The 71,636-nt window shown below is 43.1% G+C and overlaps 4 protein-coding genes across 9 annotated transcripts; 3 read left to right on the plus strand and 1 right to left on the minus strand.

Annotated features, from left to right (window-relative positions):
* The first annotated feature begins 19,597 nt into the window (after window positions 1-19,597).
* On the plus strand, window positions 19,598-43,882 carry LOC120054728 (tropomyosin alpha-4 chain). 4 transcript variants are annotated; one of them, XM_039002281.1, is made up of 9 exons: window positions 19,598-19,891; window positions 23,907-24,032; window positions 38,580-38,713; window positions 39,025-39,142; window positions 39,311-39,381; window positions 39,583-39,658; window positions 40,356-40,418; window positions 40,531-40,600; window positions 41,649-42,516. In XM_039002281.1, exons 1-9 carry the CDS (start codon window positions 19,778-19,780, stop codon window positions 41,729-41,731), a joined length of 855 nt encoding a protein of 284 aa, XP_038858209.1. In that variant the 5' UTR covers window positions 19,598-19,777; the 3' UTR covers window positions 41,732-42,516. The 4 variants fall into 4 exon arrangements, with proteins under 4 accessions (XP_038858209.1, XP_038858208.1, XP_038858210.1 ...); XM_039002280.1 differs by lacking the exon at window positions 41,649-42,516 and adding an exon at window positions 42,526-43,882 and having other exon boundaries at window positions 19,609-19,891; XM_039002282.1 differs by lacking the exons at window positions 19,598-19,891; window positions 23,907-24,032; window positions 41,649-42,516 and adding exons at window positions 27,633-28,143; window positions 42,526-43,882.
* Window positions 43,730-47,115, minus strand: LOC120054729 (40S ribosomal protein S27-like). Of its 2 annotated transcripts, XM_039002285.1 has the most exons (4): window positions 46,968-47,112; window positions 46,161-46,269; window positions 44,376-44,486; window positions 43,730-44,240 (listed from the first exon to the last, which is right to left on the minus strand). In XM_039002285.1, exons 1-4 carry the CDS (start codon window positions 46,971-46,973, stop codon window positions 44,212-44,214), a joined length of 255 nt encoding a protein of 84 aa, XP_038858213.1. In that variant the 5' UTR covers window positions 46,974-47,112; the 3' UTR covers window positions 43,730-44,211. The 2 variants fall into 2 exon arrangements, with proteins under 2 accessions (XP_038858213.1, XP_038858212.1); XM_039002284.1 differs by lacking the exon at window positions 43,730-44,240 and having other exon boundaries at window positions 44,311-44,486; window positions 46,968-47,115.
* Window positions 47,116-47,323: 208 nt separating this feature from the next.
* LOC120054732 (ras-related protein Rab-8A) lies at window positions 47,324-52,649 on the plus strand. The gene is made up of 8 exons (XM_039002289.1): window positions 47,324-47,488; window positions 49,449-49,509; window positions 49,658-49,718; window positions 50,081-50,158; window positions 50,276-50,365; window positions 50,629-50,694; window positions 52,402-52,452; window positions 52,532-52,649. The coding sequence occupies exons 1-8, from the start codon at window positions 47,365-47,367 to the stop codon at window positions 52,619-52,621; spliced, it is 621 nt and encodes a 206-aa protein (XP_038858217.1). The 5' UTR covers window positions 47,324-47,364; the 3' UTR covers window positions 52,622-52,649.
* Window positions 52,650-53,392: 743 nt separating this feature from the next.
* LOC120054731 (hematopoietic SH2 domain-containing protein homolog) lies at window positions 53,393-59,200 on the plus strand. Of its 2 annotated transcripts, XM_039002286.1 has the most exons (6): window positions 53,393-56,098; window positions 56,785-56,923; window positions 57,085-57,174; window positions 57,410-57,575; window positions 57,793-58,086; window positions 58,333-59,200. In XM_039002286.1, exons 2-6 carry the CDS (start codon window positions 56,802-56,804, stop codon window positions 58,885-58,887), a joined length of 1,227 nt encoding a protein of 408 aa, XP_038858214.1. In that variant the 5' UTR covers window positions 53,393-56,098; window positions 56,785-56,801; the 3' UTR covers window positions 58,888-59,200. The 2 variants fall into 2 exon arrangements, with proteins under 2 accessions (XP_038858214.1, XP_038858215.1); XM_039002287.1 differs by lacking the exon at window positions 53,393-56,098 and having other exon boundaries at window positions 56,840-56,938.
* The last annotated feature ends 12,436 nt before the right edge of the window (window positions 59,201-71,636 follow it).

Raw genomic sequence — 71,636 nt, forward strand, 5'->3', positions numbered from 1 at the left:
GTTATTGTGACCTCCATGAACACAGCTCACACAGTATAATCCTAGTCACAGGAGGGCACGGAGGTAAATGTTATTGTGACCTCCATGAACACAGCTCACACAGTATAATCCTAGTCACAGGGAGGGCACGAGGGTAAATGTTATTGTGACCTCCATGAACACAGCTCACACAGTATAATCCTAGTCACAGGGAGGGCACGGAGGGTAAATGTTATTTGACCTCCATGAACAGCATACAACAGTATAATCCTAGTCACGGGAGGCACGGAGGGTAAATGTTATTGTGACTCCATGAACACAGCTCACACAGTATAATCCAAGTCACAGGGAGGGCACGGAGGGTAATGTTTATGTGACCTCCATGAACACAGCTCACAAAGTATAATCCAGTCACAGGGAGGGCACGGAGGGTAAATGTTATGTGTACCTCCATGAACACAGCTCACACAGTATAATCCTAGTCACAGGGAGGGCACGAGGGTAAATGTTATTTTGACCTCCATGAACACCACACAGTTAATCCTAGTCACAGGGAGGCACGGAGGGTAAATGTTATTGTGACTCCATGAACACAGCTCACACAGTATAATCCTAGTCACAGGGAGGGCACGAGGGTAAATGTTATTGTGACCTCCATGAACACAGCTCACACAGTATAATCCTAGTCACAGGGAGGCACGGAGGGTAAATGTTATTGACCTCCATGAACACAGCTCACACAGTATAATCCTAGTCACAGGGAGGGCACGGAGGTAATGTTATTGTGACCTCCATGAACACAGCTCACACAGTATAATCCTAGTCACAGGGAGGGCACGGAGGGTAAATGTTATTGTGACCTCCTATGAACACAGCTCACACAGTATAATCCTACACAGGGAGGGCACGGAGGGTAATGTTATTGTGACCTCCATGAACACAGCTCACACAGTATAATCCTAGTCACAGGAGGCACGGAGGGTAATGTTATTGTGACCTCCATGAACACAGCTCACACAGTATAATCCTAGTCACAGGGAGGAACGGAGGGTAATGTTATTGTGACCTCCATGAACACAGCTCACACAGTATAATCCTAGTCAAGGGAGGGCACGGAGGTAAATGTTATTGTCTCCATGAACACAGCTCACACAGTATAATCCTAGTCAAGGGAGGGCACGGAGGTAAATGTTTATGTGACCTCCATGAACACAGCTCACACAGTATAATCCTAGTCAAGGGAGGGCACGGAGGGTAAATGTTATTGTGACCTCCATGAACACAGCTCACACAGTATAATCCTAGTCACAGGAGGGCACGGAGTAAATGTTATTGTGACCTCCATGACACAGCTCACACAGTATAATCCTAGTCACAGGGGGGCACGGAGGGTAAATGTTTTTGTACCTCCATGAACACAGCTCACACAGTATAATCCTAGTTCATAGGGAGGGCACGAGGGTAAATGTTATTGTGACCTCCATGAACACAGCTCACACAGTAAATCCTAGTCACAGGGAGGGCACGGAGGGTAAATGTTATTGTGACCTCCATGAACACAGTTCACACAGTATAATCCTAGTCACAGGGAGGGAACGAGTAAATGTTATTGTGACCTCCATGAACACAGCTCCACAGTATAATCCTAGTCACAGGGAGGGCACGGAGGTAAATGTTATTGTGACCTCCATGAACACAGCTCCACAGTATAATCCTAGTCACAGGAGGGCACGAGGGTAAATGTTTTTGTACCTCCATGAACACAGCTCACACTATAATCCTAGTCACAGGGAGGGCACGGAGGGTAAATGTTATTGTGACCTCCATGAACACAGCCCACACAGTATAATCCTAGTCACAGGGAGGGCACGGAGGGTAAATGTTATGTTGTACCTCCATGAACACAGCTCACACAGTATAATCCTAGTCAAGGGAGGCACGGAGGGTAAATGTTATTGTGACCCCATGAACACAGCTCACACAGTTATATCTTAGTCACAGGGAGGCACGGAGGGTAAATGTTATTGTGACCTCCATGAACACAGCTCACACAGTATAATCCTAGTCAAGGGAGGCACGGAGGGTAAATGTTAGTGACCTCCATGAACAGCTCACACAGTAATCCTAGTCAAGGGAGGGCACGGAGGGTAAATGTTATTGTGACCTCCATGAACACAGCCCACACGTATAATCCTAGTCCAGGGAGGGCACGGAGGTAAATGTTATTGTGACCTCCATGAACACAGCTCACACAGTATAATCCTAGTCACAGGGAGGGCACGGAGGGTAAATGTTATTGTGACCTCCATGAACACAGCTCACACGTATAATCCTAGTCACAGGGAGGGCACGGAGGGTAAATGTTATTGTGACCTCCATGAACACAGCTCACACAGATAATCCTAGCACAGGGAGGCACGAGGGTAAATGTTATTGTGACCTCCATGAACACAGCTCACACAGTATAATCCTGTCACAGGGAGGGCACGAGGGTAAATGTTATTGTGATCCTCCTGAACACAGCTCACACAGATAATCCTAGTCACAGGGAGGGCACGGAGGGTAAGTAAATGTTATTGTGACCTCCATGAACACAGCTCACACAGTATAATCCTAGTCACAGGGAGGGCACGGAGGGTAAATGTTATTGTGACCTCCATGAACACAGCTCACACAGTATAATCCTAGTCACAGGGAGGGCACGGAGGGAAAATGTTATTGTGACCTCCATGAACACAGCTCACACAGTATAATCCTAGTCACAGGGAGGGCACGGAGGGTAAATGTTATTGTGACCTCCATGAACACAGCTCACACAGTATAATCCTAGTCACAGGGAGGGCACGGAGGGTAAATGTTATTGTGACCTCCATGAACACAGCTCACACAGTATAATCCTAGTCACAGGGAGGGCACGGACGGTAAATGTTATTGTGACCTCCATGAACACAGCCCACACAGTATAATCCTAGTCACAGGGAGGGCACGGAGGGTAAATGTTATTGTGACTCCATGGACACAGCCCACACAGTATAATCCTAGTCACAGGGAGGGCACGGATGGTAAATGTTATTGTGACCTCCATGAACACAGCTCACACAGTATAATCCTAGTCATAGGGAGGACACGGAGGGTAAATGTTATTGTGACCTCATGAAGACAGCTCACACAGTATAATCCTAGTCATCGGGAGGGCACGGAGGGTAAATGTTATTGTGACCTCCATGAACACAGCCCACTAAATATAATCCTAGTCACAGGGAGGGCACGGAGGGTAAATGTTATTTGTGATCTCCATGAACACAGCTCACACAGTATAATCCTTAGTCACAGGTGAGGCACGGAGGGTAAATTTTATTGTGACCTCCATGAACACAGCTCACACAGTATAATCCTAGTCATAGGGAGGGCACGGAGAGTAAATGTTATTGTGCTTCCATGAAGACAGCTCACACAGTATAATCCTAGTCATAGGGAGGGCACGGAGGGTAAATGTTATTGTGACCTACATGAACACAAATCTCACACAGTATAATCCTAGTCATAGGGAGGGCACGGAGGGTAAATGTTATTGTGACCTCCATGAACACAGCTCACACAGTATAATCCTAGTCACAGGGAGGGCACGGAGGGTAAATGTTATTGTGACCTCCATGAACACAGTTCACACAGTATAATCCTAGTCACAGGGAGGGAACGGACGGTAAATGTTATTGTGACCTCCATGAACACAGCCCACACAGTATAATCCTAGTCACAGGGAGGGCACGGAGGGTAAATGTTATTGTGACTCCATGAACACAGCCCACACAGTATAATCCTAGTCACAGGGAGGGCACGGAGGGTAAATGTTATTGTGACCTCCATGAACACAGCTCACACAGTATTATCCTAGTCATAGGGAGGGCACGGAGGGTAAATGTTATTGTGACCTCCATGAACACAGCTCACACAGTATAATCTTAGTCACAGGGAGGCACGGAGGGTAAATGTTATTGTGACCTCCATGAACACAGCTCACACAGTATAATCCTAGTCATAGGGAGGACACGGAGGGTAAATGTTAGTGTGACCTCCATGAAGACACCTCACACAGTATAATCCTAGTCATAGGGAGGGCACGGAGGGTAAATGTTATTGTGACCTCCATGAACACAGCCCACACAGTATAATCCTAGACACAGGGAGGGCACGGAGGGTAAATGTTATTGTGACCTCCATGAACACAGCTCACACAGTATAATCCTAGTCACAGGGAGGGCACGGAGGGTAAATGTTATTGTGACCTCCATGAACACAGCTCACACAGTATAATCCTAGTCACAGGGAGGGCACGGAGGGAAAATGTTATTGTGACCTCCATGAACACAGCTCACACAGTATAATCCTAGTCACAGGGAGGGCACGGAGGGTAAATGTTATTGTGACCTCCATGAACACAGCTCACACAGTATAATCCTAGTCACAGGGAGGGCACGGAGGGTAAATGTTATTGTGACCTCCATGAACACAGCTCACACAGTATAATCCTAGTCACAGGGAGGGCACGGACGGTAAATGTTATTGTGACCTCCATGAACACAGCCCACACAGTATAATCCTAGTCACAGGGAGGGCACGGAGGGTAAATGTTATTGTGACTCCATGGACACAGCCCACACAGTATAATCCTAGTCACAGGGAGGGCACGGATGGTAAATGTTATTGTGACCTCCATGAACACAGCTCACACAGTATAATCCTAGTCATAGGGAGGACACGGAGGGTAAATGTTATTGTGACCTCCATGAAGACAGCTCACACAGTATAATCCTAGTCATAGGGAGGGCACGGAGGGTAAATGTTATTGTGACCTCCATGAACACAGCCCACTAAGTATAATCCTAGTCACAGGGAGGGCACGGAGGGTAAATGTTATTGTGATCTCCATGAACACAGCTCACACAGTATAATCTTAGTCACAGGGAGGCACGGAGGGTAAATTTTATTGTGACCTCCATGAACACAGCTCACACAGTATAATCCTAGTCATAGGGAGGGCACGGAGAGTAAATGTTATTGTGCCTCCATGAAGACAGCTCACACAGTATAATCCTAGTCATAGGGAGGGCACGGAGGGTAAATGTTATTGTGACCTCCATGAACACAAATCTCACACAGTATAATCCTAGTCATAGGGAGGGCACGGAGGGTAAATGTTATTGTGACCTCCATGAACACAGCTCACACAGTATAATCCTAGTCACAGGGAGGGCACGGAGGGTAAATGTTATTGTGACCTCCATGAACACAGCTCACACAGTATAATCCTAGTCACAGGGAGGGCACGGAGGGTAAATGTTATTGTGATCTCCATGAACACAGCTCACACAGTATAATCCTAGTCACAGGGAGGGCACGGAGGGTAAATGTTATTGTGACCTCCATGAACACAGCTCACACAGTATAATCCTAGTCACAGGGAGGGCACGGAGGGTAAATGTTATTGTGACCTCCATGAACACAGCTCATACAGTATAATCCTAGTCACAGGGAGGGCAAGGAGGGTAAATGTTATTGTGATCTCCATGAACACAGCTCACACAGTATAATCCTAGTCACAGGGAGGGCACGGAGGGTAAATGTTATTGTGATCTCCATGAACACAGCTCACACAGTATAATCCTAGTCACAGGGAGGGCACGGAGGGTAAATGTTATTGTGACCTCCATGAACACAGCTCACACAGTATAATCCTAGTCACAGGGAGGGCACGGAGGGTAAATGTTATTGTGACCTCCATGAACACAGCTCACACAGTATAATCCTAGTCACAGGGAGGGCATGGAGGGTAAATGTTATTGTGACCTCCATGAACACAGCTCACACAGTATAATCCTAGTCACAGGGAGGGCACGGGGGGTAAATGTTATTGTGACCTTCATGAACACAGCTCACACAGTATAATCCTAGTCACAGGGAGGGCACGGAGAGTAAATGTTATCGTGACCTCCATGAACACAGCTCACACAGTATAATCCTAGTCACAGGGAGGGCACGGAGGGTAAATGTTATTGTGACTCCATGGACACAGCCCACACAGTATAATCCTAGTCACAGGGAGGGCACGGAGGGTAAATGTTATTGTGACCTCCATGAACACAGCTCACACAGTATAATCCTAGTCATAGGGAGGACACGGAGGGTAAATGTTATTGTGACCTCCATGAAGACAGCTCACACAGTATAATCCTAGTCATAGGGAGGGCACGGAGGGTAAATGGTATTGTGACCTCCATGAACACAGCCCACTAAGTATAATCCTAGTCACAGGGAGGGCACGGAGGGTAAATGTTATTGTGATCTCCATGAACACAGCTCACACAGTATAATCTTAGTCACAGGGAGGCACGGAGGGTAAATTTTATTGTGACCTCCATGAACACAGCTCACACAGTATAATCTTAGTCATAGGGAGGGCACGGAGGGTAAATGTTATTGTGACCTCCATGAAGACAGCTCACACAGTATAATCCTAGTCATAGGGAGGGCACGGAGGGTAAATGTTATTGTGACCTCCATGAACACAAATCTCACACAGTATAATCCTAGTCATAGGGAGGGCACGGAGGGTAAATGTTATTGTGACCTCCATGAACACAGCTCACACAGTATAATCCTAGTCACAGGGAGGGCACGGAGGGTAAATGTTATTGTGACCTCCATGAACACAGCTCACACAGTATAATCCTAGTCACAGGGAGGGCACGGAGGGTAAATGTTATTGTGACCTCCATGAACACAGCTCACACAGTATAATCCTAGTCACAGGGAGGGCACGGAGGGTAAATGTTATTGTGATCTCCATGAACACAGCTCACACAGTATAATCCTAGTCACAGGGAGGGCACGGAGGGTAAATGTTATTGTGACCTCCATGAACACAGCTCACACAGTATAATCCTAGTCACAGGGAGGGCACGGAGGGTAAATGTTATTGTGACCTCCATGAACACAGCTCACACAGTATAATCCTAGTCACAGGGAGGGCAAGGAGGGTAAATGTTATTGTGACCTCCATGAACACAGCTCACACAGTATAATCCTAGTCACAGGGAGGGCACGGAGGGTAAATGTTATTGTGATCTCCATGAACACAGCTCACACAGTATAATCCTAGTCACAGGGAGGGCACGGAGGGTAAATGTTATTGTGACCTTCATGAACACAGCTCACACAGTATAATCCTAGTCACAGGGAGGGCACGGAGAGTAAATGTTATTGTGACCTCCATGAACACAGCTCACACAGTATAATCCTAGTCACAGGGAGGGCACGGAGGGTAAATGTTATTGTGACCTCCATGAACACAGCTCACACAGTATAATCCTAGTCACAGGGAGGGCACGGAGGGTAAATGTTATTGTGACCTCCATGAAGACAGCTCACACAGTATAATCCTAGTCATAGGGAGGGCACGGAGGGTAAATGTTATTGTGACCTCCATGAACACAGCTCACACAGTATAATCCTAGTCACAGGGAGGGCACGGAGGGTAAATGTTATTGTGACCTCCATGAACACAGCTCACACAGTATAATCCTAGTCACAGGGAGGGCACGGAGGGTAAATGTTATTGTGACCTCCATGAAGACAGCTCACACAGTATAATCCTAGTCACAGGGAGGGCACGGAGGGTAAATGTTATTGTGACCTCCATGAACACAGCCCACACAGTATAATCCTAGTCATAGGGAGGGCACGGAGGGTAAATGTTATTGTGACCTCCATGAACACAGCCCACACAGTATAATCCTAGTCACAGGGAGGGCACGGAGGGTAAATGTTATTGTGACCTCCATGAACACAGCTCACACAGTATAATCTTAGTCACAGGGAGGCACGGAGGGTAAATTTTATTGTGACCTCCATGAACACAGCTCACACAGTATAATCCTAGTCATAGGGAGGGCACGGAGAGTAAATGTTATTGTGCCTCCATGAAGACAGCTCACACAGTATAATCCTAGTCATAGGGAGGGCACGGAGGGTAAATGTTATTGTGACCTCCATGAACACAATCTCACACAGTATAATCCTAGTCATAGGGAGGGCACGGAGGGTAAATGTTATTGTGACCTCCATGAACACAGCTCACACAGTATAATCCTAGTCACAGGGAGGGCACGGAGGGTAAATGTTATTGTGACCTCCATGAACACAGCTCACACAGTATAATCCTAGTCACAGGGAGGGCACGGAGGGTAAATGTTATTGTGATCTCCATGAACACAGCTCACACAGTATAATCCTAGTCACAGGGAGGGCACGGAGGGTAAATGTTATTGTGACCTCCATGAACACAGCTCACACAGTATAATCCTAGTCACAGGGAGGGCACGGAGGGTAAATGTTATTGTGACCTCCATGAACACAGCTCATACAGTATAATCCTAGTCACAGGGAGGGCAAGGAGGGTAAATGTTATTGTGATCTCCATGAACACAGCTCACACAGTATAATCCTAGTCACAGGGAGGGCACGGAGGGTAAATGTTATTGTGATCTCCATGAACACAGCTCACACAGTATAATCCTAGTCACAGGGAGGGCACGGAGGGTAAATGTTATTGTGACCTCCATGAACACAGCTCACACAGTATAATCCTAGTCACAGGGAGGGCACGGAGGGTAAATGTTATTGTGACCTCCATGAACACAGCTCACACAGTATAATCCTAGTCACAGGGAGGGCATGGAGGGTAAATGTTATTGTGACCTCCATGAACACAGCTCACACAGTATAATCCTAGTCACAGGGAGGGCACGGGGGGTAAATGTTATTGTGACCTTCATGAACACAGCTCACACAGTATAATCCTAGTCACAGGGAGGGCACGGAGAGTAAATGTTATCGTGACCTCCATGAACACAGCTCACACAGTATAATCCTAGTCACAGGGAGGGCACGGACGGTAAATGTTATTGTGACCTCCATGAACACAGCCCACACAGTATAATCCTAGTCACAGGGAGGGCACGGAGGGTAAATGTTATTGTGACTCCATGGACACAGCCCACACAGTATAATCCTAGTCACAGGGAGGGCACGGAGGGTAAATGTTATTGTGACCTCCATGAACACAGCTCACACAGTATAATCCTAGTCATAGGGAGGACACGGAGGGTAAATGTTATTGTGACCTCCATGAAGACAGCTCACACAGTATAATCCTAGTCATAGGGAGGGCACGGAGGGTAAATGGTATTGTGACCTCCATGAACACAGCCCACTAAGTATAATCCTAGTCACAGGGAGGGCACGGAGGGTAAATGTTATTGTGATCTCCATGAACACAGCTCACACAGTATAATCTTAGTCACAGGGAGGCACGGAGGGTAAATTTTATTGTGACCTCCATGAACACAGCTCACACAGTATAATCTTAGTCATAGGGAGGGCACGGAAAGTAAATGTTATTGTGACCTCCATGAAGACAGCTCACACAGTATAATCCTAGTCATAGGGAGGGCACGGAGGGTAAATGTTATTGTGACCTCCATGAACACAAATCTCACACAGTATAATCCTAGTCATAGGGAGGGCACGGAGGGTAAATGTTATTGTGACCTCCATGAACACAGCTCACACAGTATAATCCTAGTCACAGGGAGGGCACGGAGGGCAAATGTTATTGTGACCTCCATGAACACAGCTCACACAGTATAATCCTAGTCACAGGGAGGGCACGGAGGGTAAATGTTATTGTGACCTCCATGAACACAGCTCACACAGTATAATCCTAGTCACAGGGAGGGCACGGAGGGTAAATGTTATTGTGATCTCCATGAACACAGCTCACACAGTATAATCCTAGTCACAGGGAGGGCACGGAGGGTAAATGTTATTGTGATCTCCATGAACACAGCTCACACAGTATAATCCTAGTCACAGGGAGGGCACGGAGGGTAAATGTTATTGTGACCTCCATGAACACAGCTCACACAGTATAATCCTAGTCACAGGGAGGGCACGGAGGGTAAATGTTATTGTGACCTCCATGAACACAGCTCACACAGTATAATCCTAGTCACAGGGAGGGCAAGGAGGGTAAATGTTATTGTGACCTCCATGAACACAGCTCACACAGTATAATCCTAGTCACAGGGAGGGCACGGAGGGTAAATGTTATTGTGATCTCCATGAACACAGCTCACACAGTATAATCCTAGTCACAGGGAGGGCACGGGGGGTAAATGTTATTGTGACCTTCATGAACACAGCTCACACAGTATAATCCTAGTCACAGGGAGGGCACGGAGAGTAAATGTTATTGTGACCTCCATGAACACAGCTCACACAGTATAATCCTAGTCACAGGGAGGGCACGGAGGGTAAATGTTATTGTGACCTCCATGAACACAGCTCACACAGTATAATCCTAGTCACAGGGAGGGCACGGAGGGTAAATGTTATTGTGACCTCCATGAAGACAGCTCACACAGTATAATCCTAGTCATAGGGAGGGCACGGAGGGTAAATGTTATTGTGACCTCCATGAACACAGCTCACACAGTATAATCCTAGTCACAGGGAGGGCACGGAGGGTAAATGTTATTGTGACCTCCATGAACACAGCTCACACAGTATAATCCTAGTCACAGGGAGGGCACGGAGGGTAAATGTTATTGTGACCTCCATGAAGACAGCTCACACAGTATAATCCTAGTCACAGGGAGGGCACGGAGGGTAAATGTTATTGTGACCTCCATGAACACAGCCCACACAGTATAATCCTAGTCATAGGGAGGGCACGGAGGGTAAATGTTATTGTGACCTCCATGAACACAGCCCACACAGTATAATCCTAGTCACAGGGAGGGCACGGAGGGTAAATGTTATTGTGACCTCCATGAACACAGCTCACACAGTATAATCTTAGTCACAGGGAGGCACGGAGGGTAAATGTTATTGTGACCTCCATGAACACAGCCCACTAAGTATAATCCTAGTCATAGGGAGGGCACGGAGGGTAAATGTTATTGTGACCTCCATGAACACAGCTCACACAGTATAATCCTAGTCATAGGGAGGGCACGGAGGGTAAATGTTATTGTGACCTCCATGAACACAAATCTCACACAGTATAATCCTAGTCATAGGGAGGGCACGGAGGGTAAATGTTATTGTGACCTCCATGAAGCCAGCTCACACAGTATAGTCCTAGTCATAGGGAGGGCACGGAGGGTAAATGTTATTGTGACCTCCATGAACACAGCTCACACAGTATAATCCTAGTCACAGGGAGGGCACGGAGGGTACGGAGGGTAAATGTTATTGTGACCTCCATGAACACAGCTCACACAGTATAATCCTAGTCACAGGGAGGGCACGGAGGGTAAATGTTATTGTGACCTCCATGAACACAGCTCACACAGTATAATCCTAGTCACAGGGAGGGCACGGAGGGTAAATGTTATTGTGACCTCCATGAACACAGCTCACACAGTATAATCCTAGTCACAGGGAGGGCACGGAGGTGAAATGTTATTGATGAGAAAGACTCCTGGAGGCAAATCACTGGCAATGAGAGGTCATGGAGGCGAAACAGACACAAGGGTCCTATTTGATGTTTTTTCACAGTGTTCATCTGGGATATGGACACATTTCTTGTTTAGGTTTCATTTGTATTTATGACACGTTTCCTATGGTCAAGAACTGCACTGTAAAAAATAAATCCTGGTGTTTTTACGATAACTTACTGGCAACCAATTACTTGTAAAAAAGAAAATAAATTTGGTTTAACATTACATTACTGTACCTTTTTTTTACAGTAACTTGCATGTAACTGGCTGCCAGTAAGTTACTGTAAAAACAACAGGATTTTTTACTATGTGAGTCATTCAGTACTGTAAACGTCTGGAGAGGACGGCACAGTGAGGAATGTTTACAATATATCGTCAGTGCCAAGTCTCATTGGCTTATATTATGCAATAAAGATATAGAAAAGCCTGAGGTTCATGTATGCTCTGCACATAAATGGTCGATAGTGAAATGTTATGAAAATGTGCCATGTGTAAGAGACAGTGACGTGAACCACCTCAAACAGCCTTAAACTAGGTATAGTATCTTCACCAAGGACAATAAGAGAAAGTAAGCTAATGCTCTGAGTGTTTTACCTATTGGTATCATCTGTTCTTGTAGAATTTAACTGGCATTTCTGTTTTTTGTCCTTAAGGGTATCTTATCTACACTAAACAAACATTCAGACTAACATGTTCAAAGTAGTGTGAGAGTTAAATCCCTGTTTTGTACTTCAGCAATACACTAAGCTCTCTTTTTCCCTGTGACTCTGTAGCTTTAAATCCAGCTATATCTTACTCCTATTCCCCAGGCAAACAGCTTTTAGGGAGTTTTTTACCTTAAAAGGCCATGCCGAGTTGAGCTGTGGTTTCCTGTGGGAGGGCTTTCCTCTCTCCGCCTGTGCAACTGGGCGACTTGACCTGCCCCTCCTCCCCCCTTACATCCCTCTCTCTCTCTGGTTCTCCCTCCCTTTCCAGCGGCAAGTCCTGGCTCCTCCACTGTGCCACTCCCTCACACACAAATACACGTTCACTTCTGGTCTCTTTCTTGTTCCAGGCCGAGTAGAGCACAATCCCCACAAAGCCAGATATACACAGCGTATGTGTGGCTCAACGGGACGGTTCCCTGTGAGATTGTGCTGTCCCCACCACTCAAAGCTGACCTGACCTCTTACTTAACAGAGGTTAAATATACTTTAAGGCGTTCCTCCTATCTCTCATGCTGGTTTAGATTTTTCACTAAATAACGCAAAAGTCAGAGCACAATGATTGCCTAATGGAGGATATTGTAGGTATGTCTAAACAATTTTACTGCCCACTACAACTACACAATCATGAGAGGCTGGGGTGGGGGTGGGGTGGAAGAGACAGTGAGAAATGAAACGAGAAAGGGGAGAGCGACAGAGAGCGAGCGAGAGAGAGAGAGAGAGAGAGTACTCCAAGTAGTAGGTGCTCATTGAAACATTAAATCATCCTCAGCGCGTAACATCCTCTGTGAGAAGCATCCTGATTCCTCCTCAGACCAGACAATAATACATGACTCAGTCAGCTCATGTCCTTATAAGGTATACTTCCACATGCTGAAGATGACTCCTGCTTTACTGAGTACTGTGGAGAATTGCTACAGGTGTTGGTGTCATTACTCATCATTAGGTTGGATATGAGTACTTTATCATCCATGTTGAGGAAATTAACAAGTGTGTTGTGACACAGAAACATAGCCTTCTGAAAACAGTAGTCATACAATAAATAGTGTATTATCACATTTGAGTACTATAAAGGATTGGAATAGACCTGCATTCATGACACCACATAAATAAGGGAGAGATTAATAGTTCAACTCTCCTTCTCATCTAGGCTCAAAATCAAATCACATCAAATTGTATTGGTCACATACACGACTGGCAGATGTTAATGCGAGTGTAGCGAAATGCTTGTGGTTCTAGTTCCGACTATGAAGTAATATCTAACAACTAATCTAACAAATTCACAACAACTACTTTATACACACAAATACACACAAATGTAAAGGGATGAATAGAATATGTACATATAAATATATGGATGAGCGATGGCGTGCGGCAAAGGCAAGATGCAGTAGATGGTATAGAATAGAGTATATACATATGAGATGAGTAATGTAGGATATGTAAACATTATTAAAGTGGCGTTATTTAAAGTGACTAGTGATACCTTTATTAAGTCAATTTATTAAAGTGGCCAGAGATTTGAGTCTGTATGTAGGCAGCAGCCTCTCTGTGTTAGTGGTGGCTGTTTAACAGTCTGATGGCCTTGAGATAGAAGCTGTTTTTCAGTCTCTCGGTCCCAGCTTTGATGCACCTGTACTGACCTCGGCTTCTGGATGATAGTGGGGTGAACAGGCAGTGCCTCGGGTGGTTGTTGACCTCGATGATCTTTTTGGCCTTCCTGTGACATCGGGTGCTGTAGGTGTCCTGGAGGGCAGGTAGTTTGCCCCTGGTGATGTGTTGTGCAGACCGCACTACCCTCTGGAGAGCGTTGTGGTTGAGGGCGGTGCAATTGCCGTACCAGGCAGTGATACAGCCCGACAGGATGCTCTCGATTGGTCATCTGTAAAAGTTTGTGAGTGTTTTTGATGACAAGCCACATTTCTTCAGCCTCCTGTTGCACCTTCTTCACCACGCTGTCTGTGTGGGTGGACCATTTCAGTTTGTCCGTGATGTGTACGGCAAGGAACTTAAAACTTTCCACCTTCTCCACTACTGTCCCATTGATGTGGATGGGGGGGGGGGGGGGTACTCCCTCTGCTGTTTCCTGTAGACCACGATCATCTCCTTTGTTTTGTTGACGTTGAGTGAGAGGTTATTTTCCTGACACGACACTCCGAGGGCCCTCACCTCCTCCCCGTAGGCCGTCTCATCGTTGTTGGTAATCAGGCCTACCACTGTAGTGTCGTCTGCAAACTTGATGATTGAGTTGGAGACGTGCATGGCCACGCAGTCATGGGTGAACAGGGAGTACAGGAGAGGGCTGAGAACGCACCCTTGTGGGGCCCCAGTGTTGAGGATCAGCGTGGTGGACATGTTGTTTCCTACCTTCACCACCTGGGGAATGTAGGAATCTCTCTCTAGTCTCTTGCTCTATCCTTGATGTCAATGCTTCACGAGTGAGTGATCAGATGACTGTTTGTGTGCCTCCTGCTCATTATCACCCCATCTAAACTTGTACCACAGGTTTCTGCCCCAGAGTGCCTCAGGACAATTCTCAATTAACTATCTGGATTATTGTGTACTGATCAGAACAAATCAAAGAACATGTGGTCATGGAATAAACCTGCTGGACTTGTTCTTGTTATTTTGCTTCATAGAAACGATTTGCCGCAGGCCTACAGCCCATCTGGTTTCCAATGGGAAGTGTGCATTGTGAGGCAGTATAATGTGATGGTGACGTATTGAAATGGGATTCCACAGTCGTCACATGGTGACATGCACAGGGACAGGCTTTGTCCCCGAATAACTGAGACACACACAGGTGTGTGTCTGTATACGAGTGAGCGTCAGTGTTAATGTGTATGCGTGTATGCGTCTATGTACTGTCTGTGTTATTCTGCAAGCGTACCATGGTACAAAACGTGGTCCTCATGCCCTAGTGCTCAAGGGGACGTTCAGAGGTGAGCTCACGTCTGATTGGCTAAATGTGATCCAAACATCTGTGCATGGCCGGGGGGTTGCATGACGTCATTCCAACAGGCACGAAGGCAGCAATGATAATCAGGGGAACATGTGCCCTTCTCACACAGGTGAGTGTGTGTGTGAGCGTGTTTGTGTGTGTTACAGAGGAGGAGGAGAACGTCATCATCACGGCTGGTAACAGAGACCAGGTGGTGCAGTGTCTAGGATGAGTCATAGTCAGAGAGTCTGAGACGGATTACAAGGTGATGAATGGAGCTGGAGGTGTACTTCAGGCCTGATTTAATTTCTTTGACTGGGAAAGAGTGAAAGTCATGACTACATGCTTTTGTATTCACCATAGTGATAAGGAATCAAATTGAGAACGAATGACTGTTTGAACAATTGAGAGAAGTGTAACTAATTCATGGTTGAAGCTATTAATAGTGGTGATTAACATGTTCATATAGATTTACCACTCATAAAATATAATAGGTATGGTAGGATAGGATTCCTTTCCTCTTAAGAGAGAAGAAGATCAGCAGATAAAAATTATTTCAAAAATGACGTTTAAGAGTTGTTGAGAGAGTCTGTGCAGATTCCTAATCCATGCCAGAATTAATATCCATCAATTCCATTATAACTCTCCCTTTTCCTTACCCCTCTCATATGTTCCGCCTTACATACTTCAGACCAGTATAATTCATGGTTATAAATCAAAACTGTACACTTATACTAGCCATTCAAACTCCGTTAGCAACGTATTTAATATTGGTCAAACTTATTTTGAAGCATTTCTGTGGCTTCTTTTCTGAAACAGAATGTGGGCCTGGAAATGTGGGAGAGAATATTAAAAGCACTAAATTATGCTCCAGAGTTTCTGTCTCAGAGGCTGAGAGAGGGAACATGCTGAAATATTCAGAAGTATTTCTGATCTCTGGATCCAGAGTGTTCTGAGGCCCCATCAACCTATGTGGTGCCAGCTCCATAGAGTCCATCCAGTTGCCTGTCTGAATTCAGGCCTATTCCTAAAGAGCAGACATTTACATTTAGCAGACGCTCTTATCCAGAGCAACTAGGGTTAAGTGCCTTGCTCAAGTGCACATGTTTTTTCTAGTCGGCTCAGAGGATTTGAACCAGCAACCTGTTGGTTACTGGCCCAATGTTCTTAACCTCTAGGCTACCTGCTGTCCCAAAGACAGACATTGAAGGGACAGAGGAAGCCAATTGTAACACATATTTAAATAACTATCATATGTGATCCTTCTGGTTCTCAACCCACATTCAGAAATGGGCTCCGTATTTGGGAAATTCCAGTGGCATCCATCCATGTGTGGCCGATGTGAAATGGCTAGCTAGTTAGCGGTGGTGCGCGCTAATAGTGTTTCAATCGGTGACGTCACTCGCTCTGAGACCTAGAAGTAGTTGTTCCCCTTGCTCTGCAAGGGCCGCGGCTTTTGTAACGATGCTTCGTGAGTGACTGTGGTTGATGTGTGCAGAGGGTCCCTGGTTGGGGCGAGGAGAGGGACGGAAGCTATACTGTTACATTGGTGCCGTGACCTGGATCACTGGTTGCTGTGGAAAAGGAGGAGGTCAAAAGGAGAGTGAGTGTGGCCGATGTGAAATGGCTAGCTAGTTAGCGGTGGTGTGTGCTAATAGTGTTTCAATCGGTGATGTCACTCGCTCTGAGACCTAGAAGTAGTTGTTCCCCTTGCTCTGCAAGGGCCGTGGCTTTTGTGGCGCGATGGGTAACGATGCTTCGTGAGTGACTGTGGTTGATGTGTGCAGAGGGTCCCTGGTTCGAGCTCAGGTTGGGGCGAGGAGAGGGACGGAAGCTACACTGTTACACATGCAGAAATGCAATGTGAACAGAATAGCAGTGCAATGTCTTATTCTCAAAGGGAGAAAACGCCACAACAAAGAATCATAAAAACAAGTAAATGTTCCTATTTGGATTCCTCATGTCTCATTCCTTAGTGGATGAGATTTGTTATAATAAGACCCTCTGCCCATCTTAGGGGGATACCTTTAATCACACTGGCTAACAGTTCTTACATACAATACAAATGTGTTGTTCTCTTTAAAGCCATATTATCATCATATTATCCTATCATCAAATGATCTTTGCCATGTATCAAATGCTTATGGACTTAGCAGGCTTTATCTGAACTACTTATGGCCCTACGATAAAGCTGTTAGCCTGGGTTAACGGTTGGGCTGGATGGTACATGGTGTGACATTTTTCCCTTCAGTTAGCTTTTCCTAGCCAACTCCCTTGGCACCGCTCAAGGGGAAATATGTATGATGGGTAGGGTTGCAAAATTACGTGAACTTTCAATAAATTCCCTGGTTTTCCCGAAATCCCAGTTGGAGGATGATAGGACCCTAATGATGGGACTATGGCAGCTTTGCACCTCCGTGTCACCCAAGTCATAGCAGCTGATGTGTCTGTAAACACTGATGTTCCATGACTCAGGTGAGTTGGGGCGGATAGGATGCCTTTGCCACTGACAACCCTAACATCTAACAGTGAAAGCACAGTGTTTTAAATCAGATCAGGATCCTCGCTGGAAACTACGTGTAGGGCCAATCAATAAAGGCTGCCAAGAGGCCTCTTCCGACCCCTCTAAAACATTTACTATTGTGTAACATTCAACAAGTTGGAATATGAGTTTTTTTTCTTCCAGATCTTTAGGAATGAATAACTTACAGCTATGCTGTCTATACACAACGAGTGTGTGTACTAAAGAGACTTAACGAGTTTATAAAATCCCAGATATATTTTGTCTATGTGTCTTGCTTTGGATAAACATGCCAAGGAGAATATACACAGTGTTAACACTGCTATTAGCTTAAAAATAACATTGTAATTAGTTGCGTAGGCTGTTGTTGTGGTGGTTTACCACAGCTAGACAGTTGTAGTGCAGCTGCTATGCTACTAAGCTGTGGACAGACAGACAGGCTGCAGGTCCAGGTTAAGGGGGGTACACCCCTACCCCCTGCACATCTCTCCACATACACCCCTATGAGAGAGAACCTCTCCACAGTTCTACCATTGTTCACAATGCCCTGGCTCTCTGTGAATTTTCACCCCTCACTCATCAAACTCAAATATCAGGTTTACAGAAATCTGGGCAAAACTGTATCTTTCAGAGGTTGGTGTTTGGTAACAAAATGCAGAATTTTGCCTTCTATTTAATACTACAGTAGATGTATGTCAATCCTTAATTAGAATCATGTTTATCTTCCTGTTTTGATGGCAGCCATTATTCTCCATCAGGGTTGGGGAGTAACTGATTACATGTACTTTTTGGATTACTTTTAAATTCAGAAAGAATGAAAAAATACATTATGACACCTTTCTGTTTTCTCAATTACATTTAATTCAGCATTGAAAAAAGGCGCAAGTTTAAGTTTGTTCCACCTGAGCGAGTCTGACCACAAGTCAGAGACCACATGATGACACACAAAATCTATTTGATGGATCCTTTTTGTCTTCTAATGGAAAGTAATCTAACAGTAACTGAAAGTAATCCGATTACGTTACTGAGTTTTGGTCATCCAAAAATGACGTTACTGATTACATTTTTGGACAGGAAACTAGTAAATGTAATGGATTACATTTAGAAGGTAACCTATCCAACCCTGTACTCCATTCTCTCCCATCAACAGGATATCTGATCCCCTCATCCAAACCTCAAAACCCTGCCATTCCCACTAATATCAGCTTGGTGAGGGGAACGACGTCAATGCAACCTCATTAGATCTGTCCTTTGATGTATCTGGAGCTGCTAAGCATCCTGTATTAGTGGCTTAGATGGCCCGTCCATCAATAGCCTACAGACATCTTCACTAAGCAATCACAACTTGATAACTCTCTCTCTTTCTTTCACTCTCTTTCTCTCGATCTCTCTCTCGCTCTGGCTCACTCATAACAGAGGCCAAACCTATTCTTGAGCAGGACAAGAGGTGTGTTAAGCCTTGTACTGTATGTCAACACTTCCATCCACAGGGTTAAATGTGGAAACAGGCCTTGTGTTTCTCTCTCCTGTCTGATCGGTCTTTTTTTCCCAGTGAAAATATAGCAACCCAAATAAGGAGATTGGCTGAGGGCTGCTGTGTGATTGAGTGTGTACAGCGGGCCAAGACATTCTTTAGAAAGGCCTTGTATGAGTGGTTTGATTGGGTGGAGTGGGGTGGAGTGGAATGGGGGGTGGGGGTGGGTGTCTGGTGAGGTGAGGGGGACAGTGTGGTGAGTGCAGGGCGGGAGGGATGGAGGATGGAGAGGAGAGGGGGTCATCGGAGATTACACTCAGGTTTAGTTGGGCGTTTAAAGTATTGACTGCAGCCCTAGCCTTGAGTCTGCATCCCCCTGTGCTGCGCGTGCTCCCTCTCTCTCTCTCACTCCCTCGCTCTCCCTCTTTTCTACCTCTGTCTGTCTCTCTATCCCTCTGACTCTTGTGGACGCAGGTTCCAGTGGAGATTGCTCCAGTACTGAACAGGACAGACTCTGTCTCAAACTACAGGGTTAACATCTCAACTTTCTCAGCTGCATTTCTCATCTCAGTGAGCACACTCTAACCAGGCACCATGGAGGCCATCAAGAAGAAGATGCAGATGCTGAAGCTGGACAAGGAGAACGCAATCGACCGTGCAGAGCAGGCCGAGACCGATAAGAAGGCAGCGGAGGACAAGTGCAAACAGGTGAGTTCAGAATGATGGAGAGGATACATGCCGATGGATCTATGGACCATACACTAGACACAGTAAAATTGCACACTCTTAGGAAGAAAACGGTTCCAAAAGGTTCTGTGGCTGTCCCCATATGAGAACCATTTTTTAGTTCCAGGTAGAACTCTTTTGGGTTCCATGTAAAAGGGGTTTTACGTGGAACCCGAAAGAGTTCTACCTGGAACCAAAAGGGGTTCTGCAAAGGGTTCTCCTATGGGGACAGCCGAAAACCCCTTTTAGTTTTACGGAGTTGGATGATGATGATGCTCAAACTCAAGCCATGTACAGGCTCTGATGTTATGTCTCATACTGCTCCAGACTCTGTAAGACAATCTCAACATTTATTCCATACCAGACATATTTCTGAGGAAGTGAGGCGTAAACACATCACACAGTTTATTTAATTAATCCCAGACATTATGTTTGATTAAAGTATGGACCTAAATCATAGATTGACATTGTTAGCAATTTATTGTTAGTGAAATTTATTGTTAGTGAAGATGTAAGACCAAGTCAATCAAAGTTGATGAAAATGTATGAAATAATCACATTTTATTAAGCAAAATGAAAGCATATTAAAGATGATGCTTCACAGAGTGAGAGTGTACAGTATGCCTACAATGGTTTGAGCTGACAGAGCAAAGCTTGGTACGAAAGTGTGAATGTCGGCATAAATCAACAAACGACTCATGGACTCCATGAAACTTGAAGACGCTGACCTCTGAGGCAAGTTTCCTTCCCAACAGCCCACAGCAGCCTTGGGAGTGAAAGAGGACAGGATGACATCTCCTTCAACGGACCACACACATTACCACTTGGACTTGACAAGAGGAATAAAACAGAGCTACAGTTGAAGTTCGGAAGTTTACATACACTTAGGTTGGAGTCATTAAAACTTGTTTTTCAACCACTCCACAAATTTCTTGTTAACAAACTATAGTTTTGGCAAGTCAGTTAGGACATCTACTTTGTGCATGACACAAGTAATTTTTCCAACAATTGTTTACAGACAGATTAGTTCACTTATAACTCACTGTATCACAATTCCAGTTGGTCAGAAGTTTACATACACTATGTTGATTGTGCCTTTAAACAGCTTGGAAAAGTCCAGAAAATTATGTCATGGATTTAGAAGCTAGGCTAATTGACATCATTTGAGTCAACTGGAGGTGTACCTGTGGATGTATTTCAAGGCCTACCTTCAAACTCAGTGCCTCTTTGCTTGACATCATTGGAAAATCAAAAGAAATCAGCCAAGACCTCAGAAAATAAATTTGTCGACCTCCACAAGTCTGGTTCATCCTTGGGAACAATTTCCAAACGACTGAAGGTACCATGTTCATCTGTACAAACAATAGTACGCAAGCATAAACACCATGGGATTACGCAGCCGTCATACCGCTCAGGAAGGAGATGCGTTCTGTCTCCTAGAGATGAACGTACTTTGTTGCGAAAAGTGCAAATCAATCCCAGAACAACAGCAAAGGACCTTGTGAAGATGCTGGAGGAAACAGGTACAAAAGTATCTATATTCACAGTAAAACAAGTCCTATATTGACATAACCTGAAAGGCCGCTCAGCAAGGAAGAAGCCACTGCTCCAAAACTGCCATAAAAAAGCCAGACTACGGTTTGCAACAGCACATGGGGACAAAGATCGTACTTTTTGGAGAAATGTCCTCTGGTCTGATGAAACAAAAATAGAACTGTTTGGCCATAATGACCATCGTTATGTTTGGAGGAAAAAGGAGGAGGCTTGCAAACCGAAGAACACCATCCCAACCGTGAAGCACGGGGGTGGCAGCATCATGTTGTGGGGGTGCTTTGCTTCAGGAGGGACTGGTGCACTTTACAAAATAGATGGCATCATGAGGATTGAAAATTATGTGGATATATTGAAGCAACATCACAAGATATCAGTCAGGAAGTTAAAGCTTGGTCGCAAATGGGTCTTCCAAATGGACAATGACCCCAAGCATACTTCCAAAGCTGTGGCAAAATGTCAAGGTATTGGAGTGGCCATCACAAAGCCCTGAACACAATCCCATAGAAAATTTGTGGTCAGAACTGAAAATGTGTGTGTGAGCAAGGAAGTCTACAAACCTGACTCAGTTACACCAGCTCTGTCAGGAGGAATGGGCCAAGATTCACCCAACTTATTGTGGAAAGCTTGTGGAAGGCTACCCGAAACGTTTGACACCAGGTTAAACAATTTTAATGCTACCAAATACTAATTGAGTGCAAGTAAATTTGACCACTGGGAATGTGATGAAAGAAAGAAAAGCTGAAATAAATCATTCTCTGTACTATTATTCTGACATTTCACATTCTTAAAATAAATGGTGATCCTAACTGACCTAAGACAGGGCATTTTTACTATGACTAAATGTCAGGAATTGTGAAAAACAGAGTTTAAATGAATTTGGCTAAGGTGTATGTAAACTGTAAGCATTTCACTGTTAGTCTACACCTGTTGTTTACAATGCATGTGACAATAACATTTGATTTGATTCATGGTGATCTGAGTACTACATCCCCCAACACTTGGACTAAAGTGATGCCAACTGACAAAAGGACAAATAGAGGCTGAATGCAGCATCATTGGGATATGTCTTGATTGATGGTCTGTTTTCTGCAAGGCTCGCCCCAAAATCAAGATATTTGGTCCAACAATCCCAACTTCTACAGCCACGGAGACCCAGGTCGCAGAGGCTATTCACACTGAGAATGGAGCTTTGTGATGGGTCTCTGGCTGGGGTCCACTGGTAGACCAAGGGCGTCTGTATGGTCGTCCATCCAAATGCCTGACAGGTGTCTCCACCTGGATAGCAGCTGTATTTTTAGTCAGAAGGAGAGATAGGCCGTGTGGAATCCAGTGGGATTATCAGGAGGCTGTGCATTCCAACGCTCATATTATTTCTGACTAAAAATAAACGCAGCTTTCAACACCCCGAAAGAAGTCATCATGCACTTTATAGAGTTATCATCTCATCACTGTTACTTTGAGCAGATGATCAATCCATCAGCAGAATTGTTATAATTTTAAAGGCATTCATTTTCCTCTGTAACATTTTACCATCCCAATATAGAGAGGTGTAATAATGGTACCCATGAGGGTGTCTGCTAAATAGGTCCCTGAATAACAAGATGGATTGGTCATGTAAAGTTCACTGAACACAAACATCTAACGAAGTCATTTTTTAAATTGAATCTTTATTTAACTTGGCAAGTCAGTCAAGAACAAATTGTTATTTACAATGACGGCCTACGCTGGGCTAATAGTGCACCACCCTATAGGACTCCCAATCACGGCCGGTTGTGATACAACCTGGATTCAAACCAGGGTGTCTGTAGTGACACCTCTAGCAGTGAGATGCAGTGCCTTAGACCGCCGCGCCACTCGGGAGCCCTGGTAAATGAAAACACACACCCTTTTATTTATATATATACTCTGGGGAATTTTATGTAGCTAGATGTGTAGCTGAAACACAATGCTGTACAAAGCATACACACTCCTGCCCATACCAAAATATTTTCTTATAGAAAGTGAAAAATCTTTCCAATTTAACCACTTAAATGGACTTTATTCATTCATAAAAGAGGATATACAAAAACGATAAGACATAAAGGAAACTTGATACTAAAAACCTCGAGTTGACCTCAAACCATAAAAGCCTGGAGGAATTTGAAGAATTCTTCAAGAGACTTTCTTGTTTAACTTTGATAGGAGTAAAATTTAAGAAGAGTAAAATATGTTATTATAATACTGAAAGAAGAAAAGACACCAGAATAAAATGTATGTGTGTTTTTGTGCCTGTGTGTGTGAGAGAGAGCTAACGGGTGTGTGTGTGTGTGAGAGAGAGAGAGAGCGAGAGAGAGAGAAAGAGGGAGAGAGAAAGCGAGAGAGAGAGAGGGAGAGAGAGAGAAAGAGGGGTGGGGGTGAGTTAACTGTGTGTACTTTTAACCAATAATCACCTGTCCTGCTCTAGCTGGAAGACGAGCTGCTGAGCCTGCAGAAGAATTTGAAGGGGACTGAAGATGAGTTGGACAAATACTCTGAGGCCCTCAAAGATGCCCAGGAGAAACTGGAACAGTCTGAGAAGACCGCCGCAGACGTGAGTAGGCACCAAAGCCCCTGGGTAGAGCCCCTATAACACGCCCACTGGGTAGTGATTGGAGGGAGGGGACTAGGAGGAGGTTGGAGGTATGGGTTAAATATGTTTGGGGCACACCTGAGCCAATACCCTCATTAACCAAGCCACAGGCCCCCCAGTTCCTGTCATATGTTTAGGTTTGTTTAGAAAATGTAGAAACTAAGAATAACGGCTAAGAATAACGGGCTAATATTGCTTATTTGGGGAACGGTAATGTAATGTAATAGTCCGTCTATAACACAGGTTCTCTGTTATGAACAGTCCCTATTACCAAGGCTTTATTATTTAGTTAGATAATTGTTACAGTATTGAGCATTAGTGGAATGGCTCCCACCTGTTGGGACTGAGCCTTCACCCAGTCCTTTCACTATCACTAAGGGCTCAACCGCACCAATAGCATTTGCCTACCGAGAGTACTTGCGAACCGAGTGGAGACCAATTTTACATGTAGAATCGCAGAATCGGCAGTCAGACGTCAACAGCACGCTGAGCGATCAGTAGGCGAACCGGAGATCCACATTCCTGTGCAACGTGTGTGACACTTAAGAGGCCTTCAGAACACCAAAACCAAATATGGCCACTGTTGTACCAGCACAGATCATTATTTTGAATTGGAATATCCATTCTACAGATTCTAGTTCTATAGCTGGCCTGTTGCCCCAGTGCCAGTGCCAGCTGTGAGTGTGCTTTGATCAGGCCTATCTGCTGGGGAGGAGATCAGAGAGTGTGTTCACATTCCTGTGCACCCAGTCCTGAAAGATGAGCTCACTAACACCCCATACTCACTCACACTCAGTCGATCTGTTCCACCTAAACACAGTAGCACTGGTTAACAGACAGTAATGCTGATAAACACTGCATAGTGATTATTGTATGGCTGGTCAGCTGCTGTAAAGGTGGTATCCCTACACCTTCTCTGACTGTACTGCACTGTCCAGCTGTACTTACAGGCTTAGGCTTCATTTCAAAGTTTCATATAGAATTAAGGGTGTATTTGTCATACTTAGCCACAATCTTATTTTAATCTATAGCCATTCAAATATACAAAATGTACAGATTTTCATCAGAAGAAAGTAAGATTTTGACACAAGCAACTGTCAGTGAGGACGACACTGTCTGTGGCTAAATGATGTTATCCTGCTTTCGTCCTCAGATATTATCACTCACACCAAACACAGCAGGCCTGGTGCCTGGGATCTGCAAGCAGACAGACAGAACGAATGACCACAAATATTTATACAATAAACAATATAAGCTAACCAACATAATGATTAACATCAGGATTTTGGGGAGGGGGAAGTTAATCCTTGAACAGTGCCTAGGGGGAACTCCAACCTGAAGCGTGTGGTATGTCCTACACTCTTAGAAAAATAGGTGCTATCTAGAGCCTAAAAGGGGTTCTTCGGTTGTCTCCATAGGAGAACCCTTTAAAGAACCCTTTTGGGTTCCAGGTAGAACCCTTTCCACAGAGATTTCTATATGGAACCAAAAAAGGTTCTAACTGGATCCCAAAATGGTTCTACGTGGAACCAAAAAGGGTTCTCCTATGGGACAGCCGAAGAACCCTTTTGGAACACTTTTTCTAAGCGTGTAAGTCTGTGTCTTTGGTGCATGCTACATTATGAGGGAGTGGGCTGAAGTGAATAGGGGGCTGGTGGTAGTTTATTGCAGGCCTGTTACTGATAAGGGCTGTGGAGCAGCAGAGGAGAGCAGGCTCCAATAGCTGAGTAGCAGTCCCAGAATGTCAGGAATGCAGCTAAAGCAAACAGAAAGGCCCACACAGTCCTGTGTCTAATGAAATCAATGCTCCAAGCTTTTCTGGTGGGCAAATCACACTGGCATTTACAGAGCTGGAGCTGTATCGACCACATTTCCACAACAGACACTCACTCAAGACACCATAAATCAAAACCTGCTTATTCCATCTGCTGGTTGGAGTATATACAGACAACTGAATCATAAGCATTGCTTTGTGTATTGGCACCCACACACATATGAGATATTTAACAATAAAGTTACAGTAGCCAATACAAATAGGCATCTCCAGAACTACACTAACACACCACAACATACAGTAGTGTGTTGTCAGGAAAACAACCTCTCACGCAATGTCAACAAAACAAAGGAGATGATCGTGGACTTCAGGAAACAGCAGAGGTAGCACCCCCCATCCACATCAACAGTACAGTAGTGGAGAAGGTGGAAAGTTTAAGTTCCTCGGAGTACACACGGACAAACTGAAATGGTCAACCCACACAGATAGTGTGGTGAAGAAGGCGCAACAGCGCCTCTTCAACCTCAGGAGGCTGAAGAAATGTGGCTTGTCACCTAATACCCTCACAAACCTTTACAGATGCACAATTGAAAGCATCCTGTCGGGCTGTATCATCGCCTGGTACAGCAACTGCTCCATCCTCAACCGCAAGGCTCTCCAGAGGGTGGTGCGGTCTGCACAACGCATCACCGGGGGCGAACTACCTGCCCTCCAGGACACCTAGAGCACCCGATGTCACAGGAAGGTCAAAAGATCATCAAGGACAACAACCACCCGAGCCACTGCCTGTTCACCCCACTATCATCCAGAAGGCGAGGTCAGTACAGGTGCATCAAAGCTGGGATCGAGAGACTGAAAAACAGCTTTTATCTCAAGGCCATCAGACTGTTAAACAGCCATCACTAGCACAGAGAGGCTGCTGCCTACATACAGACTCGATTAATTGGCCACTTTAATAAATGGATCACTGGTCACTTTACATAATACCATTTTAATAATGTTTACATATCTTACATTACTCATCTCATACATATATACTGTATTTTATACCATCTATTGCGTCTTGCCTATGCCGCTTGGTCATCGCTCATCCATATATTTATATGTACATATTCTTATTCCATCCCTTTAGATTTGTGTGTATTAGGTACTTGTTGTGTGTATTAGGTAGTTGTTGTGTGATGTTAGATTACTTGTTAGATATTACTGCACTCTCGGAACTAGAAGCACAAGCATTTCGCTACACTCGCATTAACATCTGCTAACCATGTGTATGTGACCAATTCAATTGGATTGGATTTGAGTATAGGCTAAAAATCTAACACTTTGGACTTTGACCTGGACAACTGTTGATAAAACCTGGATTTTTTGGTACACTGTAACATATACTATATAGCATCATAAGAATTAAGTGTTCAGTTTATTCTCTTTAAGGTCAAGGATGACTTTTCCCTGTCAGAGAGGGGAGCTATTTTTTAGGCAGTTAAAAGTGTTACATTTAGCCTCATGTTTGCTGGACTGGATTTCCCCTGTAACGTTACTCCTTGTTCTTTTGTTACTGAACTGAAGCCCTGATTTTGAAGAACATTCGTAATTGACCATAGGCAACTGTTGACTTACATAAGGCTTTATAGGCTATGTACTGTATTGATGTCTCATCATTTAAGCTGTTCATCGAATTTCCATTGAAAGTTCCCTTCGCCTACACCCCCCTCAAGCATCACGCAACCAGGACCGGCACGCCCTGCCTATCCTGGAACCGTGACCTCATCTGAATCACACTTCTCTGGGTTGGAGGAGTGCACATTAACTTTCCTCATCATTCCTGCCATTTTATCTGGCTTTCAAAACTGGAACGCTGCGCTTCGCTAATGCGTTCATACATATTACATTCCAAAGTAGATATTTTAATACTTTTGTTAAGCCATTCTTAGGCTGAAGCTGAACTAAAGAAACATTTCGGGAAACACCTGGATAGCCTACTGCTTTGGCTTATACAATTTAAATTTTTCCACGTGAGATTTATATTCTGCTCTTTCGGTCCATTCCAAAGACTATTATACTATTTGTAGCCTATATCCTGTTTCGAATAGACTAAAGCAGCTTTTACCACAATATTTTATTTTTCTATACCAAAAGTTTTCTTTTTAACCAAATAGTACGACAATGGCAGGTTTGAATTCTTTGGAAGCTGTGAAGAGAAAGATCCAGTGTTTGCAACAGCAAGCCGACGATGCAGAAGACCGGACGCAGGTTTTACAGAGAGAACTGGATGGGGAACGAGAACTTCGGGAGAAAGTGAGACAATAGAATACTTATCTTTTCCCTCTCTCTGTCTATTCCCTTTGGAAACATCTTTTACCTGTCCTTCTCCCCCTGACCAAGTCTGTCATGTTCGCTATTACAGAACAGTGTTGCGTTCTGTAATAGTGTGGTAAAGCCACGTTAATTAATTGATTTGCCGGTAGTGATGAAGACAATGCATGGCGTTGGTCTCCAAAAAAAACTGGATAATCATTCTCAGAGGTGTTATAAAAGTAGGAATCATACATCTTTGTCTTAGAAAGTCCTCTATTGACATATTTCATAGCATTAATATATGATCTTATTCTCGTTTTGGACATTGTCACATTTACTTTTCATTATAAAGGGAGTAAGCTGTAAGTAGGCTACTTCATTAGTATTACATCTTAATAAGGCCTAATTTTGGTTTGTATAAGTGCAAATACTGGAATAAGATGTTAGTAGCCTATAGGTAAACAGGGTAATTCTGGAGGGCCAGTTCAAACTTAGCTGGATGGTTCAAAAAGTATTTCACACACTGTTCCTTTTTAAATGTGCCTAGGAGATCTGAATCATCAAACATAATATGATGATATTTCCAATATAAGTATTAAATGCCTTGTCGCATTATGCAATATTAGATTTTGACAGAGAGTGAGGGAGGGAGAGAGAGATTGGAGAAAGAATGAGAGCGAGAGAGGGAGAGAGAGTTGTGGAGTTACTGCTCAGTAGAATGGGAGGCAGTCTTGACATGTTATGTATGTTAAAATACTTGATTATGTACGTAGAGAGCGTATGTAGGCTACCATTTGCATACTTGTAGGAGGCCCGATGAGAGAATTAGAGAGAGAAAGCTCAGGTCTTTCCTGGAAAGGCAGCAGAGGTGAGGTAATGAGAGGATCTGGCTAAAGGAAGGGTTTCCCCTTCATTTCAGAGGAATCTATTGCAGGGAGCAAAGAAAGAGAGATGTGAAATGGATGGAATTGTCCTCCATGAGAAGCCCAGGATGTCAATGTGCCAGACCACTGGCATCTTGGGAGTTGTTGTCAGCTATAGGCCTTGTGGGGATGCAGCTTTCACTGATAAATGGTAACAAACAAAGAAGAGAGAACCTCAAGGCTCACTGATGACAGAATACTGACTTATCATTGTACCATCTAAACGCTGTGACATGTCTTTTCAATAACCAAAAACATTGTATTTTCAGCTGTTTGAAGCTGGTGTACAAAACCAAAAGTAATACACGCACAAACTAAACATAAGAATGGGAAACCAAGAAAGAGCGCACATAGAACAGATCTACCGCTTCTTAGACTTGCTTTCAATGAGGATGACAGATCTATAGCTCATAGTTCCATGTGAATTTGGTCAGGTCGCTCAAAAAGTTACATATTGCAGCTTTAATTCATCCCTTGAATTAACCCCAAGGCCCCAAACTGGTTGCTATTGAGATCTGCCATTCATTCACAGTTTACTCAGACATAGACTGTCTTAACATCATTTCAGTCTTTTCAGCTTCAAAGCATAAGAACACGTACCTCTTAAACTCAAGCTATTTGTCTGTGTTCAAGGATGAAAAGACTTGAAGTGGTTGACTGAGCACTTGTGTAGCAACCTTATGGGAGTATGGGCCCATGTGTGAGTAATTGGCGCAGAGCAGGATGATTTCTTGGCACAACAAACCCTTTCATTGCAACATGGTGCACAAAAGAGGGAATGTTGGTGTGTCTTTGAGGTAATGAATCGTCTTTTGAATAGTTAAAGCAGGGAGACTCTTTTGGCATCAAACAAATTCCTTGACGTTAATTTGGTGTGAAGTGGTATTCGTGTCTTTCAAGGCGTTACTTTACTTCACACAACACCCTCAGCTTTTGTTGAATCACCATTGAAAGATTCAATTGAGAAAAGTGTGAGGAGCAAAGTGTGCCCCATTTACATTCTTCTGGATATTCATTTCAACAGTTCTCACAGTTTAGTTTAGAGATTATTTGAGGTAAGATCTATTTTCCATTCATGTAGATGAGAGGGATGATTGCCACCCACTGGGCACAGACACCAATTCACATCTATTCCACGCTGGTTTAAGGTAACTTCTTTGAAATAACGTGGAAACAACGTTGATTCAACCAGTGTGTGCCCAGTGAGTAGATATAGCCCAGGCTCTGCTAACTCCATTCCCAGCCGAGCCAAGCCTCTTCCTGGAGGGAATACCTCTGGCTCGATATAGACCTTTTTGCGCCAAACCACAGATCTAGGATCGGATTACCCTACCCCCAGTCCTAGTCTTAACCATTAGAGGGATGAAACAGTATCTGACCCAGTATCAGTGGTTAGAGACGTAGCTTCTCTACTCCCTGCCCCTGAGGAACATGCCCAGGATACTGCCTGTTGCCAGCTCCACTCCGACACTTCCTGTGCTTCAGCCCAGATCAGCAGGAAGATAAGCAGATGCTGGACATTTCTCCCAGGCCTGGGCTCTATGATACAGACACATCCTGATAATGTGAAGAGTCAAGACAACCCAGTTGCTATTTTGAAGTTGGCCACTGACTTTGTTGCTGAAAGTATTTCTCACCAATACTTTTTTCTTTGAAATACCCCAACTATTCCCTTCTTCTAAAAGTATTGTTGTCTGTCCCTCTCACCAAGCTTTAAATTACATTTGTTTGCTTAGATCTATGCTTTTGACAGCCACGTAAACATACAGCAGCCTACAGTGAATGCCAAATAGGCCTAGATCTGTTGACTGTCCTGTCTGGTAATTGGCTAGTGGTTTCCTGCCCCTAATAGCACCAGGATGAATTGCATGCTATGGAAAGAATTACTTCCTTGTTCCACTGGATTTTTCTCTATGGGAATATCACCACTTTCCTAATTTAACTTCAACAGTAATGCATTTTGGCATTAATTGAAGTTCCGCGGGGCACTCCTTTGAGCCTTCGAAGTACAGTATTTGTGGGAGTGGATCAGGGATGCAGTGACGGGTAAACGCACATAAACTTTTACGCTGTTTACGCACTTTTTTTTTGGTGAAATAGCTTTTACTCACCTTTTTATTTGGTTAATAATCGTTTACCTACTTCTTATTGTGTTCCCAGCGTTGATCAATACTCAGAACACGAATATTCTATATGGGGTCCCCTGAAATGTACATGGAGTCCACTGAGAGAGTCTGTAACCTTATCAAACTTGTGTCTCTTCAAATGGGTATAGAGTACATTTTAGAGTCAACTAAGAGCCTTTTACACTGGTGCACTTAAGCAGTTTACAATACAGAATTGCAGTGCAGCTCACATGAGATACTAAGAACATGAACATGATTTTAAAAAACACCACATTTCAATATAAACATCTCCACATCCTATTTTTCTGGACTTTTCTAGCATCCAAATGGACTATTTTGGGAGGGATTACCTTATATGCATTTTGTGTAATTTTTACTACAGAAAATGACATTAGGCCTTCCCTATAGACATGCATGAAAATCCAATCAAACAATACAGTTCTAAAAATGTAATATGTTTTGGTTTATATCGGTGGTTGTTCGTCTTATCTCGATCACCCACTGGAGTTTATATTTTACCACTACATCGCTGGAGTGGATGTTGTCTTATACTTACTTACAGTGTTGACCAGGGGTCCCACTGGCTGCCATGCATAGTGACAGGCCTAAGCTTGTCCACTGCTTTAGAGTTGTGGGAGGGGGGTCACCACGATATATAGACCAGTAATTAGTTTTACTAGCGGAATGTTTACTTGACCTGATGGCACTTAACTCTCTGGTCTCTGCTGTCAGCAAGGCTCAAGATTTAAGACCCAATTGAGCTCTTGCATCCTTATTTGCATGCGTACCCACACTACTGTGGACCCTACTGAAGCTCAGGCCTTTGGTTTTACCCATGTTCTAAGACTCATATACGAATCAGTGAGCAGTGAGCAGTCTCCACTATAAAGCTGGCTTAAGTCTGGATGAAGAATGGAGCAGGGTCTGAATGTGGCTGAAATATGATGGAGTTGTCCTCTCTATTGATTCAGCATCCTATTTGCATCGAAAAGGTGTGTGGAGCTGCATTAGAAGCATGTGCCTGATGTTTAATAGCCTGCCTTTACATATCTCATTCTCCTCCTGACATGCCTGCTTATATGAGGCTGTCTTTGCATGTCAAGTCTCTGCTAACAGATGGGATCACACCAGGACTGGACCAGCATATAACATAGCGCCTGCCTGTAACACTTCCATAGAAACCCAAGCCTTATGCTCTTCATTACCCAACCATCCTCAAATTAAGCAATTATTACATTCCTGATGTCTCACTTCCTTGTGCTGTAGCCCTCCTTCCCTCTCAATGTCTGTGACTCAACAGGATGAGTGCAACAACAGGAATGTAATTTCCTAATGAATGGCATGTCTCACCTCCTTGGTCCTTTGTGGCTCAGTTCAAGTACCCCTCGCTGCGGCACATAGAACGGGGTGGGGTCGGCTGTGGGGCTGACCCCATCCACAACACATTTTCATTGGTGGAGGCGCATTCGCATTCCACCACGTTCGAGACGTTTGTTTGTTTGCAACACAACCTAGCCTGCGTGGTTATACGTCAGCACGTACATGCAGCTACTGATCAGCTAGCTTTCCACTCTAGCTCTAGCTAGCTGGATAGCATTATAACTAGGTTTACAGAGTCAGTCACAACTGTCACATCACATGTTTACAGAGTCAGTCACAATAAAAAACATTTGTTTCTAAAACATTTTGGGTAATAATTTTGGTTGCCTGTAAATACTTTTTTATGCATGCTTATAGTGCTATAGCAATTCACTTTTCACACTTCGAAAATGTTTGTTACTCCATTGCTATGGTCACCATTGGCTGTCGTCTGCCGTGTGTGTGTGTGTGTGTGTGTGTGTGTGTGTGTGTGTGTGTGTGTGTGTGTGTGTGTGTGTGTGTGTGTGTGTGTGTGTGTGTGTGTGTGTGTGTGTGTGTGTGCGTGTGTGCGTGTGTGTATGTGAATGCACTAGAGTTAGTGCTATCCGATATTCTTGGGACATCCCTACCATAAACCCTAACTTTAACCCCTACCCTTACCCTAACGTTAATTGTAACCCTTAACTAACCTTAACGGTCATGTATAGTCAAAATATTTTTTTTGCTCTTGAAATTGGATGATATTTGGATGAAACCAGTTCAAAGTATGATGACCAAAGTATAACAAAGTATGGTGCTTCTACATTGATACGGTTTGATCATTAAGATACTGGTCCCTTCCCCCATGTCAAACACTTGGATTCAGGATTATTAAGGGGATGGGGGTTACTCTTATTTCAATACACCAATGGTAACATGATATTCTCTTACCTAATTTAAATAATTACAGCCTTATAACCAACATTGGAGAAGGTGTGTTTTGCAGAGGGGCGTGGTTAATATAGCTAGATAGCTACTCAACTGCTGCCAAAATTTGACTGTACTGTACTGGAAAACTTTTATTTGTATTGCTTTTAAATCTTTTAAATTATTTTTTAAATCTTATTAACACTTTGTTCTAGCTAGCTATTTGTGTAGGTAGCTATCAAGTAAACACAATGATATAGTAACTTGTTGACTGAACTCTAGAATGCCTACTTCAAGTGTTTTAGTACTAGTCTGTAATCTCAGGACTTAGTCAGGAAATATAATAAAAAATGTACACTATTCATCTATGGCAAAGATACTTATATGTTTCCCATTTCATCTGTGTCTGGTGTTAGCTACTTAATGGCTAGCTAGGTCTTCAGCCACCATGGAACAAAAGGGAGGAGGGTTGTTCAAAACTCTGATGCAGTTGTCATGTCAACACATCCATCAGTGCTGCTGTGAACCGCATCACAAGAAACATGCCAAACGGGAGTATGTATAAAAACAAATAACATCATTGATGCAATTTCAATGTTGTTTCAGTTGCTTTGGGTTTCACCAAATTTGCTTGAGATGATTTTAGTGCAACACTGTTCACTGCATCCAAGTTTCTTGACATAGGCGTTTCAAATAGCTGTCAGTCAAGGCGAGCTCATGATTATAAGCCCCCCCCCCAATCAGCCTCTTTTTTTAACTTCCTGGTCTTTAGCCATGAGAGAAAAATACATTTTTCTCCAAATTTGAGCATTTCTATCCCCCAAAAAAATATTATAGGTGATATTTTAGTCACTCAAAAGGCTATTTTACATGGAATCAGAATGACTGATCGGGACCTTTAACCCTTACCAGAACCATTTTACATTTAATCTTCAATGGGGCAAAGTCAGAGTCGGGAAGTCCAAAGGGTTCTGGATAGCACGGACCAAGGCACTAGCCGCTTTGACAAGAGGGACAAGCGCGTACCAGAGCCATGTATTTAGATTAATAAATGCAAGGCTCTGGTGGGTACCAGGCATACCCAACTCCACTCATCGCTTGTATGTATGGAAATAACTCTTAAGCAAAGATGGTTTAGTTTGAAAACTATGTCTTAAGTATGGATATGGTAGTAGTAGTCTTGGTCCTGGTTGAATAGCACAGAGCGTCTGCTCTTTTCATAAAGTATGGTCCGCAAATAAAAATGCGTGGTGTGCTGGGTCGTGCCCGCCCGGTTCCATGAGCCACAGCGGGTGGTAAGAGCGTGACACTAGCGACGCCAGGGTCTTGGGTTCGATTTCCGCTGGGGCCATCAATGCGAAAATGTATTTAGGCACTGTATAAGTCGCTTTGGCAAAAAGAAAGTGCGAAATTATATAGCCAATCCCTGTCGTCTATTGCTCAGAATTTACATAATTGTTGCCATTGAAAAGGCTCTGGTGTTGATATAAAGTATCTTGAAGTTATATTGACAGCATAAAGAAAGCCAGTCGCGTGGCCAAAGGGAGGGAGATACCACTGTGTGCAGAGCGGGGACAAAGGGAGTGATTCAGCACTCCAGATGCTGGGCTAACAACATCAAGCTTATTCTAGTGAGCTGCGGGCGCTCATTGAGGATGCTGTGTCAGTGTGTAATTAGTGTCAGTAGGGTGTCGCTGTGTCATCAGCTGCCAAGCTTCAAACAGCCTCCATATAACATAACACATTCAGCTGGTACTGCAGATATATTGTAGCTACCTACGTGCAAGGAGTTTTTCCTGACCAATATAACTTGGGTTTTAAGTTTTTCCTGATCTGGCCATGGGATCAGAAAAAAACCTCCCGGTCCTAGTTAAATACCATAACGTTAACAGAGGTTGCACGTTTTTCCTGACCAGGAGACTCTCCTGACCCTAGCCATAGCTACTGACAGACTTTTCATTCTGAACACATTATTGTTGATAGCTATATTAAGTGCCATCATGATGTAATATTAGACATGTCATTAATGTAGTTTGTTTAGTTTCTCACCAGACATTTCCTATCGCCATTCGTAGTTGGGGCGGCAGGTAGCCTAGTGGTTAGTGCGTTGGACTAGTAACCGAAAGGTTGCTAGATCATAATCCCCGAGCTGACAAGATAGAAATCTGTCGTTCTACCCCTGAACATGGCAGTTAACCCACTGTTCCTAAGCCGTCATTGTAAATAAGAATTTGTTTTTGACTGACTTGCCTTGTTATAATAATAATAATTGGATCGGCTTAGTTTATATGAGGAAGAGCTAACAGAGCACGTCCTTGTAGCTCGGTATCTTTCCTTTTCCTAAATCCCAGATGGTTTAATTTAAGCATTGTTTTCTGTGTGAGTGTCTATGTGTGATTGTGTGTGTGTGTGTGTGTGTGTGTGTGTGTGTGTGTGTGTGTGTGTGTGTGTGTGTGTGTGTGTGTGTGTGTGTGTGTGTGTGTGTGTGTGTGTGTGTGTGTGTGTGTGTGTGTGTGTGTGTGCGTGCGCGCGCGCGAGTGTGTGTGTGTGATTGCTCTCAAACATCTTCCTGGCACTGCACCACAAACATTCTTTTGAGTATGTTTTACCATATAAGGCGTGCAGGCAGCCGGAGAATGCCGGGTGACTAAGGAAGGGGCATGGCTAGGGAAAGAGAGAAAGAGGGAGAGCGAACTCTCCTCTGACCCTGAACTGACGGAGAAAGAAAGAGGGGAAGGAGGAAGGAGAGGGTTGGCTTCCTGTTCCTTTTCTACCCTTTACCCCCGTGAAACGTATTCCACTTCCTTTCTCTCAAAAAGAGTCATTACATTTAGTCTAAAACGTTTCATGTGTGACAGGAATGTACTCGTACTGTATATGGTGAGCCTGTAAGCTGTTATGTCAGCTTATTGTAAATGTGTTGCATACTTTTCTTTGTGGTACTTTTCAAGTCTCCAGAGTATTCATTAGCGACAATCCATAATGGCATGGGCCTGGTCCATAGATAAGTGACTGTGTAGCTGAAACTAACAACAACAAAATGCCTCTCCCATCCAACCCTGAGAGACTTCAGTTGTTGAATGCCAGTATCTACCATCGTCATGCGTCTCACAGAAGAATGCCTGGTTCCCTCCACATGGCTGAATGAATTCCCTTCGGACGCATGAAGGGATATACTGTATAGATGGATAAGCATGTTTTAAAACCCACAGAGTTTTGTCTGAGGGAGATTTCCCATCTTAATCGAAGACATTTCACTGTACTTGTGCACATGACAATAAAAAGATAAAAACTTGAAAGTCTGATGTTAGATCGCCATTATAAACTAGTACCTCAACACTATTGCGCATTGTTTTAGTGGTAAATCCCCTGGTAATCGTGTTTCTATGCTGCTGATATTTTGACTACAGCCGTTAAACTGTTCAGGAAGCTAGCTCTGTTGCTAACTGCCTGCCTGTCTGTATCTGGACCTGTTTTACAGCCGCAAACCGACCTGCATACCTAACTGACCTGCGCTCATGAATAGAATGTTTGTTAATGTGTGGAGGAATTCTCCAGATAGACATTACTTCACCCAGGAAATAACAATCCGTTTTTCCGGCCTGGTTTGTATTTTCTTTCAAACTGTCTAGCAGTTGATCTGATATCCATAAAATCCCATAAAGAAGTTAGGGAACAATATATTATCCACAATGATTCATTTTGTGGTCAATTTATGCAACAGCATTCACTTTCTGGAAAATCGGTCATCGTCGCGTTGGATTCAATTGGCTTTTAGCTGGCTGGCTGTTGTTCCATCAACCTTTCATTTAACAGACATTTCCTGCCCTCCTCCACTGTCTCTTTACAGGCTTCTGTCGTAACTAGGGAAAGACAGAGAGAGAGAGAGAGAGGGAGGGAGGATGGGTGGGGTGTCAGTCAGGCCTGAAAGAGAGGGAGAGATCAAGAGAAGGCAAAAGAGAGGCATAGAATGGAGAGTGCTGACTAACCACCAGTCCCTGAGCAGAGCAGGAAGCCGTGTCTCTCTCCCACAGTCAGCTCAGAGCAGAGCAGGAAGCCGTGTCTCTCTCCCACAGTCAGCTCAGAGCAGAGCAGGAAGCCATGTCTCTCTCCCAGTCAGCCCTGAGCAGAGCAGGAAGCCATGTCTCTCTCCCACAGTCAGCTCAGAGCAGAGCAGGAAGCCATGTCCCTCTCCCACGGTCAGCCCTGAGCAGAGCAGGAACCCATGTCTCTCTTCCACAGTCAGCTCAGAGCAGAACAGGAAGCCATGTCTCTCCCACAGTCAACCCAGAGCAGAGCAGGAAGCCATGTCCCTCTCCCACGGTCAGCCCTGAGCAGAGCAGGAAGCCATGTCTCTCTCCCACAGTCACCCCTGAGCAGAGCAGGAAGCCATGTCTCTCTCCCACAGTCAGCTCAGAGCAGAGCAGGAAGCCATGTCTCTCTCCCACAGTCAGCCCAGAGCAGAGCAGGAATATCCAGCCCATGAGAAAATGGAATGGAATGGCACTCACTCTGCACAAATAGCTCCTAATTACCCTTTCCCCCTGTGCTCTGTTTGCTCCCTCTCCAACTGGAAACCGCCCTCTCTGTGGCCCTTTTATTCCAGGCCCTAGCCCTAACGTGTGTTTTACTGGCCTCTGAGACAGCATGTCTCTGGCATGCAGGCCTAGTGTTCAGTCCTCACACCCATGGTAACTACCTGACTGAAAGACTGACTGGCTGGAGATAGGACCAAGTGATAGAGGGCAGTGGAGGGCAGCTCCCTTTGTCAACACGCCTTGTAATTAGGAGGAGAGTAACTGCAGGTTATGTAAAATGGGTCTGGTCATGGTCAGCCAGAGGCAGGCCTGCGGGTGCTGTACTGAACTGTGGGAGAAGTAGTAGTAGGGCCTGAGTGAGTCGGAGTTTGCTGGAGAACTTCCATTGCACTGGTCTGGAGTCAGTTCGCTGGGAGGTGGATATGCTTATGGACTAAATAAATGTTTGCTTTTCTGTTTGCTTTCTACAACGTGGATCGTTTATCGAGTGAAGAGCATCCATTTTAGTACAACAGCGTTACGATGTGAGTGTGACCCTGATATCTGTCTAACCTTTGACCCTTCTTCCCTCTCTCTTCTCCCAGGCGGAGGGTGATGTGGCGGGTCTGAACCGCAGGATCCAGCTAGTGGAGGAGGAGTTGGACCGGGCCCAGGAGAGGCTGTCTACCGCGCTGCAGAAACTGGAGGAGGCAGAGAAGGCCGCAGACGAGAGCGAGAGGTCAGTACCAGCCAGCCACAGAACCTGATGGATTTATAATCTTTAATTTGACAGCATATTTATATGCCCTATATTCCTGCTAATTTGAGGCCTGTTGGATGGTACCGTTATAAGGTTTGTTGCTATGTGCTTTGCTAGCAAATGACAAGCCCCTTCAATAGCGTACTGAAAGCGCGCTCTTTCCCAGACAGCCATCTTGATTGTGTAAAACGATTCAATGTGCCTCCATGTTGAATGGGCTATCTAAATGACACTTGAAATTGAGTGTGCCTTGGGTGTTGCTGACATCGCTGTGTCTCCTGTCCAATCAGAGGAATGAAGGTGATAGAGAACAGGGCCTCCAAGGACGAGGAGAAGATGGAGATCCAGGAGATGCAGCTGAAGGAGGCCAAGCACATCGCTGAGGAGGCCGACCGCAAATACGAGGAGGTGAGACGTCATACAGTCCCATAGAGATGGTACTGTCTGCAGTTCTACACCAACCGTCTGTTCACCCATCCATAGTATTTTCATCCTGTTCTCCCATTCACTCCTCTTCCTTTTCATATTCCTTTTCATCTTACTGTTCACTCATACAGTTGGCTCTGTCTACCTTAGGTGGCCCGTAAGCTGGTGATCTTGGAGGGAGAGCTGGAGAGAGCTGAGGAGAGGGCAGAGGTCTCAGAACTGTAAGTGCAGCACAGTCCGCCTATTATGCTGGAATACAAAGGGGAATTGGGGGTTAGGACCTCTTTGATGGGTGTCCAGTTAAAAACGGGGATTTTCTGCCATAAGCTAAAATGGACATCAGTAACTTGAAGGTTTTTCCAGGCTTGTGTAGCTATTACGATGTCAAAGCGAAGTACTTTTCTTCCTATCTCGCCCTGTAGTAAATGCAGTGACCTGGAGGAGGAGTTGAAAAATGTGACCAACAACCTCAAGTCCCTAGAAGCCTCGTCTGAGAAGGTCAGTGTGCATACTATTACATCATACAAGTAAATGCAGTCAACTGCTGATAAGTGAACGTTGGATAAGTGCAAAGTGCGGTGTAGATCACCATTCCCAAATCAAAATACATGACTTGAACTTATTCTGGATATCTGCATGTTCGGGGTTAGTTCACCCACTTCAGGGATGTCCCGAGCCTTTGCATTTATCAGGAGTTGACTCTACATGGCTGACGTGAAAGCAGAGTAGTTTTGAGTATAATCACTGCCTGCCGCACTTTTACCTTCACAGACGTCAGAGCAAAGACCCTGTTATCACCAGACAAACTGGACGTTGATTTCTTTATGAGAATGTTGATGATGCATGAAGGTGTAATAGTCCTAAACCAGCACAGATTTGTCTCTGCGTTCCTACCCAGCCGCTCTAGTGCCAGTCACGCCACATGATTCCACCGTAGCCACTTAAGCAGTTGCCCTGTGCTGATTAAATCAATGTCCTTATCTTTGGCATCGCAGCACAATGTGTTCCTTATACCAACACATAGCCAGTTTGATCACACCTGAAGAGTTGTGTTACAACTAAGCATGGTTGACAAACAGTCCTGCAAGACCATCAGTCTCTGTGCACTTTCATGCTAATATGTCTGTATCTGTCTTGGAGTTCAGACATGTTCAAGAGTTCAGAGCTTGTCTGTAACAGACTTGTATTTTGACAGTACTCAGAAAAAGAGGACAAGTATGAGGAGGAGATCAAGGTTCTTAGTGACAAGCTGAAGGAGGTAAGCAACTGCTGGCAGCTGATTCTTAATTCATCCAGTAGTAAACCAATTTGCTCCATGTCTAAGATGGCGTCTTGTTCTGACGCCCTCCCACTCCCTCTGTGTCCCCCAGGCTGAGACTCGTGCAGAGTTTGCAGAGAGGACTGTGGCCAAACTGGAAAAGTCCATCGACGACCTGGAAGGTATGAGTGCTTTGTTTAAGAAACTGTTACAAACTGCTCTATGGCAATATAGAAGAGAAAGTCAACTTATCTTAGTGTAGAGCAAGTTACTGCAAGTTCGACATATTTTATTGCATGATATTAGACTATATTTTGAAAGAACAGTTTTATCATTGTTTTTAGTAGCAACTCAGACCTGTAAACCTGAGTATCTCTAACAAGAATAACATACAGGGACTGTAGTATATCAGGCAAGTGAGGCCACAGTTTACCATATACATTTCTCCCAGGGAGACGTTCCAATTTATTAAATTACTAAAGATGTCAAAGCTTGTTCAGGAATCCTCAGTGGGTGTAGTTTCCTAGGTCAAGAGGTCTGGTTATTTAATCCTCTCCGTGAGCAAAGAAACATCATCTTAATATACACAGTTCCATTTTGTGATAACGTTTCACTTTGACACGGTCCCAGCAAGGGTTTTGTGTTTCAACTAGCTGGAAATATTTCTCTGGAAGAAAGGGTACCTTGCCAAACGTATGGAAACTTCTCCGACAAGCTAATAAAACACACTGCTGTGGTCTCAAGTGTAAAGAAATATGTAGGCCCATTCTCTACTAACCGGCAAAACGCTGGCTTCCAAAGAGAACCACTTTTTGTGTCTGCTGTCTGCACAAAGGACAAAGTATGCTCAAATTCCTTTTAGATCAGCATATTTGGTCCTAAAGCCACATGAATGGGTTTACCGGTATGAAGTACTTTGATGAAAACCTTTAAATGGGCTTAATTGCATAAGGTAGTCACCTCCTGCCCATAAAAAAAGATTTCCAACATTTTTTTTTTTAAATGCTCACAGGTAGACAAACATCTCTTATCTTTCTGGCATATTCTGTTCTTAAATGTTTATACTGTATGAATTTTCTCTTCTGCAACCAGTGACCTGTCCTCTATTTCTCTTCCCTCTCTTTTTGCTGCTATTTCTTTTCTCATTTCCTGTCCTCCATCTCTCTCTCTGCTACTGCTGCTTCCCTTGGGCCTTACCTGCACTACTTCCTGCTGCGCTTTGACCTCCAGATGAACTGTACGCTCAGAAGCTGAAGTACAAGGCAATCAGCGAGGAGCTGGACCATGCCCTCAATGACATGACCTCCTTGTAGATGTCTCTTCCTGTCTGTCTCATGCTGTCTCTAGGGTGTCTGTCCTCTCACCCTTCCCACTGTAGGCCTACTGTGTCCCAGGGTTCACTTCCAGAAACACAGGCCTTTCACCAGTTCTCTGTGTCTTCTGTCCATCTCACTGTGCAAATGAAACTCATTAAAAGCCTAATCTTTCCTACATCAAAACCAGCCTTTCTTCTTGAATGAAATGTTTAAATGTTTCAAAACAACTGTTTTAAGAAGGTGAGAATTTATGGAGTGACGTATGCATCACGTTGAGTGTCCCTCACCTCTTTTGCATATATCTCACACAACTATGTATCTCTTGACTAACACACTCCTGGTTGCAGTTTCAGTATTTGAGGTGTGTTCACAGCAACGTGTTTTAAAAAGTGTGCTTTTTGCTTACAGCTCATAAGATCGGAAATGTCCAGTGGCTTTGTCTTTTAAGTTCAGTTCAACAAATTGCTTTCAATAGACTGTTACTGTACATAGCTGCTGAATAGATGCAGACTTCACCATCATCCGTGTTTATGCATGCAAATCTGCCTTTTGTTTTGGGTAGGGTTCTTTAGTGTGGTTGGGGTTTGCATATGGAACAACTTAACATGACCATAGCAGTTATGTTAAACAGCTGTTGGACATACTGTATAAGAATCGCTTTGGCGTCAGTGTAGACTATTGTTTACTAAACCTAAGGAGAATGAATGAATATGAATCAACTTTATGATGCTCCTGTCCTGTGTGGTTTCATTCAATTATTCTTCAATATGTCATTATTTTTTATTTTCCAGAAAAATTAGCGGGTGCCAAAGAAGAGAACTTGGGGATGCATCAAGTCCTGGATCAAACACTGCAAGAGCTCAACAGCTTATAAAAATTATGAAGAAGATGGAGAGGATAAAAGTCTTGCAACGTTCCATAAATATTCCATTTCGTTCCACATTTTCAGCTGTAAAGTCTTATTCCCAGTGAAAGGGGATTAACTTAAATACTTGTACCCTTAATATTCTCTTCTCTTTTTAAGTCACAACTTTCTCTCTCTCTCTTTAAGAGAAATACATTCCAAATCACCAGCTTCCTCGAATCCCGTTTCTTATGTTTACAGCATTTTGTTTTATGGCACTTTGAGATTATAGACCAACATTAAAATAAAATGGATTATGACCATATTTACAGTCTTATATTCAGACCAATTAGTAAAGGATAGAAAAAAACGACAATTCATATCTGAAGTGTGCACTCCAAGAGCATGTTTTTGAAATAGGTCATGTGACATGGTCTTCATTTTATGTATGATTCATGAGCTCCACCTAGAGGTCTTATGTGAACAGTTTACAGGAATCAGCTTTACTGTCCATGCACCCATTGACATGATCATATTTAATGCATTCACAATGCGTGTGATCATATTCACAGGTTGGACTGTGCCTTTTCAGAATGAGCCAATATTCTACCTTTGGTGTGCTTGTGTGTGTTAACATGGTCGTTGAGACTAGAGGATGACTAGGAAAGTATGGTGAACATGTCTGTGGTGCTACTTGTGGTGGTATAATACTATGACTGACAGACAGTCAGGTGGAGTGTTTGCCAAAGCCAAACTCAAATGTTTTTGATGTGAAAAGAGCCTCATACAAATCCTTTAAAGAACTGCATCCCATCCTCTGACTTAACCTATAATCTGTATGGTTTTAAAGTGCCCCCATATGCTGACATGCAGCTTCATAGCACCTCCTTTCCACTATCCCAGCTCTACATTCGACTGCCTAGCCTTGGATATAAAATCACATTCCTGGTATTAAATGTGGTGGTAGCATATGCAGTAAACGTTATGCCAAATAAGCACCACTGGAGCCTCAATCAAGGTAATAAAACATGGATACTTATTGTATATAGTAGAATAATGTTAGTTATTGAGAAGATGTATTGCTCCAGTTTTTCACCACTTTCCGGCAGGGGAACTCTCGAAACCAAAGAATACACATACCGGAGAAGATGAACCCTCAAATGTTTTTATTGTTGTCTGTGAAGGTGATCATGGCTTCTCATCCTTGGCCCGTGAAAAAAGGTTCTCATTTGACTTGAGTGTGTTGAAATGTTTCATTCACCTTTCCCTCTTTCAATCTAATAAATTTTTACAAAACAAAGTAACCTGGCTTAAGCGATTGTTTATTTGATTATTTACTAAGAAAAAATATACATTTCATACACATACAGAGGCAGACTATTTCAACTTATATTATATCATATTATTCCTATTCAATATGAAAAGAAGACATAATATTGTAGCTGAACATTAATCTGCTTGTATTTTGCATGAAAGACATCACAATAAGATCAAAGCACTGTCAATCAGCTCCGCTAAATATACCCATTCCAATCAACATAATGTAAGCTAAAATTAAGACTGAACAGTCAGAATCATCCATGGTCCACCTTCCACGACTATCAGAGTTGAAAGCTCACTACTGAAACCTCCCTCAGTGTTGCTTTCTTCTGAATGAGCAGCCTGCACAGAGGCGAGAAAGAGAAGTTGAAGTTAATAATCAGTAGACATTCAATAGAGCTCTAAACTGATATCGTGTGCACCTATGCTACTGTATAAGTTCAGGCTCTTGAGCAATGTGACTGTACAACTTCTTACCCTCAGTGAGGCGACATTTCCCCCCTCTGGGCTGGCACAGGACGAAGGAGCAGCCGCCACAGGGCACCACTCTCTGGGCATGACTGAACACTGTGGTGATCCTGTAGCAGCCTGGAATAAACGGGAAAACAAAGATGTTTTTCTGTTCCCTTATAATGTTTTTATTAAAGTGATAGTTCGGGATTTTGGCAATCACGCCATTTATCCACTTCCCCAGAGTCAGATGAGCTCATGGATACCATTTTTATGTACCTGCGTAGTTTGAAGGAAGCTGCTAACTAGTGTTAGTGCAATTGCTAACAAGCGTTAGCGCAATGTCTGGCATGCTAGCTGTTCCTGTAGATTTTGTCATTGCGCAAAGCTAAAAGATACATAAAAATGGTATCCACAAGTTCATCTGACTCTGGGGAAGTAGCTAAAGGGCCTCATTGCCAAAATCCCGATATATCCCTTTAATAAGCCTTTGTAAATGCTTTATTTTCATGCTTCATTTATTTGTTGTAAATTAGAATTATTTTAGATAATAATGTTATTATAATAATAGTGTGAACACAATTTTTATATATTTTATTTAACCTTTATTTAACTAGGCAAGTCAGTTAAGAACAAATTCTTATTTACAATGACGGCCTAGGAACAGTGGGTCAACTGCCTTGTACAGGGGCAGAACGACAGATTTTTATCATGTCAGCTCGGGGATTTTATCTAGCAACCTTTCGGTTACTGGCCCAACGCTCTAACCACTAGGCTGCCTGCCGCCCTGTACATACATACATACTACATGTACATAGTTTATCAATGCAGTATGGTAAATAGTGATGGGGGGGGGGGGGGAATAGTTACATATCATTATATTATTTTGGAAGATATACAGTATCCATACTTTGACTCCAAGTAGAGGGCTGCGCGTCCTGACAGAGATCATTGTGGTGCGTCGTAATTGTTCATGCTGTGGGCAGGAGCGGCCAGTCAGACAGACAATTTTGGGATGAAAATGTTTTTTTGGTCGCGCAGATTATTTGGAAACGATTGTCTTTTTGCTTTGTATGCATTAGCCTGGGCCTACCTGTTGTATTAAAAGCAACTTTTTGTCGCATTATTCACACACTCAGAATTCACTGCTTCAAGTTCAATGGCCTACCTCTCCTCTCCTAGTTGGGCTTGCAAGATCAAGTGTGCCTACAGTATGTGTGGTCTCAATTAAATAGAGTAGGCTGCCTACGCATGGGCGGAAGAGAATCACTTGACAGTAATCTTTCAAAGGAAATTAACTTAAATATAGTTTACTACAGTGTCTGTAAATAAATATTGGTAATGGAAAGAAGTGGCAGGTGCTCAACCAATGCGAGTCGAGGTGCAATCAAACAATTAGATCCTCATTGAAAAGGTAAAGGCTCAAGGCGCACACAGGCCATGGTGAGCAAGCATTGTGCTTTTTCATTTTCTGTGCCAAAACTCCAGTATTGTTCATCCAATAGCTTGTTCCCCATCTTCTTTCTAAATAGTGAGCCAACATGTTTCCAACACATTTATTTCCATGACTAATCAAAAAGTATTTTCTCATGGTCTCTCTGCAGCAGATATATAGTGAGCAATATTTGGACCATCAAATCGCAATAAAATATCAGTATGGAAGTGCACTGCATATACAGAATCGTGATTATTACAATGCATATCGTATCGGCACATATGTATTGTGATAATATCATATCGTGAGGTCCCTGGTAATTCCCAGCCCTAATGGTAAATCGCAAACTTGGGAAGTTGTACATCCTTACTACTCACCTGGGCATTTTACATCCATGAAGTAGGAGTTGGGACTCTGAACCAACCTCTTCTTCTTGTGTCTTTGCCTCTCAGCCACCAAAGTAGGGTGCATTAGGTCCTTAGCGAGCTGCAATACGGATTAATGTGTAAATATATGACTGTACAGTTTATACATTAAGATCCATAGAAAGATATAAACACAGATTAAAAGGGAAATCGTTAGTTATAATAACATTTGATTTAACTGTATGGGTTTTAAGTAAATAAGTCAAGGGCGCCCTCTCATGTCTGATACAAAAACTTCAGCAGAGCTATTTTTGAGGCATGCCCAGACATGTATCCCATTCCCGGGACAAGCCCCACTATTTAATTTGTTCATGGCATGTGGTGAAAAAGTAATCAATCATCATACTTGAATAAAAGTAAAAAATAAAATTCTATACATCAAATTCCTTATATTAAGCAAACAGCACGATTTTTTACTTACGGACAGACAGTAGCACACTCCAACACTCAGACAAAATTTACAAACACAGTATGTGTTTATTGAGTCCACCAGATAAGAGGCAGAAGGGATGACAAAACGTTATATTGATAGGTGCGTGAATTGGACCATATTGCTGTCCTGTCTGAGCATTCGAAATGTAACGAGTACTTTTGGGTATATATTTTTACTTAAGTACTTCACACCAATGACAGCAAGGCCCACAATAAAGAATTAAGCCATACAGTATTTGACTGGCTATTCCAATGTTGTAAACACGATAACGTTATATGTGACTCTGGTGTGGCTACTTCTCACATGAGCAAAGAAAAAACACTTACCGACATTGCTTCTCTTGGTTATTGTTATTTCACTGGCACTGTACTTTGATAACAAGATTATAGCACGGCTTTCAGACTGTACACTGATATTGTTGTCGTGAATGTGAAGCTGAGAAGTTGTAAAACTGTATAAAGGGTGAGATCATATAATGGGTGGGATCACATCTTAATGGGTGGGACATTGACTGCAAACGCACAATCAGCTGCCTTTTCTATTTTGATTGACAGTGGGAAGTCGCGCTTCCGGAGCCACGACGGCTGTCAAGAGTGACATGTTGTTTGTCCAATCACTGGTCCAGTATAAATGGAAAAAGCAGTGACATATCCAAATATTTTTTTCAACTAACCATATCTCTTTACACAGCTGCCGGGCGGGATTTCCGCAATCGCTAATAACATGGCGAAGTCTTACGATTACTTGTTCAAATTACTGTTAATCGGCGATTCTGGCGTCGGAAAGACTTGTGTGTTGTTCAGATTTTCAGAAGATGCGTTTAACTCAACGTTTATCTCGACAATAGGTAAGTACATTTCGTAAGTTTTCTAGTTCGAAAAGTTATGCAGGAGGAGGGGTAGATGGCTCTCGACCCCAACTAGCAATATTGGTGGTGAGCGCCCATCCTGTCATGCTAACGCTAGCTAACTAGAGTTTGTTTGGTTAGCATTCAGTTCTCCAGCCAGGAAACAATCGGCTTGTTACAGTACTCGCTTGACAATAAAAACAGCACTTCAGCATCCCCGGCATACCTCAAATTGAAATGTTCATATTTTTTTAGCTGGCGACGTCACCAGCTGACTCCTTAGCTATCTAGCTAACGTTAGCTGTCAGGTGAGTAAGTAGACTACAGTAACTACACAATAGATATATACAAAAGTATGTGGACACCATTTCAAATTAGTGGATTCCGCTATTTCAGCCACACCCGTTGCTGACAGGTGTATAAAATCGAGCACACAGCCTTGCAATATCCATAGACAAACATTGGCAGTAGAATGGCCTTACTGAAGACCTCAGTGACTTTCAACGTGGCACCGTCATAGGATGCCACCTTAACAAGTCAGTTTGACAAATGTCTGCCCTGCTAGAGCTGCCCCGTTCAACTATGTGCTTTTATTGTGAAGGGGAAACATCTAGGAGCAACAAAGTCTCAGCTATGAAGTAGTAGGCCACAAGCTCAGCGCTTAAAAATCGTCTGTCCTTGGTTGCAACGCTCATTATTGCTATTGAGTTCCAAACTGCCATCACAATAACTGTTAGTTGGGAGCTTCATGAAATGTTTTTCATGGCCGAACTGCCATACACAAGCCAAAGATCACCATGCACTGGCTCGAGTGGTGTAAAGCTCGCCGCAATTGAACTCTGGAGCAGTGGAAAAGTGTTCTCTGGAGTGGTCAATCACACCATCTGGGTTTAGCGGATGCCAGGAGAACGCTACCTGCCCCAATGCATAGTGTCAATTGTAAAGTTAGGTGGAGGAGGAATAATGGTCTGGGGCTGTTTTTCATGATTTGGGCTAGGCCCCTTATTTACAGAGAAGGGAATTCTTGACGCTACAGCGTACAAGGACATTGTAGACCATTATGTGCTTCCAACTTTGTGGCAACAGTTTGAGATAGGCCCTTTACTGTTTTAGCATGACAATGCCCCTGTGCACAAACAGATGGATTGTTGAGATCGGTGTGGAAGAACTTGACTGGCCTGCACAGAGCCCTGACCTTAACCCCATCGAACACCTTTGGGATGAATTCAAACTTCGACTGCGAGCCAGGCCTAATCGCCCAACATCAGTCCCCGGCCTCACTAATGCTCTTGTGGCTGAATGGAAGCAAGTCCCCGCAGCAATGTTCCAACATCTAGTGGAAAGCCTTCCCAGAAGAGTGGAGGCTGTTATAGCAGCAATGGGGGAACCAACTCCATATTAATGCCCATGATTTTAGAATGAGATGTTCGACGAGCAGGTGTCTATAAAAACAGAGTCGCACACTCCATGTATAAACTCCCAGTAATTTATTGGGTAAACCAGATGAGCATGTGTCCACATACTTTTGGTCATATTGTGTATTCTAGCTAGCTAATCTAGCAGTGACGTTCCTACACAGCAAGCAGTCCAATTTTAGCTGAGTTACATTACAGAAAGGTTAGCTCTGAGGTGAGGTCTCCCCTGAAGTTTTGCAGCAATTTACATTGAAATCGTTGACTTCCTGTGTGTGGCTTGCAACATCATCTAAAATAATGGGCCTCCCTAGCCAGACCCCAGTCACTCTGGACTTGGTGTCATGCAAATAAGTACTTGCTAGCTTCCGAGCAAATGTTGAATGCAGTCTGCTTTTGCCACCTGTGCATAAACAGTGCTGTACATCAACGTCAAATGGTTGTTTCAAAAATCCTTTGTCATTTGCAACTCCTAGACGACAGTAAAATGTAGGTGGGTAGAAGTGCAAGAATTGTCTCACTCTTGCTATTCCTCTTTGCCTTTTTAGGTATTGATTTCAAAATTAGAACAATAGAACTAGACGGGAAGAAGATCAAGCTACAGATATGGTAAGACAGCCCTTTGACTTCTTCACAGTGTCTTAAATTATGTATTAGAAAGAGCACCTTGGGAATGCTCACAATTGGCCTATAATTCAACAAGTGGGTTGATTCAGGGATAGGAATGAAAGGCTCTCATTGTGTTGTTCTCTACCAGGGACACAGCTGGCCAGGAGCGGTTTCGAACAATCACAACGGCATATTACAGAGGAGCCATGGTCAGTCGCCTTGCTTCACTATGTCACTCTCACAATGTCAGAAATGTACTAAGCATATGCCTAGCTAGCTAAGAACTTAGTTTGAATTTTAAGAAAATAATAATATTCAGAGACCTTCATGGCGTTCAGTGCATCAACTAATAGATTCCGCACTAGTTTGAGCCTCTCCCTTTTATGGTTGTAAATGAAGCAGTACATACCTGAGATCATCCATGGGAGGTGGGTACAATCACCCTGGAATCCTGTTTAGGCCCTTTATAACAATTTGCTATCCTCCCAAGTGTACAGGTTACTCAAGTTTAACAGGATGCTGATATCTGACATGCTCTGTTAAAGTGGTTTTGTTTTTTCTTCCTCCCCAGGGCATCATGTTAGTCTTCGACATCACCAACGAGAAGTCATTTGAAAACATCAAGAACTGGATAAGAAATATAGAGGAGGTAGTCGTCAGAAATTGTAACATTTATATCTCTGTAGGAGAACAGAAGTCAGTGAAATTGAAGGCGTTGCATTGCTCTATAAATACTATGGATGACTTATCCTCTCTTCCTGTCCAGCATGCCTCTGCAGATGTGGAGAAGATGGTGCTGGGCAACAAGTGTGACGTCAATGACAAGCGACAGGTGTCCAAAGACAGAGGGGAGAAGGTGGGTGTTCACTGACCAGTAAATGAAAAGTATCATATCATAAACTAAATAACTGATAGTGTCTATACAGTAGATGTCGATTTCTGATTGTGATACTGTCCATGTAGCCACTCAAGGGCACCTGATCCACGCAAACTTACATTAAAACGCTGCACGTAAGCTCACGGGATCAGGTGGCTTTGCGAGGCAACATGGACAGTACAATCAGAAATCTACATGTTGACTGAGGTTTTTTGTGTGTCCCTCTTATCTCCTGTTGGCAGTTAGCGTTGGAGTACGGTATTAAGTTTATGGAGACCAGTGCAAAGGCCAACATCAACGTGGAGAATGTGAGTTGCAGTGGGGTAAAATTTGATAAGACTGCAATTAATATGATCAAAGTCTATTAAACCGAATGCCTGACTCGATTTAACATTATAGTAAAACCATGTGCAATTATGTGTTTAGCTGACTAAGATCAAGGAATGGTCATGAGAATATCAAAGCAAGTATTATTTAATAACTTTGTTAAATGAACGGATTCATATTAGGGGTCTTCACGGGTCTAAAAACTTGGACTCTTTCCGAAATGGTTCTGGGCTTTCCCACCCAGACCCGATATGAATAAAAACATTATTTATTTTTATTTTTATATTGCGACACATTCCGAACGAGGACAACTAGACCCATTCCGTATCGACCTGGTTGGCTCCAGACCCGGTCCGATCCGAGTGAGGAAGCAGCAGAAAATAATTTTTATAAGCTACTTTATTAACCGGAGCTGATAAAACGTAAGAGGGAGAGAGAGGTGCTGCTTTAGCAGGTGGGGGAGGGGCCGAACTGTGAGCGAGTGACACGGGGAGGAAGAGATGGCAACCAACCAAGACGACTCGCACTATAGTAGACTAATGGCTGTCGTAGCTAACTTATTTATCGTCACATATTATTATGTAGTACCTGTCTTGACGGCATCAAACCGGGAGAAGCTAATTAAGCTCGCTAGCTAGGCTAATTGCAGTTTTTCATCCTACAGTTACAAATAACAACTCCATTCAGAATATTAAGTAGCAGCCTAGCTGTTTGCTCTTGGTCATTGTAGCCTATCCTCCTTTAACATTTAATTCCATCATTTTAATTACATCTTCCATTGATTAGATGTCTCCTAACTTTTGACATACACAGAGGCTCTATGACTGTAGCTCATTGCTGCTTTGATGGCTTATGATTGGCCAAAAACAAGCTACACGTGCCATGCTCCACTCTCGTGAAAAGCAAGAGTAGCAGCATAAATTATTAAAATGTCGCTCTCTCTCTACTGCAGCAGTTGCATTCGAATCTGTACCAGCTCTTCCGGACAAGTCAGTTAAAATTACACACACCCGTGACGATCAGACCCGTGACTTTATTTAGAATTCTGGATCCAGACCCGCTCGAGTCCCGGTTTAGGTCTTGGGTATTCGGGTACAAATGGATCCGTGAAGACCTCTAATTCACACACAAGTCATAATATTAAGGTTAACTTACAAGACAAAGCATGAACAAAGAGATGCCTACTAGGCCAGAGTCTGAGGAAATATCATACAACCGTTATCAAATGGACTGCATGCAGGATAAGGGGGAGAACAACAGACCTTCATTTCAAACATCTGAAGGTGTAAAACCAACCACCATTGACCAATCATATGATACAAAGTTTACAGTAACCTGATCACCCATAGGGCGTCACAGCATCTAAAGGCTTGTGTGAGGGATGAGACCAATGTAAATAAGGCAGAATTCCTGAAGACAAACCCCTATTCATCTATAGTCATTTAATATTCACCCTGTACAAATGCAAGTTACCACACAGATCATACATCCATATAGACTGCTTCATTTGCCATGCAGCCCCAGGTGACAGCGAGCACACCGTTTAGGGCCGAGCCTACAGAGTTGACTCATTCCAAGCAGTTCTAAAAACAATGGGAGTACAGTGATGTTAGTGAAAGACAATGCACATTGTTTTGTCTCTTTGATTTGATCTCTATTTGCCCTGTTTTTCCCCCTGACATTTTCAGGCATTTATGACCCTTGCCAGAGACATCAAGGCGAAAATGGACAAGAAACTGGTAAGTATGTGCACATCTATTTTAGAGGGGTTATAATGTGTGTGCCCTCTGACTTACACTGAGTGTATGTGTGTTCCAGGAGGGCAACAGTCCTCAGGGCAGCAGTCAGGGGGTGAAGATCACAGAGCAGCCCAAGAAGAGCAGTTTCTTCCGCTGCACCCTCCTGTGAGGACCACGGCCTTATCATTGTCCACAGCTGGACAGAACTGGACTGAGCTTGCTCAGAGCTCTCCTCTCTTTCGCCCTGTTCTCATCCCTTTCTCATTCCCCATATCCCAGGCCTCTGGGCTTTGAGCTTTTTTTCAGATTCACCACGTGTCCCCCAGTTTAAAAACGGAAGTATTCATTGGTCAGGTTGATCAATCAGGGCTGTTAGATGGAGATCTCTATACCAGGCACTCCTCATGCTCTTATATCGTCTCTCATAATTACACTTAGGCTTCTGCTCCTCCTCTCTTTGTCTTATGCAACTGGTATTGTTACAGGTACTTCATGTTGCTATGTGGTTGCACTGCTGCCAAAGTTGATCCTTAGTGAGTTTTTTTTTTATCAACGTGAATGAACCTTATCCTTAAAAGCAGTGGCTTATTTCCATGATAAGACTAGTTAACCATCATATATACATCTGATGTCTTCTGTCAGATAGTTGCCTTCTGTGTCATCTAGCTACTACTATGGAGATCTATGCGTCCCTGTTTCTTCCTTTCTCAAATCACAGTGATCCTCTAGCATCCAAGAAAAATAGCATCCAAGAAAGACACTTATTTTCTTAAGTAAATACCAAGAAAAATTCTGAAGTCTTACCATGTTAATAGTGAAGACATGTGAGGACAGTGGGAAGGTAGGCCCCTAAATGGCAGGCAATCCAAGATGATTAGGCAGCCAGTACATTGTAATAAACTTTAGTGAACTGTTAACAGAAAAGATGCATAATTGGAGCAGATCAGCCTTGTACATGAGGACGCACAACTGCAATGCGTTTTGACGCCGACTGTAGAAGTTAAAACGCGTTGCAGTTGTGCTTCCTCATGTACAATGCTGATCTGCTCCAATATGTATATTTTCTGTTAACAGTTCACTAAAATGTATTGCAACGTACTGGCTGCCTAATCATCTTTTTTTCTTCTTCAATAGTGGACATTCCATCTTAGACATTCCTAAAAAAAATGACCTGTGTTCATCATTTTACATGTACTCTATCATTATGCAGTTCCAATTTGTTTTCTGCGCAAGGTTTATTAACCATATTTGAGTGGTAAAACAATTCTGTGCCGATGTCTGCACATTTTGATTGCACTTTAGTAATGAAATTGCCTTCACTGCTTAAAATTTGCAAAAGCATGTCTTATTCTGTTCCCTTGTATAGAAATATGTCAGTGTTCTTTAGAACTATTACATTCTGGAACTTCCAGTGGCTGTCAGTTGAAATCTGTTTCACAGTAACATCAGTCTAGTTAGATCACAATTCATTTCCTAACAATTGAGTTGCATAAATTGCCCACATCTTTGGTTTTGGCATTCAAAATGTGTTTTAATATTAAACCACTCCACAAAATGTTTTATTTGCTCCAATTATGAATATTCCGTGTGATGTGGAGACCACTGAAATGGAGAGAATTTTTTGGGTGGTAATAATCACTTTGTCATGGATTATAATAATTTAAGTCATGTCTTAGGCAACCTTTTCAAATGCCAACCTCAGCCTATTCCTTATTTGTTTACTGGTTGTTAAATTGGGATACTGTAATACCATTCGGGTTTAGTTTTGTGTGGCCTTTGTGACTTTCGTAGCCTGTTTTAATGCTGTTGTCAGTATTTGTGGCAGAAAATTAGTGACAATGGCGCAAATATTAGTCTGCCTTAGTTGTTTTGTAGGCCTATAGTCCATTCCAATTAAAGTACATGTTATGGTTATAAGAACTCAATTGAATAACGTCAACCTACTGTATTGATATATATTTGAAATACAATATGCAATGACAGTCCATTTCACTAGAGAACCACTCCTGCAGCTTTGTTAGTCGAGGATAGTCGCTAACGTTATGTTTTCCTAATACTTTCTGCTTTAAAACTGAAGAGTCCCACATTTTGGTGTTGATAATTACTATTCATGTGCCAGTATTAAGACAATCTTTAATTCTGGGTGTTTTGGGTTTGATTTAATGTTGCAGTTTTACATTGGCATCAGTACTTTATCTAAGCACTAGGGGGCAATGTAGTGACATGGCAATGGACTAAAATGTCACTAGCAACGAGTCAGAGGACATGTAGTCAGTATTTTCAGTGCAACAACAAAACATCCAAATATGAAAGTGCCCTTGTAGAAACCCTTGCCAGAGTTGAAATATTCTACCAGTCCTGATCCTCAAGACTTAATCATAGTCTCAGTGATTTTTTTAGTCCGCTATAGGGTGACAATGTTAAATGGATGCCTGGAGGAAAGTAGCTTTGCTTATTGGATTTTGCGTTTCGGTTTCGTTCTCGTTCCTTGCTTGTCCTTCCCTCTGAATTTGCCACTGTCCATGACAACAAGCGTGTCTTATTTTCACCTAATACTTGATATCATGGTCTTTGCAACTATGCATCAGTTTGCACATTTGCCTTCAAGAGCTTTTCTTTGAGATTAGACATGTGCAAAGGATAATTATTGCATTGCTTTCTGTTCTCTTTATACTTTGTCACTCCCATCATTCCATTCAATCCGTCTTAATGTGGAACTTGCATTCCATTTGTCAACACAAACATTTATAGGAAATTGAGCACATATTAAATCACAGCAAAAGGGAAATTACTTCCCCCTGAATTTGCACAGCTCTTATCTCTACTTGTGACCAAGTAAATTGTATTTAGAAACTGAAATATATATATTATTTTGCGGATGAGCTTTTTATGTCCTCTCTTGTGTAGAACATCACGTGTGGCACAGTCAGTTTGCTGAACCGCTGTGTATGTTCAGGACCTTGTATAGGTCTGGCAAATGTTTATTCAGAATAGCAATTATGAAGGTTTCGTTTCCTTTTGGTGGAACTATTTGTACATCTTTTTCAGTTCATAAATCAGTCCATCATTCCATGTTCAAGACCATTTGGATTTCATAGATAACTATGGAAAATGCGGAGAAATAGCATTTAGAAAACAATTGTAAATAAGACAGATCTAAAATGATTGTACTGTACTTTCATAAATATTACTGAATTGATCTACACCTTTGTAGATGTGTACTTTTGATGATTTATTAAAATGATTATTTTAAAACTTGCTGCAGTTTCTCAATTTACTTACAACTTATTAGGCTACCATCAATTGTTGTACCAATGAATTCCTTCCTATAATATTAAGGGTAACGTTATGCATGCAGAAATGTCAGATATTTATATCCCAAGATCCGACCATAACGAAACTGTCGTTTATTTTTCTTACTTTCGATTGCACCTGTGCTGTATATCTTATCAATAGCAAGGCTATTTACGACGATAGACCTAACGTTACCTGTTTCACGCATGGGAAAAATATCTCCACCCTTTTCCCTCACAGGAACTAACTTGTAAAGGTGTGTGAACAAAGCAGAGTTTCAGTTACGCGTTGCTCCTCATGAGATAAATTGCTTTATTGAAAAGCCGACTAAAATTGTAACTAGCCACAACAGGTGCGTAGACAATTTTAATGTTCGTTTTATTTGTGGGTTTGGACAACTTTTCTTATGATGTACATTTTCAAAGAAGAGTATTTGTTTTGTTAGACAATGTGGTATGCAGATGTAGTAGGCCTAATTACTCGGGTATTACTATAGTTATAGTATTGTATTCATCTGGATGCATTTTTTGTATTTGGTTTTACCCACTTGTCTAAATAATAATTGATTATTAAGAGCAGAGAATAAAATAAAAAGATTTGCATTGAGGCTAACAGTGTGGCATGTAAGTGAAGCTATTTCACTTTGTGTTAACGGTCTCAGTTTAAATGTAGTTGAAGATATACATAATACTAATCCAAGGTTTATTAGTGCTACTAAATATTTGGCAGCATAAATGTCTTTGTTGCCCTAATGTAAATGAGTGTATCAACCAGCCAGCTGAATGGTCTTCCTCTTTGAATTCAGAAACTGAAAATTATAGAGGAACAATCAGAGCAATAGCGAAGTGCTCTTTGAAATTGGGGTGCTTACATTTTTTACCTTCTTACAGTTTATAACTGGACATCAAATCTGTAATGTATACCAAATATGTTTACTGTCCTTTTTTCAAAAAATTGTTGACATGTCAAACTGGCAATGGAATAACATTAGAGAATGAGGGGTGTTTCCTGACATCATTCTTTACTGTATGTTACCAGGACACACTTGGGGGGGTATGGATGGAACACAGACTCAGGGAAGACATGACACCCTTTCCTGGTTCACTGAGTTCCAACTGGACTGTGTCATCAGGAATGGGGTAGTTCCAGAATGGTTCCATGGCATTATTTCCAGGAAGTAAGATCTCAAATTGTGTGTCTGTTTCTTTTCCCTGATAAACAACATAGATGAGACCAATGTGTGGCTTGTGGTGAAGGATATACTGTATGCTTTGACTGTTATTGTCTTACAGTAGGGCACTAAGTTTGTTCTAACATCGTAGTGTTTATTCACCGCAGGGTTGCTGAGGAAATGCTCCTGTCCAATCCCACAGGCTACTTCCTGATCCGTGTCAGTGAAAGCAGGATAGGATACACACTCTCCTATCGGTAAGCCTCTGTGCTTTGTACATGAGATAGACAACTCCAGGTGAGGCATCATTAGATTGGTTGTTTGTTCAGCTGATGACAATAAGCATATTGGTTGTGTTCTGTTTCCATAGCTTTTATCCTATGCTACGTCAATGCCACATACTACCCACTCTGAAACGCCATGTTCTATTCAACAGTGTAGTTCAAAGTCCATCTGCACTTCCTTATCAAAATAAATTCTCTGTACATCTAGTGCCACTGATCGGTGCAGGCACTTCATGATCGATGTGCTGAAGGACAATCACTACATTATTGTAGGAGAGGACATGCATCACAGCTCACTGCAAGACCTGGTGAACTTTCACCGCAGGGGGCCTATCATGCCTTTCAATGAGCTGCTGACTGTAGCTTGTGGACAGGTGAGGAATTATACTTGATTCAGTAAACTACAAAATACCGTATTGTTTATTTTGTATACACACCAGTACGCTATTGAGTTGGTTTGATATAGCATAAACACACAGACGTCCGGGTACGGTACACTGTGCTGCATTTCTATACACTGTTGTGGATACATTAGTGAATTGACGTGTGTTTGACTCAACATTCTTCCCCTTCATCTACTTCTTGTTGTAGGTATCAAAGGACAAGACTGATTATGCAGAACTGTTATTCCCCAAAAGACCAGCCATGAACCCTAATCATGGTGTGTTGCCAAATAACCCCCCACACATGAACAGTAGTACTCATCTGAAAGTAGCTGAGGACATTCCACCTGCCCTCCCACATCGTCCCAGCACACTGTGTGACCCTGCCGGCCCATCTCCAAACACTAGCAAACCACCTGTATCTCCAAACACCCCTTCTCCCAGACTATACCCCTGCCTGGAGACTGAGTTAAACACACTGAGCTTCCAAACCCCAAGCATGGTAAAACGCTGGACTATCATAGTGTTTACAGTATGTGTTTGTTGGGGGATAGGGCTAAATCTTTATTTTCATACTTTGAATAGTGAGATAATGCTATTGCAAATGTGTTGTAGGCCTACATTGCCATAATATTGAGGTTACCTAACTTTGGGTCTAAAAAAACTACATACCTACATATTTCTCTGTAGGTTAAGCAAACTAAGGTTAGACTGTACTCTTATATGGAATCTATTATTTTCATTCCAGGTAGGTCATACTGCTAAACCAGTGCCATTGCCCAGGAAGATGCATGTAGTCACCACGGCCCAGCCGGACCAACCTCCTGAATTACCTGCCAGAGGCCCTGCTCTACCACAGAGAAAGGACAAGGACCAGAGCAGCACAACATCTAAAGGTCCCACAGAACCCAGGACTGTGGGTACAGGCAGACCACAGACCCGACCAAACACACACCACCAGGACCCAAACTCCAACCAACAGAAGAATCAAGATGTAAAGTCAGTGGTCAGCAACCTGACCTACTTCAAGAGGAAGTTCCATAAGAAGAGAAGTGCCTCTCAGGAGCACATGTATGCAGAGGTTAGTGTGGAGGATGAGCAGGGGCAAGACCAGGGGAAACTCACAGCCCTGGAGGCTAGAGATAGGGATATTGATACAGCTGCTGATAACGAGTATCAGATGCTACCAGGAGAGATTGACAATGGCCTTCCACCCATCACTGCTGTCACCGCTGTTAGACCCACGGACAGTGGGTTACCGCCAGAGTATCGGACCCCTCCTCCTTTTGCCCCTGGATACTAATGTCCACTTCTCTACCCTCAGGATGGCTGGGTGGCCAAACGGACACATTAATTTTGAGAAGGCACTGATGAGTTAAAGTTAGTCTGAAGATTTTATTATTTAACTGGATATATCTAGAATCTCTTTTACAACGTTGAGAACTATTTATGTTTGCAACCAGCTCTGGTTAGTGGTTAGACAATGTCCAATGCTTTTACAGTGCTATGTATGGTCAACTATTTCATATCAAATGTGAAAATACTTTTGTTTTATTTCATTTGGTGTGAGGAATTATGTTAGACATCTATGTATTATTTTCATTAAAATACAATGGCAAATACCTGTTTCAATTGTCCATCCAGTTATGTGATACAACTTTGTTTCTGCAAGAGATGGCAGTCAAATGCTGATCTGTTATCAACAATGTAATAGGGAAGTGTGCTCTCAGAGATAGGTGCTGGTCTAACTGGTTTGACCAGATGAATGTGAGTGAGTCAATCAGGTGAGTGAGTCAATCTACACACAATATTCCATAATGACAAAGCAAAAACAGGTTTTTAGACATTTTTGCAAATATATTAAAATGAAAAACTATCACATTTACATACTGTAAGTATTTAGACCCTTTACTCAGTACTTTGTTCATGCACCTTTTGGCAGCGTTTACAGCCTCGAGTCTAATTGGGTATGACGCTTCAAGCTTGGCACACCTGTATTTAGGGAGTTTCTCCCATTCTTTTCTGCAGATCCTCTCAAGCTCTGTCAGGTTGGATGGGGAGTGTCGCTGCACAGCTATTTTCAGGTCTCTCCAGAGATGTTCAATCGGGTTCAAGTCCGGATTCTGGCTGGGCTACTCAAGGACATTGAGACTTGTCCTGAAGCCACTCCTGTGTTGTCTTTGCTGTGTGCTAAGGGTCATTGTCCTTTTGGAAGGGATCCTTCACACCAGTCTGATGTCCTGAGTGCTCCGGAGCAGGTTTTCATCAAGGATCTCTCTCTACTTTTTTTTCGTAAAATTCTTCTGTCCTCGGTTGAAACACTCACTTCCAAGTTCCAAACTGCATCTGGAAGCAATTCAGCACAATAACTGTTCGTCGGGAGCTTCATTGAATGGGTTTCCATGGCCGAGCAGCCGACATAAGCCTAAGATCACCATGCGCAATGCTAAGCATCGGCTGGAGTGGTGTAAAGCTCGCCGCCATTGGACTCTGGAGCAGTGGAAACGCATTCTCTGGAGTAATATTTCACGCTTCACCATATTGCAGTCCGATGGACGAATCTGGGTTTGGCAGATGCCAGGAGAACGCTGTCTGCCCCAATGCATAGTGCCAAGTGTCACGTTTGTGACTGTTTTTCATGGATTGGGCTAGGAAATCTTAACGCTACAGCATACAATGACATTCTAGATGATTCTGTGCTTCCAACATTGTGGCAACAGTTTGGGGAAGGCCCTTACCTGTTTCAGCCTGACAATGCCCCCGTGCGCAAAGCGAGGTCCATACAGAAATGGTTTGTCGAGATCGGTGTGGAAGAACTTGACTGGCCTGCACAGAGCCCTGACCTCAACCCCATCTAACACATTTGTGATGAATTGGAATGTAAACTGTGAGCCAGGCCTAATCACCCAACATCAGTGCCTGACATCAATATGGCTCTTGTGGCTGGAGTGCAAAAGAGATTGCGTCGACTTTGGATCTGTTGGAGCGGTATGCAAATTGGAGTGTGTCCAGGGTTTCTGGGATGGACCACTTCCGTATTGAGCTCGTCACTGGTACTTCCGGTTTCAGTTTTTGCTTGTAAGCAGGAATCTGGAGGATAGAGTTATGGTCAGATTTGCCAAATGGAAGGCGAGGGAGAGCTTTGTGCGCGTCTCTGTGTGTGGAGTAATACTGGTAGAAATGAGGTAAAACGGATTTTAGTTTTCCTGCATTAAAGTGCCCAGACACTAAGAGCGCCGCATCTGGAGGAGCATTTTCTTGTTTGCTTATGACCTTATACAGCTCGCTGAGTGCTGTCTTAGTACCAGCATCGGTATGTGGTGGTAAATAGACAGCCATGAAGAAGATAGATGAAAACTCTCTTGGTAAATAGTGTGGTTTACAGTTTGTCATGAGGTACTAACAGGCGAGCAAACCTTGAGACTTCCTTAATATTAGAGCACACCAGCTGTTGTTGATAAAGAAATATAGATCACCCCCCAGTCTTACCGGAGGCTGCTGTTCTGTCTTGTTGATGCACGAAAAACCCAGCTAACTGTATATTATCCATGTCCTTGTTCAGCCAGGACTCAGAGAAATATAGGACATTACAGTTTTTAATATCCCGTTGATAGGATAGTCTCGAACGAAGTTCATCCAGTTTATTCTCCAGTGATTGCACGTTCACCAGTGGAACGGAGGGTAGAGGCGGATTATCCATTCGCCGATGCAGTCTCGCCAGGCATCCGGCTCCTCGACCCCTGGAGCGGCATCTCCTCTTCTTACGAATGACGGGGTTTTGGGCCTGGTCCGGGAAGAACATTATATCCTTTCCGTACGACTCATTAAAGAAAACATCCTCGTCCAGATCGAGGTGAGAAATCGCTTTTCTGATGTCCAAAAGCTATTTTCGGTCATAGGAAACGATGGCAGAAACATTATGTACAAAAAAAGTTAAAAACACACAAAATATCACAATTTGTCAGGAGCCGTAAGAACCGTGGCAATCCCCTCCCGGCACCATTCTAATAAAGCAGCATTCTACAGCAGCATTCTAGAATTCTATTGGGGTCTAAAGGGTTAATAACTGTTTCCCCTTGCCATGTGAAGCCCACTGGTGTTGATAGGGTTAATTGTTTTCTGTATTTTATTTAGATTTTTGCACTATTGTGTTGTATTAACTATTTGTGAGCCCAGTGTAAGTAGGAAGGGGAAACAGTAATTAAAAGGATAGTCATACTCAAATGACAAACACTTCAACAGGAGGTCAAAACCTGAGAATTCTACCTGAATTTGATAAGGTTAGTATATATTTTCCGAGCTGCTGGAAGGAGAGACAAGGAAGATGTGTCTATCCTCAGCTTCAGATAAACACATCCTCCACATCTCCCTTCCCCAGCTGGTACTGTAGCATGAGTGAGTGAGGTATTGCTGCCCCACAGGAGAAGGGGAGACAGGGAAGGTGTCGATCTTCGGCGTCAGATGGACACATCCTCCCTATCTCTCCAAGCGCCAGCTAGGACATACCATCCCTCACTCCATACCATTCTCCACCCTCAAATACACCCCTCTACCCAAGTCCATCATGGCACAGGTGCCTCCATACCTCTGGCTTGTCTCCTTCTCACTCCTTCCCGGTCTGCTGCCAGCTGCAACCACCTTTTCATGACCGACTCCACTGTTCTCGGGTACTTTAGATGTTTTGGGATTCTTCCGGACAGCAGCTAATGAACAAGAGCACAAGTGGTTGGAAATATGTGAAATGTAGTTGTAACAGGTAAATGGAATGCTGTAAAATTGAATCTCTTAAAAAGAGCATGAAATAGAAAGTGGAATGAAACTCACCAGTTTCAGTTTGAAGTCAGCCCCCTGAAGTTTGGTTTCCAGGCCCTGGAGACTTTGTTGATCCTTAGACGGCAAAAGGCCTTCTTCAATCACATATTCTGCAGCATTCCACTATGAGGTGTATGATGATTGTTTTCTGTTCCATGCTTGATTAGCATTTCCTGAATTAACGCTGAAAAACCTTTTAATGGGCATTTCACTATAACACAACGAGGTGGACTAGAGTGAAGTATATTGCTGCCCACCAGGAGGAGAGATTGGGAAGATGTATCTTTCCTATGCAACGGATGGACACATCCTCCCCATCTCTCCCTCTACCAGCTGACACTGAAACATGAGTGAGTGAGGTATCGTTGCCCACCTAGATAAGAAGGAGAGACAGGGAATATGTGTCTATCCTCGGCGTAGGATGGACCCATCTCTCCCTTGTGCGTCTGATGAATCCTTGGGTTTTCTTGTGGTGGTGTCTGCTGGGGCCTAGGTCTTGCAAGGTCTTGAGGAATCTGGTGGGCTAGAGATGGACAAGAGAAAAGAGACTGTTAGATTAAGAAAAGTGTGGACTGTCAAAACAATTAATGGGAGATAGGAAAGGAAATAAGGAAAGGATGTTGCTGAACACGTCTACGTTAATGTGGATGATACCATTATTATGGATAATCATGAATAAATTGTGAAAGATAAAAAGCGAGAAAGTTACAGAGGGACAAAGATCATACCCTCCACAAAAATGCTAATCTCCCCTGTTATTGGTAATGGTGATGGTCAGCATGTTTTGTTGTAGCCTCTGTAACCTTCTCACTCATCATTATTCCGAATTTTTCTTAATCATGGCATTATAATTACCAGCAGCATACCACCCTGCATACCACTGCTGGCTTGCTTCTGAAGCTAAGCAGGGTTGGTCCTGGTCAGTTCCTGGATGGGAGACCAGATGCTGCTGGAAGTGGTGTTGGAGGGCCAGTAGGAGGCACCCTTTCCTCTGGTCTAAAAAAATATCCCAATGCCCCAGGGCAGTGATTGGGGACACTGCCCTGTGTAGGGTGCCGTTTTTCGGATGGGACGTTAAACGGGTGTCCTGACTCTCTGAGGTCATTAAAGATCCCATGGCACTTATCGTAAGAGTAGGGGTGTTAACCCTGGTGTCCTGGCTAAATTCCCAATCTGGCCCTCAAACCATCACGGTCACCTAATAAACCCTAGTTTACAATTGGCTCATTCATCCCCCTCCTCTCCCCTGTAACTATTCCCCAGGTCGTTGCTGCAAATGAGAATGTGTTCTCAGTCAACTTACCTGGTAAAATAAAGAATAAAAAAAAGATAATATACTGCCCTAACAAGCAAAAAGGCAGTATTTGGTCGGAAATGAGTTAATGTCATTTTTGCTATATTAAATACATGCTTAATCATGTGGACAAGTATCCTGCCTCTATTCTATTGTGTTTTGGAGAAAGTGGGGTTCATTTTAGTAGTAACTGCATAAAGCTACTGTGAAACCAAGGTAAATAAAAGTAATTTCTCTCAGTTTCACACTATGAGCAGTTACTGCCTTTTTGCTTGGTAGGCAGTTACTGCCTTTTTGCTTGGTAGGCAGTATAGTTCAGAAACATCTTACTGTATCTACTTACATAGTGTCACGCCCTGGCCTTAGTTATCTTTGTTTTCTGTATTATTTTAGTTAGGTCAGGGTGTGACATGGGGGATGTTTGTGTGTGTTTGTCTCGTCTTGGGTGGTTGTATTGTCTAGGGAGTTTTTGTAGAGTTCATGGGGTTGTGTTCAGTGTAGGTGTTTAGGTAAGTCTATGGTTGCCTGGACTGGTTCTCAATCAGAGACAGCTGTCTATCGTTGTCTCTGATTGGGAGCCATATTTTAGGCAGACATAGGCATTAGGTAGGTTGTGGGTAATTGTCTATGTTTGACGTTAGTAGCTTGTGTATGCACTTTTGTTTGTAGCTTCACTTTTGTTTAGTTTTGTATTAGTGTTTGTGTTCTTTTCATCTTCAAATAAAGAAGATGTATTTATATCACCCTGCGCCTTGGTCCTCTCTCTCACAATACGAAGACGATCGTGACACATAGACAGAAAATTATTCGAGTCATCATTCACCATTCAGTTTCTATTGGGAAAAACATAGCCCAAAACAAACTGCAATTGCATCCAAAGAGTGTGTTGAGTCACACGCTTGATATAGTCATTGCAAGCTAGGAATATGGGACCAAATACTAATCTTTAGACTACTTTAATACACTTTGGGTGAATTGGTCCAAATACATGTGACTTCTTCAAATTGGGGTACTAGATATATAAAGTGCTTTAATTTCTAAACGATAAAAAAAGATATGTATGAAAATACCCATATGAAACATGCTGTGAGTATAGAGCAAAATATTATTATTACATTTGTGTTAGCTTCACTGTACAAATACATACAAGGGGAGTGTCTGTGGTAGGGAGATTAACGACAGTCAATAGTATTAATGTTAGTTTTAGTGCGAGGCCAGTGTATTTAGTGACAGGCCATGCTGTCCTTCAACTACACTGATATGAAAAACCTGCACAGAAAAGGAGACCAATCAGAAAAGGAGACAAAAATGGGGTCCCCTCGGGGGTGCGTGCTTAGTTCCCTCCTGTACTCCCTGTTCACCCACGACTGTGTGGCCGTGCACGACACCAACACCATTAACTTTTCCGACAACACGGCGGTGGTAGGCCTGATCACCTACGATGATGATTCAGTCTATAGGGAGGAGGTTAGAGACCTGGCAGTGTTGTGTCAGGACAGCAACCTCCCCCTCAACGTGGGCAAGACAAAGGAGCTGATCGTAGACCACAGGAAACATCAACAGGGCTGTAGTGGAGCGGGTCGAGAGCTTCAAGTTCTGTTGTGTCCACATCACTAAGGACCTATCATGGTCCAAACACACCAACACAGTCGTGAAGAGGGCACGACAACACCTCTTCCCCCTCAGGGGTCTGAAAAGATTTGGCATGGCCCTCAGATCCTCAAAAAGTTCTACATCTGCACCATTGAGAGTATCTTGACTGGCTGCATCAACGCTTGGTATGGCAGCTGCTCTGCATCCGACCGCAAGGCGCTACAGAGGGTAGTGCGTACGGCCCAGTACATCACTGGGGCCAAGCTCCCTGCCATCCAGTAACTCTATACCAGGCGGTGTCAGAGGAAGGCCCTCAAAATTGTCAAAGACTACAGCCACCCAAGTCACAGACTGTCGTCTCTGCTACCACACAGCAAGCGGTACTGGAGCACCAAGTCTGGGACCAAAAGGCTCCTGAACAGCTTCTACCCCCAAGCCATAAGACTGCTAAATAGTTAGCCAATACATACTGGGTGAGTGTATGTGTTAGGGAGATTTAGCCACAGTCAATAGTATTCATGTTAGTTTTAGTGAGAGGCCAATGTTTTAGTGACTGTCCTTCAACTACAGTGATATGAAAAACCTAGACAGGTTAAGGCAAAATTACCTGAGAAAAATCTTAAAAGGAGACGATGATGATGTTGAGATGCAGCCAGGGTAGCAGTGCAAGTAAGTACATCAGGAGAAGTTGGTCTAATGGAAAAGGTCAGTCTGTGATTGAAGTGTTTGTCTCTGATTCAGTGGCAGACATTCAAACAATGAGACTATTGTTCTGTAGAGCAGACATAACATTGTGTGATTTCTCTATGCTACAGACCTTGGCGACCCATACAGATAGTTACAATCACTACTGTATATGTTGGGGGCCTTTTCATCACAAGCTGTAAAGAAGCAGCTATCCAGGTAGCCTGTTACATCATCTGATAGCTAGCTAACGCTATCGCTGTACCAAAGATACTAAAGGATGGATTGAAATGTACAGAATTGGTACATGGAGGAAAATGGTTGGAGGGTCATGCTTTTTCAATTTCAGTCAAGGGGAGAGTTTTGTTTTTTATCATGTCATTGTGTTTCAGAATGAGCTGCTTGTTAGGCTATACAGTATATCGATGTGTTGCCTATGCCGACCCTCATCTCTGATTCTCAGCTGGGTGCACAATATCAAGTTCACCTATAGGCTATTTAGTGTGGTCTCAATCTATAGGCTACGAACTGCATGCTCGAAGAAACACAAAGTTACAGTATATTTCTAAGATAGCTGCTGGGAGGGTGTAAATAAAACTAGGATATATTATACACGGCAATGGATATTCCAACCCTGAACCCCGGCCTGCTCTCCTCTTGCTGATCAAAACCTTTTTTCTGTGCTGCCTAACCAATGCTGTGCTGTGTAGGCCTTCATGGGCAGTTCAGGAAGAGAATCAAAGGTTTCTTCCCAAATGTTTGTTTTGTTTGGGCCTAATCCAAAAAATGCAATATCTTGCAGGCGGATTAACCTATAGCATATGTTCTGTTCAGTTTGAGAAGGAAAGCACGAAGACGAGGAGGACCGGAGGTCAACTTTGATAGTTTGATACAACTATAATTGATTTGAATAAAAACTGTTTCTTACCCATGACGTATTTATCAGAGATATTGACCTCAAAATAAGCCAGATTCAAGTAACTTACATTGTGTTGCTGAAACATGAAACAGCAGCTGAGGCACAATCGGAAATGGACAGCTCATGGTGCTGAAAGTAGGCAAATTCAAGTAGGCATAATTAATTTCAACGTCTTCATTTGAATTAGACTCACTACTAGACGGCTTTGTGTTGGAGTCTATTCCTTACTATTTAAGAAATAACAGGTAGGCCTACCTGTTTAACAGAAAAATGTTTGCCCATGCTACAGATGGCTGTTTTGGTCCGCTAATACAGGACTAATACAGGCCCAGAGTACTACTTTTGGGGGAAAAGTAGTATTTAAAAAAAAAAAAAAAGTTTCTCAGGGGGTGCTTTATGCCCACCCACCCTAAAAAGCCTACCTCTGTGTCAGTGACTGTTAAGTTAAAACAGGACAAACTGATGAGAGAGTGTGCCATAGGCCTACCTTTTATTATAGGCAAAAAGCACAGGCCTACCCCTTGTTAGATTTTGAGGAAAATAAAACTGATCCGATTTATATAAATTGATCTATGACAGCTCTTTGGTCCGCGGTGGTTTATGCTACAAACAAGCTGTAAAATACCCGGGAAAGACGTAACTCTGATGCACATGGGGATATCATTGTTTAGTTTCTTTGAGATTTAGAGGCTGGGCTACAACCTTATATAGCCGAGGAGACCAAAAAATAACTTTGCATTGGAAGTAATCTAATTCTGTCACTATTAATTGATTAAGCTATTCACTTTCTGTGCAATAGAAGATGTTAAAACCCAGACAGCTGTTAGGGAAACACTTGTGACCTTCTCTAGTTGGGTTAAGCCACAGAAGAAGGGTAGCCAGCAGTTAAAGCTAACATTTTTCAGCATCGGTAGTCCTACCCTGTCTGGGGAGGAAAGGTAGGCCTAACTTTTGAAAGTACCATGCTAATGGCGTCTCAGATTTCATTGCAAACAAGACACACTGATTTGGCATTGGAGAAATATGATAAGATGAACACACAGGTATATATCTCTCTATCAGAACTCAGGATAAGACCCAGATGCAGACAGCTAGAGTCACAGATGTTTATTGACCCAAACAGGGGCAGTCAAAAGACAGGTCAAAGGCAGGCAGAGGTCCATATTCCAGGGCAGAGTCAGGCAGGTACAGAACGGCAGGCAGGCTCAGGGTCAGGGCAGGCAAAATGGTTAGAACCGGGGAAACTAGGGAACAGAACTTGAGAAAGCAGGGAGACGGGAAACACGCTGGTAAGACCTGACAAGACAAACTGGCAATAGACAAACAGAGAACACAGGCATAAATACACTGGGGATAATGAGGAAGATGGGCGATACCTGGAGGGGGGTGGAGACAAGCACAAAGACAGGTGAAACAGATCAGGGTGTGACACTGTCCATTTTTTGCCTGTAGTTTCAGTAGTTTGTGTGGTATTAAAAAAGTCTCTGCTACTATGTAAAATTATGTAGAATTGTTTATAGAAGTGTTTTAAAAAAAAAAAGACCTGCAAATATGATGATAGATTCCACCCCTACTTTTGTCCACGTGGTCTGTGAACCCACAACCTTCTGGCTGACAGCCCTCTGTGCTATCAAAATTCCTGCGTTGCCTTGTAATGCTTACAGGATGAAGAACAGTTTCTAAAGCTGCATTAAATTGCAGTTTCCAAAACAGTTTCTAAAAGCTCAGGTCTGTCCAAGTAGATAGAATAAACGGTAGGCATGTTCTCTGCTATCCACTTTGTTATAATTATTATTTTCGGTATAGGGGAGGGTCACTTGTTGTTTTTTTCAAGCGTTTAGGGAGGGTTTAGTTAAAATATATTTTACTGAAGGAAGGGCCATCCATTTTCATTTTAGAGAGGTCCGATTTTCTCCATGTAGCCCTTATTATAAATAACGTTGACTCCCAGTGTATATCGGTGTATATCATGGCCAATGGTTTTCCGATGTAAAACGGCAACGTTAGCAAGGTGAAAACGGCCCATTTTTAGTTTTTTCAAATGTGAAAAATGCCTTGATTTTTGTTGTCTCATCTTTGGCAGATGAACAAAACAAATTGTATTTTTGTTGATATTTAGTTTTTTGTTTTTCCTTTTTGTCAAAAAATAAAACAATTTAGAAATGGTTTGTTTTTGTTCTCTTGTTTTTTGCATATAAAAAACTATTTGATATTTAGATTTTCACAAGTGGGTGGGGTTAAATGTGGAATGTCTATTATTGCTCAAATGCACAGCCAACACTTTCTGTCCCTTCAAAATAAGAGTTCAGCCTTCTAATTTATTTAATCTACTATCTATAAATTAATCTATGATTAATTCATTATTAATCTGTTATTAATTAATATACTGTAACGTTAATAGTAGGCTTGCTACATGCTATCAGTGTTAGTAAGGGTTTGTGTGTCTGTGCTAACCATCATACACAGCCTATAGGCTATTATGTGATGATGCGTTAGCTTGATTGCTACTTCAATTGAGTGTGTGTGTGTCTGGGTTTGTGTGTGTGTGTTTGGCTGTGTGTGTGTAGGGGCTGCCGAGATGCAGCTGTGTATGAAGTCTCTCTGGTGACAGTGTTCTAGGTGTTGGTCGAGAGTTGGGAGAGTTCAACGTGACTGTGGAAAGGGCCAGAGCGGGGAGCACCCCTTATACTGCATGCACACAGCCATGGAGCTGTCAACAACACTCCTTGTGGTACAGCCATTACTCGTAAGACGGGGAGAAATAAGGGAGGAGGGAGGAGACGTGTTTGTGTGTGTAGGAGGTGGGGAGGCAGACCGTGTCGTACCCTCTGTCCTCTCATGAAGGGGCTAGTGTGTGAGGGCTCTAACCTGCTACTCTCCCTCTGCTCCCTCTGAGGAAGTATGTCACGGAAGACATGACCTTCCGTGAATAAATAACATCGGTAGAAACAGGACAAAATGAATAACATCGGTAGAAACAGGACAAAACAAGTAACTTTAACTTGTTAGCTGGCTATGTAAACAAATATCACTGCGCGGGCATCTACTCTAACACGGCAGCTAAACTGTCAAATAATAAGAAAACGGGGCAATGTAAAGACTATGAATATCTGTATCTAGCAAACATGACAAACCATAATATAACATTTCGGTGGCTAGTTAGCTGGTTGTCTGTATGGCTAGCTAGTAAAAGTGACAGCTGAGCTTGACGCTTCGCAAACGCAGTTCAGTTTGATGCCACACAACTTTTCTTTTTTGACAGACTAACTAGCTAACGTAAACTCACTCACTTTAGTATATCGCCTTGGTCCGTACAATTGACCTTATTTTAGCGCCCCCAAAACGTAATACTTCCAGATCAACTGTAATGTCAATACCATTGTAAAGCACATTTTCTCCCCTTTCCAACAGAATCAATTACATGACCCCACGCTGCCCGTTTCTGCATGATTCAAGAAGGCAATGAGCCCCGTTGGGTCTTTTTAAAAATGGCGGGTGGGGAAGCGAAACTAACTAATGCGTGATAGTGAGAAGGAGAGATGTTGTGTGGGAAAACGTAAGAGAAAGAACAATGGCTAAACCTGGTCTTAACTTCCAATGCTCCATCCCCCTGCCCAACCTCCCTCCACGCCACTCCGCCAACCACCAGGATGCCCGGCGTCAGAACATTCCAGGCATTCCCGTGATTGGCAGATAGCAGGCTGATTGGCATGTCGGACCCTGCGAACACTGGTAAGTACCACACAACCCACTAATAGCCTAACACATAACACACCGCTGTCTGTGCGGGTCGCTACACTATAAAGAGTTTATATAATGTGTCATTACATACCTATTTGAAGGTTTGTGTCGAATTTGAATCAGGTTTTTAGGGCGGTGCTAAAGTGATCTTAGAAGTAAACAGCGGCTTTGAGAATGATGATCGCATGCAATGATGACTCAAAAAATGACTAGGTATCCCCCCTTACCCCCGTCATTGTCCATTTCTTGTTTTTAAAGGATGAGAGAAGTGCTACACCTGGTGGAGAGAGATTGTAAGACAGAAATAGTTGCTTTATGCGTGCTGTACTGTTAAAGGAATTTTAATTCCTATATGTTAGCAACCAATTCAATTAAACACTCATACATAAGAATTTGTAAGATACTTATTAGCATAAAATGGACAGAAAACAGTCTCAAAATCAATCAATCAATAGCGTTTATTCTCGAGAGTACTGATCATAGTACAATTTACATCAGGTTATATAATAATAATGATGTCATAGGTTTTAAAATGTCCTTCCTCCTCTCGGATACAATGGCAGTACAGTTAGCGTTCTTGTTTTGTCTGCCACCTGTTAAACAATCTGCAACCAGCCCAAGGTCTCACCCCTCCCTGGGTAGAGACGGAATTTCCTGTAAGAACACATCATTCCAGCCTGTCTGAAGATAACTCCATTCTTTCTAACAAGGAACACATTATATTCAGCATTATGATTCATAGGTTCATTCATACATACAGTAACATAGTAGTATTCTGTTTAGTTATCATTCTAAGTCAAATGTATACATATTTTAGTCATTTATTCATAAAAATGACACGTCACGATGTAACGGAGGGGTCAGTTTTTTCAACTTTTCATTACCATGTCGATCAACGCTTGAATAGAAACCTAGTTCACACCCCCGATTTTGAAGTCAACATAGTCGCTACAGTCCCATTCGTTTTCTCTGTAGCCTCGTTTGAATGTTGTGGTTACACACATTTGTA

The sequence above is a fragment of the Salvelinus namaycush genome, chromosome 10 (genome assembly GCF_016432855.1).
Source record: "Salvelinus namaycush isolate Seneca chromosome 10, SaNama_1.0, whole genome shotgun sequence".
Classification (NCBI taxonomy): Eukaryota; Metazoa; Chordata; class Actinopteri; order Salmoniformes; family Salmonidae; genus Salvelinus; species Salvelinus namaycush.

What these genes read in the sequence shown, in the direction of transcription:
- LOC120054732 (XM_039002289.1), top strand. Translation starts at nt 47,365, where the DNA reads ATGGCGAAGTCTTACGATTACTTGTTCAAATTACTGTTAATCGGCGAT. An exon ending in AAGATCAAGCTACAGATATG is followed by an intron (nt 49,510 to 49,657) that starts GTAAGACAGCCC and finishes GTTCTCTACCAG; the next exon opens with GGACACAGCTGGCCAGGAGC. An exon ending in CCAACATCAACGTGGAGAAT is followed by an intron (nt 50,695 to 52,401) that starts GTGAGTTGCAGT and finishes TGACATTTTCAG; the next exon opens with GCATTTATGACCCTTGCCAG.
- LOC120054729 (XM_039002284.1), bottom strand. An exon ending in CATGGATGTAAAATGCCCAG is followed by an intron (nt 44,487 to 46,160) that starts GTGAGTAGTAAG and finishes CGTTTATTCCAG; the next exon opens with GCTGCTACAGGATCACCACA.
- LOC120054731 (XM_039002286.1), top strand. Translation starts at nt 56,802, where the DNA reads ATGGATGGAACACAGACTCAGGGAAGACATGACACCCTTTCCTGGTTC. An exon ending in CATGGCATTATTTCCAGGAA is followed by an intron (nt 56,924 to 57,084) that starts GTAAGATCTCAA and finishes TATTCACCGCAG; the next exon opens with GGTTGCTGAGGAAATGCTCC. An exon ending in GCTTCCAAACCCCAAGCATG is followed by an intron (nt 58,087 to 58,332) that starts GTAAAACGCTGG and finishes TTTTCATTCCAG; the next exon opens with GTAGGTCATACTGCTAAACC.
- LOC120054728 (XM_039002281.1), top strand. Translation starts at nt 19,778, where the DNA reads ATGGAGGCCATCAAGAAGAAGATGCAGATGCTGAAGCTGGACAAGGAG. An exon ending in CTGAGAAGACCGCCGCAGAC is followed by an intron (nt 24,033 to 38,579) that starts GTGAGTAGGCAC and finishes CTCTTCTCCCAG; the next exon opens with GCGGAGGGTGATGTGGCGGG. An exon ending in TTAGTGACAAGCTGAAGGAG is followed by an intron (nt 40,419 to 40,530) that starts GTAAGCAACTGC and finishes TGTGTCCCCCAG; the next exon opens with GCTGAGACTCGTGCAGAGTT.